Source organism: Ipomoea nil, unplaced genomic scaffold (genome assembly GCF_001879475.1).
Source record: "Ipomoea nil cultivar Tokyo-kokei standard unplaced genomic scaffold, Asagao_1.1 scaffold0715, whole genome shotgun sequence".
NCBI lineage: Eukaryota > Viridiplantae > Streptophyta > Magnoliopsida > Solanales > Convolvulaceae > Ipomoea > Ipomoea nil.
Genome location: NW_017617143.1, coordinates 915,001 through 977,500, shown reverse-complemented (window position 1 = coordinate 977,500; position 62,500 = coordinate 915,001). Strand labels below are relative to the sequence as shown.

General features: G+C 35.3%; 3 protein-coding genes and 1 long non-coding RNA gene across 5 annotated transcripts; 2 read left to right on the top strand and 2 right to left on the bottom strand.

The window, feature by feature from the left end:
- The first annotated feature begins 22,494 nt into the window (after positions 1–22,494).
- LOC109176581 lies at positions 22,495–24,546 on the top strand. Its single transcript, XM_019326043.1, has 3 exons — positions 22,495–22,586; positions 22,702–23,153; positions 24,069–24,546. The coding sequence occupies exons 2-3, from the start codon at positions 22,765–22,767 to the stop codon at positions 24,088–24,090; spliced, it is 411 nt and encodes a 136-aa protein (XP_019181588.1). The 5' UTR covers positions 22,495–22,586; positions 22,702–22,764; the 3' UTR covers positions 24,091–24,546.
- Positions 24,547–35,192: 10,646 nt separating this feature from the next.
- LOC109176582 lies at positions 35,193–37,561 on the bottom strand. Of its 2 annotated transcripts, none has more exons than XR_002053413.1 (4): positions 37,489–37,561; positions 37,184–37,386; positions 36,082–36,275; positions 35,193–35,232 (listed from the first exon to the last, which is right to left on the bottom strand). It is a non-coding gene; the product is annotated as an uncharacterized LOC109176582 (long non-coding RNA). The 2 variants fall into 2 exon arrangements; XR_002053414.1 differs by lacking the exon at positions 35,193–35,232 and adding an exon at positions 35,585–35,608.
- Positions 37,562–47,653: 10,092 nt separating this feature from the next.
- LOC109176589 (osmotin-like protein TPM-1) lies at positions 47,654–48,482 on the bottom strand. Its single transcript, XM_019326047.1, has one exon. It carries the CDS (start codon positions 48,446–48,448, stop codon positions 47,774–47,776), a length of 675 nt encoding a protein of 224 aa, XP_019181592.1. The 5' UTR covers positions 48,449–48,482; the 3' UTR covers positions 47,654–47,773.
- A 10,688-nt stretch (positions 48,483–59,170) lies between these two features.
- On the top strand, positions 59,171–59,952 carry LOC109176610. The gene is made up of 2 exons (XM_019326063.1): positions 59,171–59,255; positions 59,405–59,952. Exons 1-2 carry the CDS (start codon positions 59,171–59,173, stop codon positions 59,950–59,952), a joined length of 633 nt encoding a protein of 210 aa, XP_019181608.1.
- The last annotated feature ends 2,548 nt before the right edge of the window (positions 59,953–62,500 follow it).

The following is a 62,500-nucleotide window of genomic DNA, read 5'->3' as shown; positions in this document are numbered from 1 at the left end:
AATAAATTCGTCATTTTAACATTTTAACTTTAATCAAAACATCAAAATATCAAAATTAAAATATATTATATAATAACTCAATAATTTGCTCCAAACAGCTAAAAACTAATACAACACATACATTTTGGGTTAATCTTCCACAACCCCTACTAATAATAAAAAAATAAAAACTAAAATAAGAAGACAAAGTTAAAGCTTCTTAAATAAGAACCTTTTGACTTCTCAATACTTGACCACATTGATGGGCAAGCAATTATGTTTATAAGAGTCTCATTGCTCCTCTTATATAGATGAGCTCTCTCTTTTCAAACATTTTAAATGTGGGATCAAAATGATCCCACATCATTTACAAAGGGTGCCGGTGGCTCGCCTTTGTCTTTTTTTTTTTTTTTTCTTCTTTTTTTTTGGTTAATTTTAATTTTATTTTGTATATAGTTTTTTTTTGTTTTTGGATTATTATTATTATTGTTGTTGTTGTTGTTGTAATCTGATTATTTGGTAAATTCGTCAAAATTTTAATAAATTCGTCTGTTTAACATTTTATATTTAATCAAAACACCAAAAATATTATTTAATAACTTAGCAATTTGCTCCAAACTGCTAAAAACTAAAACAACTCATATACATTTTGGGTTAATCTTTCTCAAACCCCCTAATAAATTTAAAAAATAATTTAAAAAAAAAAACTAAAATAAGAAGCCATTAAGATAAGGTTTCTTAAATAAGAGCCTTTTGACACGTTGGGTTTCAATAGGTTGAGAAAGTTTACATGTTACAGGGTCAATCGAATAGTTATGTTGTGAAACCGTGTCCACCTTGCAAGGTGGACACAGTTCTATGTTTATAATTACTAAACTATATGTTCATTATTATAAAGCTATATATTCATAATTTTTGAACTTCATATTCATAAGTACGTATTGAACTCTATATTTATAATTACAGAACTCTAAATTCATAGTTACTGAACTATATGTTCATAATTATAAAGATATATATGCATAATTTTTAACTTCATATTCACAATTATTGAATCTCTATATTCATGATTACATAACTATATGTTCATAATTATGTTCACAACACTATGTTCATAATTATAGAACTATATGTTCATAACTTTTTGAATTATATATTAATAATTATGAACAATTTTTGAACTGTGTCTACATTGCAAGGTGGACACATATCCACAGCATAATTTGTCAGGTTAATAGTACTAAAATAAAAAAAATAAAAAAATAAAAATAAAAAAGTCTTTGGACTTCTCAATACTTGCCCATATTAATGGGCAAGCAATTATATGTTTGTAAATGCCCCTCTTATATAGAGGAGTTTAAGAGCTCATCTTTCCAAACATTTTCAATGTGGAATCAAAATGATCCCACATCATTTACAAAGGGAAGCCACCTTTGTCTTCTTCCTTTTTTTTTTTTTTTTTTTTTTTTAATTTTAAATTTATTTTGTATATAGTTTTGTTTGGATTATTAAATTTGTTGTTATTGTTATTGTTATTATTATTATTATTATTATTATTATTATTATTATTATTATTATTATTATTATTATTATTATTATTATTATTATTATTATTATTATTATTATTATTATTATTATTGTTATTGTTATTGTTATTATTTTAATTTTAATTTTATTTTTTTATTATTACATTATTACATAGGATTTTTATTATACTTGAACAATAATATTATCAATTATATTATTATATTATAGAATATAATACCATACATAATGTTACCAATTATGCAATATTACCAATTAATAGATTTTTTTTTTTAATTTCCATTAGACATTTACTTACCAAATAAGCTTTACTACAAAAGTTTGGGCGGGAAAATGAAATTGGATGATTTTATTTATTTTACTTCTCCAACAAATTATTGTGTATATTGTGTATTATTTTATTTATTTTATTTATTATTTTAAAATAGTCTAAATTCAACAATAAATGTATTTTATTTTTTCAGTTCGGAACATGAACCGACCATTTCGATTTGTGATTTTAATAAACTCTAAATATCGCGTTTTGATTCTAAATTGTAATTGGAATATTTTGGTTTGGTTGCTATAATATCTGTTTGGTTTGAACCAAATTATAGTAATAATTTGTTGGAGAAGAAAAATAAATGAAATATTTATTTTAAATATTTATTTTAAGGGTGAATATGTCCATTTAACATTTTAGGGGAGAAAAGAGCCACTTAAATAATTCAGGGGGGAAAAGTGCTATAAGTATATAACTCAAGGGGTAAAAGTGCCATTTTCCCTATATATATATATACACACACTTTTAATTTTATATTGATAACCATAGTCTATGTATATACTTTAAGAAAATATTCATTATTAAAGATTAAAGATGAGATATAATTTAAAAAGTAAGTTATTTATTAGATTACCTAATATAATTGTCTTACTAATTGATCCAATGCTACTATGTATAATTCATATATTTGAAAACTTTTTAAATCGAAATATCCATTAATTGCCTTAATAATTAAAATAATTGTTAGTCAATCAATATTCAATAGTACTAAAAGTATTATTTGAATTTTTATACATAAGATATAATATTATTAAATCGAAATAATTAAATAAAAATAATGTGTCCATATTACAAAAAATTTTATAATAGTAATTTTTATTGCATAATAGAATTTGGAAATTATTAAACATTGTTTATGGTAATTATTGTATGACTTTTAATACTAAAATTATTAGGTAGAATTTTTATAATTAAGGTATAATATTCTTAAGGTAAAATATTGCTTATATATGGTTTACCCGTATTAACCATCACTATATTAAATTAATAAATAATTCTTTTAATATAATATATTATTAAATCTAAACATATGATTAATATTTATTCAATATTATTACGGAAGTATTACAATTATAAATTTTACTCCGTATTAAATTTTAAATGGCTTAGCATATCGAAGCAAACATGGTAAGTCAATAACATTATTTTACATTAGTAAAGTGATTTTATATCAAGGAATGTCAAATGAAGAATAAAATCAAAATAATACTCTATTGAAAAAAAAAAAGCCACAGTACTTAATCATTTTTTTCCTAAAAAAAAAAAATTTAAATGGCAAGAAAAACGTCTTGAAGGGAAAGACAAACTACTCTCTTATTACAAAAAATGTACACTTTAAAAACGGAGAAATTGAATCGAAATAATGTCCAATGCTTTGATATATTGATAACTAAAAAATGCTTTTAATTTCATTTTGGTTTTTATTGTATTCTTAGTATGGTTCCCTCTATAAGTCTATATCTATTTACATATACACATAATTCGTCCCTCGATCACAAAACTTTATCATCTTGATGAGCAAGGAACTCTTTTGCTTCCCGATCAATCTTTCTAGATCTGTATCTTCTCCACAAAAAAAAAAAAAAAAAAAAAAAAAAAAGACAAAAAAAAAAATATATATCAACATGTTTTCTTATGAACCACTTTTGTTGTTTAAAAACCATAAAATACAAAAAAAATAAAAACAAAACAAAACCCAAAAAGAAGAAAAAAAATAAAAGAAACTAAGATGATGAAAACCTCACCAATGTAAATCACGTATCAACCTCAACTGTGGAAGATCACATGATGATTAGAAGTCTATTGCTTCCCGGTCAATCTTTCTAGATCCGTATAGTATCTTCTCCACAAAAATAGACCAAAAAAAAAAAAAGAATATATCAACATTTTTTCTTACGAACCACTTTTGTTGTTTAAAAATCAAAAAATACAAAAAAATAAAAACAAAACAAAACCCAAAAAGAAAAAAAAAATAAAAGAAACTAAGATAATGAAAACCTCACCAGTGCAAATCACGTATCAACCTCAACTGTGGAAGATCACAGGATGATTAGAAGTCTATTGCTTCCCGATCAATCTTTCTAGATCCGTATCTTCTCTACAAAAATAGACAAAAAAAGAAAAGAATATATCAACATTTTTTCTTACGAACCACTTTTGTTGTTTAAAAATTAGAAAATACAAAAGAATAAAAACAAAACAAAACCCAAAAAGAATAAAAAATTAAAGAAACTAAGATAATGAAAACCTCACCAGTGCAAATCACGTATCAACCTCAACTGTGGAAGATCACAGGATGATTAGCAAAAATCAATAAAATAATTAACCTTAGTTGGGGTTGTGTATGGTCATATAAGGTGTATTTATACACAATGGATGAGATCAAAAGGGTTTAGTATTGAAATTATAAAATGGTAAGAGATCTCAAGAAAGGTAAAATCTTTAATATTATTAAAATGCCATATTTGTCTAAATATTTGATATTACAAAAATGCCTCTAAGTTTTGGGGGGAAAATTTGGCTAGGAGGATTTTACTTTTATATATATATAGATATAGATATAGATATATAGATATAGATATAGATTAAATTTGAATATTACATAAATGTCCCTAAGTTTTGGGGGGAAAATTTGGATGGAGGATTTTACTTTTATATATATATATATATAGATATATAGATATATAGATATATAGATATATAGATATAGATATAGATATAGATATAGCTAGATTTTATTTTATACTTGAACAATAATATTTTTATTATACTTGATCAATAATATTATCAATTATATTATATTATAGAATATAATACCATATATAATATTACCAATTAATAGATTTTATTTAATTTTCATTTGACAATTACTTACCAAATAAGTTTTACTACAAAAATTTTGGGGGGAAAATTTGTTAGGAGGATTTTACTTTTATATAGATAATATATAGATATATAGATATATATAGATATATAGATAGATATAGATATAGATTTTTAAACTTCATATTCACAATTATTGAATCTCTATATTCATAATTAGATAACTATGTGTTCATAATTATTTTCACAACACTATGTTCATAATTATAGATATATATATATATATATATATATATATATATATATATATATATATATATATATATATATATATATATATATATATATATATATATATATATATATATATAGGGAAGGGTTCAGGTGCGATTGATGCTTCCCGTGCGGTTGTGCGGTTAGACGCACCTTAAGCATTAACATGGCGCACTTTAAGTACAAAAACCACGCACCTTAAGCACAGTAAGCACAAAACTCACGCACTTAAGATTTTAAAATGTCTCACATTAAGCACAAACTCATGCACATTAAGCACAAAATACACGCACCTTAAGCACAAATTTCAGGCACCTTAAGCACAAAACCCACGCACTTTAAGTTTTACCAACTACTCACATTATGCACAAAACTCACGCACCTTAAGCACAAACTCACGCACATTAAGCACAAACCCCACGCACTTAAGCACAAATCTCACGCACCTTAAGCACAAAGCCACGCACTTTAAGTTTTAACAACTACTCACATTAAGCACAAACCGTACGCACCTTAAGCACAAAACTCACGCACGTTATGCACAAGACTCACGAACCTTATATACAAAACTCACGCATCTTAATCACAAAATCACTCACCTTAATTTTGACCTAGATGCAAAAATTACCAAATTGTCACTGTTTTTTTTTTTTTTTTTTTTTTTTTTTTTTTTGATAATCTTGGACGTTGATTTAAGTAGAATCAATGGCTCTGTTTTAACCGCACCTGGGGCAGTCCACTGCACCTGAACCTATATATATATATATATATATATATATATATATATATATATATATATATATATATATATATTGGATCCAGTGAGGCCACCCTAATTTGGTGAGATCATGAGATTCGATCCTGAGCATCCACTTTTTTTATTTAAGGGTTCAGATTTCTGGATTGTTTTATTTCTTAATTGCTTATCTATAATATAATTAGGGGTAGTGGAGTAATTTTGCACACTCATTAATTTCTTTCCGTATTAAAATTTTGATATTTTCTTTATTTCCTTGTGCGATCGTGTTTCTTTGTATCGGCAGTTGCATCTCCTACGCTTTTCTTCTCGCAAACTCAGATTGGTAGTTAACGCACCTTAATTACAAAACTCACACACATTAACATTACACACTCACGCACATTAAGTACAAATCTCAGGCACATTAGACTCACGCACATTAACTTCAAAACTCACACACATTACTCAATCGCACACGAAGCACTCAACCGCACTGGAACCTTTCAATATATATATATATATATATATATATATATATATATATATATATATATATATATATATATATATATATATATATATATATATATATAGGGTCACTCTGTGAATAGTGCTTCCCGTGCGGACGGGCGGTCATGCACCATTATGTTGGCATAAATGTACCATAGAGTCAGGGACGGAGGCACTTTAGGGGGTAGGGGGGCCCCCACCCCCTGCTCTCACCCTAAATTTTTTAGTAAAAAGGCTTCCCCACCCCCTACTCTCACCCTAAATTTTTTAGTAAATATGTATGTATGTATATATTGATGTAGTAAGGATAAAATACACTTTTGGCCCCCGTCTAATTTTTTTATAAGAAAAATCTATTATGTTTATATTAAATAAACTCAAAATATATATCAAAGTTCAAATTCATTAAATAAAAATAAATAAATCAAATAATTAAAGTGATCATTTTTCTTTATTATCTTATTTCTTTTATCAAGATTTTAATAATGAATGGCATCAAGTATACATTTTAATTAAAACAAAATTTCCAAATGTGAGATATATGTTTTGGTTTTATTAGTTATATATGTTGATTAATTAATTAGTGATTTATTGTGTGTTTTAATTATTTATTTACATTTTTAAAATGTACGTTTACTAGTTTAAATGATTAGTTTTAAAATTGACAAAAATTAATATTGATTATTTAATTCATCTCAATTTTTGTCTTTATCTCTCACATTTTGAAATATTCAGTTAACTAGTAAAATGAATATAAGTTAATTATGATAAAATTTGGTGACAAAATAATTGACAAAATTTTTTATTTGATGTTAAGTGACAATCTATATTTAAATAAATGTTGTTGTTATTGTTATTATTATATTTTGTGTTATGTGAAAAAATTCTAAAGTAATGATCGACACCTGTGTCGATCGTACTCATATAATTATGTATTTCATACTTTATTACACATAGTATAATTAGAAATCATTATCAATAATAATCACAATAATGTATGGTATATATAATAATATGGTGCAATTAATTATAATGTTGACTAACATTGTAAATTTTCTTTACTACCGCCCCCCCCCCCCCCCAACTCAAGTTTTCTGGGTCCGTCCCTGCATAGAGTGTATGAAAATACACCATTATGTATGGTGCATTTTTGGTGTGTGGTGCAATTTTTTGACATTTCATACTGGTCCATTTTTGAAAAAATGTGTTGTGCATTTATTTATACCTAATGGTGCAATCCGCACCGACCGCACGGGAAGCACTTTTATATATATAATAATAATAATAATAATAATAATAATAATAATAATAATAATAATAATAATAATAATAATAATAATAATAAGTTTCAATCAAAGTTATATCCCTCATTTATGTCCATGTTTTTAATGCTAATCATTTTGTATATTGTGCTTTTAGAGTTGTACCATATAATTTTTTAGACAAAAATACCCCTACCGTTATAACTTCCATTATTGTTACAATGCACATGCATCCACCATATATTTTCTTATATTCTTTAATGATAATAATATTAGTAGACATTATATATTGGATTATTATAATAAATAAATTTGATTTCATATAGATTTTAATTATTAGGGATTTGTTAGTTATTTTAAAAAATATAAAATAGACTAAAAAAGACTAGTATATATATATATATATATATATATATATATATATATATATATATATATATATATATATAAAATTTAGATCACATGCGAAGGAAGTTTTTAGGTAAAAAAAAAAAAAAAGGGAATAAATCTCAATCATAGATATACTCCAAATCAACCGCCTATATTGAAGATTAATTAAAAAAAAAACGCACGGTGACATTATTGTAATTTTGAGTAAGTAAGTTAGATTGTCTTTGCTCCTGGGGAGGTAAGAGATGCGTTGTTTGCCATGTTTCCAGATAAGGCCCCGGGGCCAGATGGGATGAATCCGGGCTTTTATCAGAAAATCTGGGATATTGTTAGGGCAGATGTCACTGATTTTGTGCTGGAGTGTTTGAATACGGGATCCTTGCAAGTTAGCCTTAATGAGTCTAATGTTGTGCTTATTCCAAAAAACGCAGTCCCCTGAGGTGGTAACTGATTTGCGCCCGATTGCCCTGAGTAATGTTGTGTATAAGGTAATTGCAAAAGTTATTGCTAACCACATGAAGCCTTTGTTGGGAGATGTTATTTCTATTTCGCAGAGCGCTTTTATTCCTGGCAGGTTGATAATAGATAATATATTGGTTGCTGCTGAGGTGGGCCATTTTTTGAGCAGAAAACAGTTAGGTAGGGTGGGTTGGGGGGCCTTGAAGCTAGATATGGCGAAGGCTTATGATAGGATGGAGTGATCGTTTTTGAGAAAAAAGATGTTGGCTTTGGGTTTTCAGGTGAGGTGGGTGAACCTGATTATGGAATGTGTTACTACTGTATCGTATAATATTATGATTAATGGTGTGTCTGGAGGGAAGATAATCCCGTCACGTGGACTCCGTCAATGGATCCTTTATCCCCATATTTGTTTATTATTTGTGCAGAGGGGTTATCGTTGTTGTTACAGCAGGCTCAGGATAGGGCTGTTGTTCATGGATTAAGGGTGGCGAGAGGGGCTCCTGCACTCTCACATCTCTTTTTTTGCAGATGATAGCCTCCTATTTTTTAAGGCAAATGTTAATGAGGCGCAGGCGATCAAACGGTGTCTTACTTTTTATGAGGAGCTCTCTGGTCAGACTATTAACTATCATAAATCTAATATTTGCTTTAGCAGGAACAATCAGCTAACAGATAGAGATTTGGTGGCTACGGTTTTTGGGGTCCAGCAAGCAGTGAATTTTTGAAAGTACCTAGGCTTGCCAGCCTTTGTAGGGAGGAATAAACATGCGGTGTTTGTGTATGTGGAGGATAAGATCAGGCAAAGGATTGGCTCCTGGAATAAGAAACTTTTGTCACGGGCAGGAAAAGAGATTTTACTGAAATCTGTGGCTCAGGCAATGCCAACTTTTACTATGAGTGTGTTCCTGTTACCTGATTCATTATGTAAGAACCTGGAACGCGTTATGAATAGGTTCTGGTGGCGCAATGGGAGGGATGGGGGAGGAATTCATTGGCTTGCTTGGGATAAGTTGAGTATACCGAAGAAATATGGTGGGATGGGTTTCAAGGATTTGAGGGCGTTCAATGTGGCAATGCTAGGCAAGCAGGGGTGGAGGCTTCTGACTAGTCCCCAATCTTTGGTTGCAAGGGTATATAAAGCCAGGTATTACCCTAATTCTAATTTTTTGAGCGCCTCTGTTGGAAATAATCCTAGTTTTTGTTGGAGGAGTATTATGGCTGCTCAGGGCCTAATCACTCGCAACATAAGGTGTAGGATTGGGAATGGAGAATCCACGTTGGTATGAGGTGATCCATGGTTAATGGGGGATTCAGATCCTAGAGTTGTGTCAGATAAGCCCCCTCATTTGGGGAAGTTAAAGTTTCTGGATTAATAGATCCAACATCCTCTACCTGGGACGTCCCATTGCTTAATGAGTTATTTTCATCTGGGGATGTGGAACGGATTACTACAATACCCATTAGTCTTGCCTATGACGACATGTGGTATTGGCATGGAGACCCGAAGGGAGTTTATACAGTTAAAGGTGCTTATCGTAATATAATGGGGACCGTTGTTGCGCCCCCCAATGGCTTCATATCTTGGAATAGAATTTGGAATCTAAAGGCCCCCCCTAAGTGGAAGGTTTTCTTGTGGAGAGCTGTGAGGGAAGTGCTTCCCACCACTACAAATTTATATAATAGGAGGGTAGAAGTTCCCTTAACATGCCCTTTGTGTGGCCTATGTCCTGAAAATATTTTTCATTCTTTGGTACAATGTGATTATTCTAAATGTGTATGGAATGTTTCGGGTTTAATGGTGCAGTGTACGGTGGGAGATGGTTTTGGTGCATGGCTTGAGGAATTGTTGCGAAGAGTTGATGAGAATCATTTTACTACTATGGTGGCCATTATGTACCATATTTGGTTGCAACGGAACTCGGCGGTATGGGAGTATAAGGTGGGAAGGCCCCGGCAAGTGCATGCGATGGCTATGGCTACCCTCGATGCATGGCGTGCGGCCGTGGTTACTCCGACTCGGCAGCAGTCCTTGGAGGCGACAAATTTCTTTGCTGGGCAGACCGCAAGTGTGCTGCTGCGATGCTCCATCGATGCAGCCTACATGGCTGCGTTCGGGAGTGGGGCTTATGGCCTGGTTTTACAAGATGCAGGTGGCGGTTCCATTGCAGCCAAGAACGGCCCTCTACCGTTATGTCAGGGAACCTTTATGGCAGAGGCTTATGCGTGTAAGGAGGCCCTATCCTGGCTTAGGGATCGTGGGGTTACGGAAGTCGTGCTTCGGTCAGACTGTTCGAACCTGTGTCACACTCTTGATAGTTCAGCGACAGAGATTCGCTCTTATGATGGTGTAGCTGTTCAGCATGTCGAGACTTGATGAATTTATTTGTTTCTTGTTCTATTGTTTACATTCCCCGTAATTTAAATGTTATAGCTCATTCGTTAGCTAAGGCAGCCTCTGCGCAGGCAAACTCTTTGGTATGGGAGGATGTTCCTCCTGCTTTTGTTTCGGCTTTGGTTGATTAATATATGCAGCAGTTTACTTTCAAAAAGTTAGATTGTCTTTGTATCCGATTGCACATGTTTCTTTCTTCAAGTGCATATTTCTCTTTTTCGAGTGCATCTTATATAGTTTCTCCTTTGATTGCACGTCTTTATGCCTTTGAGTGTAAAGTACACGTTTTGTAGATGATTGTACTCTAGCTTTATTTGAAACCTACGAAAATAATTTCTCTATTTTGCCCTTCTAGTCTACAACGTTCATAAAAGCTAAGGGAGATTAGAAAACACAAGAAATAGAGGTAACCAAAGTCCGAGTATGAGCCGATCCGAGCCTAGGCTCGCACACACAACCTAGTAACAATATAAACTACACCCAATAGAATAGTATAAAATGCATCTAACATTATCATTAGTTGCAACAAATGTGAAAGTTAATTTCACTTAAGGTTCACGTTTGAAACTTTATGGTACGGTTTAGTTTTTTCAATTTGGTTTAAGGGATCACTTTTTAATATGTAGAAGTTTAAATTTTATGATTTAGCATTAATTTAGTTTTATGGATTTATCAACCGATGCATTGTGTAGTTTTACTTAGTTGCACTCTATAATTTTGAAAGTTGCACTCTATAATAATGTTATTTACAAAAATATCATCGCATTTTTTCTATTATTACTTCTATTTCGTTAGCTTTTTCTAGATGGATGGCTCTAATTGGTTCCTAGTTCTCTCATGGGCGTCATCACAGGCAGGGCCGCAATCATTATTACATGGACCATGGTCCACACAATTGTGTGGACCATAAACAAAAAGTACATTTTTAAAGGTACGTAAGGTACATTTTCTGAAAGTACATTTTTAATAAACTAAAGGTACATTATTTTATATAATATACCTTCAGTACAAAAATAATGTACTTTCAATACAAAAATAGTGTAATTTCAATATATTGAAAATGTAACTAATATTCATGGTCACACAATAATTTACCGCAGAATCGACCCTCGACATGTTTGCCCAGAACCATTGCACAAGCCCCCAATTTTTTAGGCCCCATAATACATCGATCATATGTATATATACTATACAGCAGGTGCAGCCTGCTTTATAGAATATATTCATATAGTTTTTTTTTTATTACAATTGAGCCCCAAAATTTGGGGGCTTAATTGTACAAAAGAAAAATAAAATTATATACATAGATTATATGATCTGCTGTATAGTATTTTGTAGGCAAATTATTGTGTGGACCATCGCCCACACAATGTTGTATGGATCATAACAAAATGTACCTTTTTAATATAATGTATATTATTTTTGCATTGAATGTACATTATATAATATAATGTAAACCCAGTACACAACAAAAGTATATTATCGGGCTTCTAAAATTTGGGGCTCAATTGTAAAAATAAAAATTTATATACATATATTATATGAGATTATGATGGCAATCGTTATACCGTGAACCAGGGCGCACATAGCAATGTGCGCTCCGCGCCTCCCAAAACGACGTCGTTTTGGTGCATTGTCCAAAAAAAAAAAAATTCTCTGCTTCGAATACACATAAAGTTATAACAGAATACACAGAAACTCATAACTGAATACACATAATCTAACATGATACATATTACACAGAAACTCTTAACTGAATACACATAAACTTTTAACTTAATACACAGAAACTCTTAACTGAATACACATAAACTCATAACACAATACACAGAAACTTTTAACTCAATACACATAATGAGGTTTTGATCGTTTAAACGGACGGAGTAACGTCAGCAATTGAAACGCGCGAGTTTTGTGCCTGGGCGCACATTGCTATATGCGCTGTAGTGCACGATATAAATTGCCAGATTTTGAGACTAAAGCAGTATTGCAGTAACCAGTAACTCACAGGAATGAAATATCATCATAATCTTCTATGTGGAAATTTTCAGCCTTCTTCTTTAATGCTTTTTATTTCCTGCGGTGGGGCAATGGAAAGCAACAAGTATTTAACACGCTCCGTCATATCAGTTCAATGCTATTTGTGGCTTTTCTGCGAGTAATATGATAATTTGGACCAAATGGAGTTTTAAAATGTCTAAAATGCTCTTTTTTTTTCCTCAAACTTTTTTTTTTTCCACATAAGCGCATTGTAGAAATTTCCAATTGAATTTAATTGAATAAGTCTGAAAATGGGAGGGAATCAAATTAAATGTCATGAGATTGACAAAAGCAAAAACGTTACTACAATTGAGAAAATTCTGTCCAAAAATAAAATTAATATGATATTTTCCCAAGTATTCATATTCAGTCGAGAAATGTTAAGAAAGATCAAGAAGAGCAACATTTCTCGATTGAATATGAATGCTTGGAAAAATATCATATTAATTTTCTTTTTGGATAGAATTTGTTGATTGTAGTAATATCTTTACTTTTGTCAAACCCATGACATTTAATTTGATTCCCTCCACATTTTTAGACTAACTAATTAAATTCAATTGAAAATTTCTATAATGCGCTTATGTGGAAAAAAGTTTGTGGAAAATAAGAGCATTTTAGACATTTTAAAACTTCATTTGGTCCAAATTAGATGGCCTGTTTGGTTCACGGAATAGGTCTGGAATGACATAGCATTCCCAGTAATAGGTCTATTTCTCTGTTTGGTAACCACTTGTATTCACAGCAACATTGTTTCGGGAAATAACCTATTTCCCTTGCAAGGGGAATAGAGATTCTTGGGCCCCCCTGGTATTAGGCTATTCCTGAGTTCTCAGGAATAGCCTAAAGTTTCTATGTCCTATTTTAACCCCCCCCCCCCCCCCTCTAATTAAATTTATTTCATATTTCATCACCGCCACTACCACCACCACCATCGCCACCGTCCCACCACCACCACCACCATCACCATCACCGTCACCGCCACCACCATCGCCACAGTCGCCACCACCAACGCCACCGCCACCACCATCGCCACAGTCGCCACCACCAACGCCACCACAGCCACCATCACATATTTTTATAAGGGTATTTATTGTATTTTAAAACATATTTCATTTCTATTCCTTAAATCTACCAAACATTGTAATATAATTTCTAAACACTATTCCTGCCGCGAACCAAACAATAGAATACAATTCATATTCTATTCTTTGTCTATTCCGTTCCTTATGGAATAGCATTCCTATTACCTCAAAATCCATTCCTGGAACCAAACGTGCTGTCAAAGAAAAGCCACAAATAGCAATTCTATGAATTGATATGACTGAGTGTGTAATTAAATCGCTAAATTTAAATCGGTTACCCACTACTGGAAATTATGGAATTTTCGACCACTTGAAAGTGATCTTAAATCAAATTAATACCAAAAAGTGGTTGGAAACAGCAACAAAGGTTTTTCCGGATACCAAAAATGGTCGGAACAAGGCTTCCGACTTGATTTAAAATCATTTTTAGGTGGTCGAAAATTCCATAACTTCCACTAGTAACCATCGATTATAGTTCATACAATAATAAAATAGAAAATAATATAATGTAACAATAAACATGTTAAAAATTGAACATTATGAGATAATTTTAGAAGTATGATGCAATAAAGTAATAAAAATTTTAAGGAAAAAATGTGAGAGTGACTAAACTTATAACTTTTGTGTAATTACATCACTAAATTTAAAAACTATTCAATTTAACCATTAAACAAGCAAATATGTGCCAATAAGACATATTTTTGTGATTATTTTTAGTGTAATTTGAGTATAAAACAAATGAATATTTTCTCCCAAATAATACTGAAAGGTGAAATTGAAACTTTTAGTACATACCATATAACCAATGTAACATAATTCTCTCGAGAGAAAAAAAAAAAAACAAGAAGATTCCAATTACATATATTTTGTTTGTTTAATGGTTCAATTGCACAGATTTTAAGGTTAGTGATCCAAATTTACAAAAATAATAAATTTAATGACTTATTTGACACTTCTTTCAACTACTCCGTATTAATTAAAATGGGAACGAAAGACTAAAACTATCCATTTTGCCATAATGAAAATATGAAATACTAAAAAATTAGATAACGACTAAGACTTTGTTCAATAGTTATGCTGTGGAACCGTGTTCACCATGCGTACAGTGAACACGGGATAGATATATACACTACTGGAAATTATAGAATTTCTGACCACCTGAAACTGATCTTAAATCAAGTTGAAGGCAAAAAGTGGTCGGAAATAGCAACAAAGATTTTTCCGGATACCAAAAAATGGTCGGAACAAGACTTTCGACTTGATTTAAAATCACTTTCAGGTGGTCGGAAAGTCCATAATTTCCAGCAGTGATAATTTTTATACTGTAGATTCATAATTTCTATACTGTAGATTCATAATTTCTGTACTGTAGATTCATAATATCTGTACTGCGAAGACGAAATAATGTAATTGCGAAGAGAGAAACGTCGTTAACAACAAATGAAAAACAAAATTATGAATCCAGAGAATAGAAATTATGGATCTACCCCTGTGTCTACCATGCACATGATAAGCACGTTTCCACAGCATAATTTGCAGACTTTGTTTCTATGGACTGCCAACTAGCCTTAAATGCTTCCATTATGGGCTATCTGATAACTAGTTCTGATCGAGATTAAGGACTAAAAAAATAATAAAGTGATATGACCCAAAATAGTATTATATCGAATAAGCTTAATTGTGACGAAGAAAAATATTATTTGCAACCCCTCGCGACAAAGTAACATAATGTGATTGATTGTGATTACAAATTGCGATAAATTAAAATATATTATGACAAAAATATAATCGTCGGTGATAATAACTAATTGTGACAAGTAATCACAACTGAGCAATTAGTATTTGACTTGATACAACGATCACATTTTGTCACAAAGTATGTCTCAATTTCCCTTTTGCGTCAAAACTATGATTTATTGGAACGAAACTTGTCTGTCATTAATCATTATAGCCATCTTTTTTAGTAGTGCACGTACAAGCTCTAATTGTTCACATTTTGGACATGTGAAGACTCCCAAAACTAACTATGAAACTACACTATGAGTATTAAATAACAACATTGCATATATTGTTTGATCATAACATTTACAGTACAAGATGCCCTAAATGTAATATTGTAATTAAAGAGTCTAACAAAGACAAATTCCTAATAATATTCTTAACTTACAATGAATTTGTTGTAAAATCTAATTATGGACATTATTCTATCATTAATGATATGATTGGTAACGGCTTTATATTTATGGTATGATCTTGTAATAGCTGTTATATATATTGATGTAGTGATGTACAGTGTAAAGAAGATGAATAAGAAATCTCTTTTCTCTGTTCTTTATTTTCTTCTTCCTATTTTTACTGTTCTTCGCGAGCTAAAGGCATGCAGACAAATCTGCATTACAACACGTTATCAGCACTACTTGGTTGTCCAAAAGCACTATCATTTCTTCGAAGAAACTAGCGGCGAAATCGGTTGCAATCTCGGAGATGTCTGATTTGTTCCACCCGCCTTTCCTTAAGATTGACCCGATCTATATCCTCGGCCGGAGATCAATAAGCAAACTTTCAAATTAGGACTTTCCGTTTAGGCGTATCAATAAGCAAGAATAAAGTTTGTAAGGAGAAACTATTGTTTCCTTGAAGTGAATAGTGAAGAATGTACTAACAGCACGTTTGGTTCACAGAATGAATTTTGAGGTAATAGGAATGCTATTCCATAAGGAATGGAATATGCAAGGAATAGAATAGGAATTGTATTCTATTGTTTGGTTCGCAGAAGGAATCTACTTTAGGAATTATATTATAGTGTTTGGTTAATTTAAGGGAGAGAAATGAAATATGTTTTAAAACACATAAATACTCTTATAAAAATATGTGATGATGGTGGTAGTGGTGGTGGTAGTGGCGGCGGCGGCGGCGGTGGTGTTGGCGGCGATTGTGGCGGTGGTGGGCGGTGGCGGTGGTGGTGCTGGTGGCGTTGGCGGTGGTGGCGGTGCTGGTGGTGGTGGCGGCGACGACAGTGGTGGCGATGGTGGTGGTGGTGAAATAGGAAATAAATTTAATTAGGGGTAAAATAGGAAATAGAAACTTTAGACTATTCCTGAGAACTCAGGAATAGCCTAATACCAGGGCTCCCCCAGGAATCTCTATTCCCCTTGCAAGGGGAATAAGACATTCCCGGGAACAATGTTCCTGGGAATACAAGTGGTTACCAAACAGAGGAATATGTCTATTACTGAGAATGCTATGTCATTCCAGGTCTATTCCGTGAACCAACAACCCATAATAGTTATAAGTCTATCCAAGACTGCTGTATAGGTTTCAAATTTTCTTTTTCTTGCCCTACTTCAATTTTTACAACTTTCTACATTTAATTTAGTCTCATGACTATGAGACTATTTTCACATTGGCCTCAGGACTTTTAAATCATTGTCACATTTGATCTATCCAACTTAATTTTCAGTCACCAGTGACTTATTTGAAAAGATAAATTGTCATTTTTCATCTTTTTTCTTAATATATTATTCTCAGAGATCGAGGAGATCAGAAATTAAGTCAGGGGATAAAATTAAATGTAGTAAAGATTTAAAAGTCAAAACACAAGTTTGAGGCAAGTTTGTGATGATAAGTGTAACTAATTAAACTAACAAAATAGTTAAGCCAAATAGCTGGTAGCTCAATAGCACCTCTGTAGCTATCTCAAATGGGAGGTCAGGTCACTGGTTAAGTTGAGAAAATATGTATGGATAGATATTATATTGTAATAGACTAAGTAGTACTAAAAAAAAACTAACAATAATTACAATTAATTAAAAGAAATTCCTTAACATTTGTATATATAATTAAATGAAGAATATCAAATGTTTATTCTTAGCATTATAATAAGGCATTAATACCTCCACAACAGCCACATTACGTGAGCTCCAGTTTCGATCAATGCCGAAAGAAATCATGCAATTGAGAGGCTCATTACCTGCCCTATATATATACGGAGTAGTTTAGAGAGATTTAAAAAAAAAAAAAAAAAAAAAAAAACAATTGATTATAATGGCATCAAATATTTTAAATTTAAACATAAAATTATAAAAGTAAAAAATTACTATAATTATTGTAACGCGTAAGAATTCCAAATTAGTGAGATAGATTTTTTTCTTTTCTTTTTGAGGACATCTAAATTGACTTGTATGCTGACTTGATAGGAGACCTAAGACTTCTATGTGGAAATTTTCAGCCTTCTTCTTTAATGCTTTTTATAATTTACTGCAGGAGTACGTAGTGGGGTAATTGATAGCAACAAGTATTTAACACACTCCGTCATATCATCAGTTCACGTTATTTGTTTGTTTTTTTTTTTTTTTTTTTTTTTTGCCGCATAGACAATTCAGTTGGTCACATAGATAAAGTCTGAGAACAATGATCTAGGATCGAGTCTTACCAACAGTAGTCCAACGACAGTGCAGGAACAACCTCTCAAAGTGAGGGGCTCCTATGCCACAGTTGAGTTACAATATAATGATTTATATCCTCCTAGATGCTTACCGGGGCATGCAGAGTCTTGGGATTGGGGACTCAACCTGGGGAACAATGCTTTTATAATTTTTACATTATTATATGTTTTTGTTTGATTTTTGGAATTGTAAGGTTATTGGAAGTAATGTGAGATTTTTTGAAAATGTGAAATTAGTAATATGATAATTTGGACCAAATGCAATCTTAAAAAGTCTGAAATTCTCTTATTTTAATTCCTTAAACTTTATTCTTTTCATATAAGGTCATTATGGACATTTTCATTTGAATTAAATTGGTGAGTCTGAAAATGTTGAGGGAATCAAATTAAATGTGATGGGATTGATAATTGATAAACAAAAGTAAAAATGTTATTGTAGTCGAATAATTTTTAATTTTGTCCAAAAATGAAATTAATACGATAGCTTTAATTTCAATTCCAAAGCATTCATATTTAGTAGAGAAATATTACTGTTCTAATGTTTTCTCTTAAAATTATGTCATATTGATGAGAATATAGATTGTGTTGTATTCAATCATAATGTCTGAGAGTACATTGTACAGAGAGCGAATATATAGATACTAGATAGAATCCTAGTCTAACACGAATAATATAGTCCTAGTCTAATATGGATAACATAGTTCTAGTCTAATATGGATAACATAGTCCTAATACTATCCCTCAAGCACAAGGTTGGCTAGCCAAAACATTGAGCTTGTCACGGAGAGTATTAAAATGAATAGACGAAAGAGACTTGGTGAAGATATCTGCCAGTTGATCATTGGTTGAAATAAAGTGCACCTCAATCTAACTCCTTTTTGGCTACTTTATCGCGAACAAAATGATAGTCAATCTCAATGTGCTTCGTGCGGGCATGAAACACTGGATTGGCACATAAGTAAGTAGCTCCCAAATTATCACACCATAGTCGAGGAGGAGACGCAGGTGGGATGCCGATCTCGTGTAGCAGAGAAACAAGCCATGTAACCTCAGCAATACATCAGCCAGACCCTTGTATTCTGCTTCAGTTGAAGAACGTGCTACTGTCCGTTGCTTCCGACAAACTCAAGATATAAGATTACTCCCCAAGAACACAGCAAAACCACTAGTAGACTTGCGATCATTCGGATCGCCAGTCCAATCTGAGTCAGAATAGGCGTGAATATCCATCGACGCAGACCGAGAAATACGCAGACCAAAATGCAGGGTGCCTTTGATATATCGTAGGACTCTTTTTAGAGAGGCCTAGTCCGTAGTAGTGAGCGCATGCATATGTTAACACACGAGATTAACAACATAAGACAGATCAGGACGAGTTACCGTAAGATATTGGAGAGCACCAGCAAGACTTTTGTATTGTGTTGGATCGACATAGGGAGTGACAACATCGTCGGTGATTTTCGCGGTAGAGACAGACGTGACCACTGGCTTACAGTCCACCATGCCAGCACGTTTGAGAATATCCTTCATGTACCGTTGTTGAGATAAAAGCATACCACCAGATAACGGGACAGTTTCAATTCCCAAAAAGAAAGAAGGCACACCCATATCACGAACTTTAAACTCAAGTGCCAATTTATTAATAAGAGCAGTAACACGGTCTGAGTCAGACCCCATAATAAAAATGTCATCAACATACACCAAGAAACAAAGACGAACATTATCACGAGAATAGATAAAAAGAGATACATCAGTCTTTGAAGGTGAAAAGCCCACAGAAACTAGAAAATCATGTAGCCTTGTGAACCATGCACGTGGAGCCTGTTTGAGACCGTAGAGAGATTTTTTAAGCAAACACACATGATTAAGTAATGTCTGATCCTCATAACCAGGTGGCTGGCGCATGTAAACAGTCTCAGCTAGCTTGCCATTCAAAAAAACATTGTGAATATCCAACTGGCGAATAGACCACCCACGCGATACGGCTAAAGATAAGAGAAGACGCACCGTAGTGGGTTTAACCACAGGACTAAATGTCTCAAAAAAGTCCTCTCCAGCAATCTGGTTAAAACCCTTGGCCACCAATCGTGCTTTATGACGTTCTATTGAACCATCGGCCTTCCGTTTGGTTTTGAAAACCCACTTGCAACCAACAACATTCATACCTGGTTGAGAAGGAACAAGACGCCATGTATGATTATGAACCAAGGCAGTGAATTCTGCGTCCATTGCATCACGCCACTCAGGAAACTTGACCGCCTGAGAGTAACAGGTAGGCTCAGACACCACGGTGGAAGTAGTGGTTAAGGCAACATGTTGATGCGGACCCGAGCTACGAGTGTTCATGCCATGCAATTGAGGAAGCGGAGTGGATCGCCGAGGACGCCCGTGCGGTTTGCCGCGCTGCTCAACCTGCTGGTCCGAGACAGTCTGCTCACTCGATGCGGACTGCTCGTGACCAGCACCGTCACCATGGCCAGAAGCCAACACGGGCTCGTCAATCTTCCGAGTGCTATCAACAAAGGTGGCCGAGACATCATTCCCTCGGCTTGTCAGAACCGGTGCGGTGGCCTGCGAGCCAATAGGAGAAACAAAAGGAAACACAGCTTCATCGAACCGCACGTGGCGACAGATAAAGACCTTGTTAGTGTTAGTATCTAAACAACGATAGCCACGATAAGACGGGGGGTAACCCAGAAAGAGGGGAGATGAACGAAATTGTAGCTTATTTCGATTATATGGACGCAAAACAGGAAAGCACAAACAACCAAATACACGCAAGTAAGAGTAGGATGGGGGAGAACGATGCAAACGAAAGTGTGGTGACTCATCAGACAAAACACGAGTGGGCATTTTATTTATAAGATAGACAGTAGTCTCAAAAGCATAGTCCCAGAAACGAGAAGGAACAGATGCTTGAGCCATTAAGGACAGTCCTGTCTCAACAACATGACGATGCCTGCGCTCCACCCGTCAATTCTGTTCATGAGTATCACTACAAGAAAAATTGCGAATTGCGACGGAAAATCGCGACGGATATTAATCCGTTGCAATATAGCGACCGATTTTGCGACTGAATAGCTTCCGTTGCAAATTTGCGACGGAAAGAGCGACGGAACTTAATTCCGTCGCGAAACTTGGCGCAAAGTGAAAATAAAACCCGCGAAATATTGGCAGCAAAATTTTAACGATAGAATTTACGACGGAATTAAATTTCATCGTCCATTTCGCGACGGAAACGGCGACCGATTTGCGTTCCGTCGCGAAATAACGAAAAACTTGTTTACATCACGAAAATAAATAATTTTTGGTGCATTGACTAAATATTGCGACGGAATTAACAACGGAATTAGTTCCGTCGCAATATGTGTTTTTAAATTTTATTTTCTTTTAGCAATAAACTTCGTCGTTTTTTACTTTTTTTTTTTTAAAATCAAATCAATCAAATTAAAATTAAAATCAAATCAAATATAATAAAAAAAATCAAAACCCTAACATGCCTAAGTTTTAGATAGTGTGATAGACGCAGCCGACGCAGAACGCCATCGCAGTCCCACTCCGTCGTCGTCGCCGCCGAGCTCCGTCGCCGTCGCAGCCAAGCGCCATTGCCGTCGCAGCCGAGCGCCGTCGACGTCGCAGCCAAGCGCCCTTGCCGTCGCAGCCGAGCGCCGTCGCATCAGAGCGCCGTTGCAGTCCTCCGTCGCAGCAGACTTCTTCCTCCGTCTGTGAGAATAGGTAATTCTATAAATCCATCTCTGTTGACTGTTCCGTCTGTGTGACTGCTCCTCGCCCATTAGTGAATCTACCTCTAGGTTGCTTCGGTGTGGGAAGGACTGCAAACCTCCTATACTCGGTTTGTCTAGGGCTGAATCATAAAGTAGTTCTTTATTATTTCGTTTAAAGCAAAACTTCATAAACTGGATATTTCTAGATCCTTTCTGTCAACTGTCTGCAGGTGAACTTATTTAGTTCCTGTTTGTATGTTCAGCAATCCTTGCTGTTTACTATTGTGCTGTTGTCATGTTTTGACTGAGTGTTATCATTTTACTTGTTTTGTTTAAAGAATACCCATTGAGAACAAAAAAAAAAAAAGAGTAAAATTAATGCTAAACATTAGGTATGCATACATAAATTCATTGCTCATTTGGCATTTGATTGAGCTGTTGAGATGAAAGTTATCTTAGAATTGGAGTTAAATTTAACCAAAAACGTGAGGTTTTTGGGTGGTTTCTTGGTTTTGAGTAGCCACGAAAGATTGCTGCTTTTTGTTGAGGTTTAAGCATGTGGGTTTCCTTTGCTTTCAGTTTTGGATAGAGTTTTAAGGTAAAAAATTTCATATTTTTTCTTCTTGTTGACTTTACTATATATGATCTCCTTTTCTTTTCTTTTTGCCTTGAAGATAATGCCTTGTTGGTTTCTTTTTTTGCAGCAAGCTAAGGTCTTTGTAGTTCTTTGTTTTTGGTTGTGTTTATTGAGAGTGGGTATTGTTGAGACAAAAGAGATGGAGGAATATGCAAGAAAGGGTGAAAGGTATGGCGGCGGTTCTGAGGAGGAAAAGCTTGAGCTGAGGCTTGGTCCACCAGATGGAGGGTGGTCCAGAGGAAGGGAGGAGTCTTCTTCACTTCTCAGTTTTGGGTATTTGTCTAATGGTGGGAAGAGAGGGTTTATGGAGTGTGTTAATGGAGGTAGTCAAGCCCCCCACAAATTCTCTTCATTTCTTCAGCTGAGTTCACAGGGCCATCAAGGTATGGGTGTGACTGTGAGGCCACAGGCTCAGGAATCATCACAGCCTGGTTGCAACAAAGGAGTAGAGGTTCAGAGTTGTTCAGAAAAGAAGGCACCTGCAAATACAACACCCACAGCTGTGCCCAACAACACCTCTCAGAAAAGGTAGCCAGCCCCCCAAACCTTTTCCTTTTTCTCTTTTCTTTTATTCACTGTTGTTTTTCTTTTGGACAGAGGATATTCACTATTTCACGCTTTGCTACCAGATCATGTCCTGGTGGTCCATGCACTATAGCCTATAGCTTTCTACTTTTTTTTTTTTTTTTTTTCATCACTGCCTGCCAATCTGCCATGGACAATTGATTTCTTGTACTAATTTTTTTATTGTGATACCTGTTTTTCTATGTTACAATATTACTTCAGTTTCTGTGGACAATGTCAACTTAGAAGAGAACACCTCAATCATCATATGGATTTATCTGGTTTTACGAAATTGTTCCCATAATATGTTAGATATATTTGAGCTTCATATATGCCTTCATAATGGTTACTTGGCAGTGTGGGCTTGACAGGGAGCACTCCCATAGGAGTTGACATTTGATTTTCAAAACTATTCATTTCTTAAAATATGAGCAGTCAGATCTTGTTAAACAATATATCATTTCTTAAAATATGATATATGAAATGATCCTTCATCCTTAGAATTGTTTAGGTCTTCATAAGATCTCAAAACATTGTGGTGATGTCTTTAATGTTATTTGTTTGTCTTGAACTGGAAACACTTTTAGTCTTTTATGTAAATTGAATTTGTTATGTATAGGGTAGAAGTTCATGACTGTCAACTCAAAGATCATATCAAACTTATGAGTGACTTATTGTGTTTACTGTTATTGTAATTATTATTTTTTAAAAAAATTTGTGGCTGTTTAGATGCCTCAATAAGTATTTGTTTCTTGTATTTTTATTCATTAAAATTATGATTATTTGAATGGAAGGTAAATTAGTCACTTAATGATAATCGAATTCAAGTTTGTGTATATAATTGAGTAATTAAACTATCTACTTGGTTGGTTTGATTAGGGTGGTGCTAGGAAGGTTGTGATATCTGCTCCTAGCAAGGATGCCCCAATGTTTGTTGTGGCAGTAAACGAGAAGGAATACAAGCCCGAGTTTGACATTGTTTCCAATGGCTACACTACTACTAATTGTCTTGCTCCACTCCATCACTGGTTAGTAGTTGTACTTGTATATGTTATGTATTATGTTACTGATTTGGACTATTGTTTGTATGGGATATCAAACCGTTCATATGCTTTCCAGCTACTTAGAAGACGGTTGATGGTCCATCCATGAAGGATTGGAGAGGTGGAAGAGCTGCTTCATTCAATAAATGCTATTATGGCTCCCACACATTCGATCACTTTGGTTAATTTGCATGCGTTATTATGTAGGCTGTTGGGAAGGTACTCCCAGCCCTTAATGGAAAGTTAACTGGAATGGCCTTCAGAGTTCCCACTGTAGATGTTTCTGTGGTTGATCTTACTGTGAGAATTGAGAATGTAGATTGATAATGTATTATGACTTGAACTCAATGTAGATTGATAATATTTTGGATTTATGTTATATTTTATTTTAGAATTAATAGTGTTTTTTATATTATTGTAGTTTTATATTAATATTTTTAAAACATTCATTACTATTTAAAATAATAATTTTATATAATTTTTTAAAAATAATTAACAAAAATGCGATGGAATCGCGACAGAATATAAGTTTCGCAATGGAATATTTGTTGGATTCAATGCAATAGAATCGCGATGGAATTTGCGACGGAAAAGTAATAAGGTGACGGAATATTCGTTTCAAATATAGCGACGGGATTGCGACGGAAATATTTCCGTCGCAATTTTGCGACGCCTTTTTCCGTCGTGAATTCCGTCGCCATATTTCGCGACGGAACTATTCCGTCGCCTATCAAAATACGACAAGGCGATAGACGACGGAATGAATTCCGTCACAAAACGTGATTCGCGACGGAAAAAATTCGCGATTTTTCTTGTAGTGTATAGGCACAAGATTGTCTGTGACGAATACCTAGAGAAGAAAGGGTGGAACCAAGCTTCTTATATTCTCCCCCTAAATCAGATTGAAAAGAAATAATCTTGCGAGAAAAACAACGTTCAACAAGTGACCGAAACTTATCAAATATGCCATATAATTCAGATTTGGCACGCATCGGATAATACCATATATACCGTTTGTAATCATCCACAAACAACACAAAATATTTAAAGCCATTCGCAGAAAGTAATGGCGCAGGGCCCCAAATATCAGAATATATTAATTCTAAAGGATGTGTACTAGTAGTGTCAACATGAGATGATTTTCCCAATTGACAAGAGGAACAAACATTAGGAAGATCTTTCGAATTAAAAGTACTTGCAGACGAAGACTATAAAATTTTGCGTAAGACTCAAGAGTGCGGATCTCCCAACCGCATATGCCAGACAAAAGAGGAACGCGCAGCAACGAATGCAGCTGGATGATGAGAAGACGCAGGCCAGGAGTACAGGCCATCAGATGCATGCCCTTTAAATAGGACTTTCTTGGTCAAAATGTCTTTCACAAAGAAACAAAGTGGGTGAAACTCAAAGAAAACATTATTATCTTTGGCAAAACGCTGGACATATAATAATGAACTAGAAAGATCAGGAACATGCAAAACATCATTTAACTTAAAAGACCTAGAATTAGTGGCTAACGAAGATGAACCAACATTAAAAATAGGCAAACCTGTACCACTACCAACACGAAGAGTCTCAGGGCCATCATAAGCCGTCGTAGAGGTCAACAAAGAAGGATTGGGCGTAGCATGGTTGGTAGCATCAGTATCAGGAAACCACTCATGTGGGCTACCCGAGTCATCACCAGAAACGGCTACATTCGCCTGAGGAGCCAGGGAGGGTGAAAAACGCTGAGAACCTGGAGCCCCTGAATATCGCCGTAAACAATTGGCTCCCGTGTGACCGAAACATTTACAAATTTGATACGGATCATCATAGCGCCAAAAACAATTGGCTCCTGTGTGACCGAAACCTTTACAAATTTGACACGGTTCATCATAGCGCCATAAACAATTAGCTCCCGTGTGACCGAAACCTTTACAAATTTGACACGGTTCCGTCGCCTCCGAACAAGTGCTCATTCTAATTATGGAATCACATCAACCAACAATTGTAATTAGTGACACTCTTAAGCGCTAAACCCTAGCTCCATGAGATCGAGAAAACCTGTAAACTGGTACCAGATGAGAATATAGATTGTGTTGTATTCAATCATAATGTCTGAGAGTACAAAGAGCGAATATATAGATACTAGATAGAATCCTAGTCAAACACGAATAATATAGTCCTAGTCTAATATGGATAACATAGTCCTAGTCTAATATGGATAACATAGTCTTAATAATATTTACTGCCTCACATAGCATTACTTACTGAAACACTCCTAATCTCCTATATTCATTACCTACCTTTAAATTAGTCAATTGATATGAGCCTAATTGTATATGTTTCTAGTGTTAGTTTGAATCTATTTATCGGGTTTAAGTTCATGAAAATGTTACTTTAATTGCATATTCCCTTGTTTTATCATGTATATATGGTTTACACTTGTTTTGAATGTTTTATGGTGTTTGTTAGTGTTTTGGAACCGTAGTAGGTCAAGTGTAAAAGCAATGAAAAAGTTCTAGGACGAGTTTGGAGCCAAAACAAAGTCAATCTGAAGCTAAGGAGGTGACTAAAATGCTTCAAAGAGAGCCAAATAGTGGTACTTTCAATGGATTTGATCACAAGAACAAAACAAGGGAAAAGTGGAACAAAAGACCAAAGAGTTGTAATTTCCGCTGAATTTGGCGACACCTTAATATTTTGATCATATCTCACTCTAGGAATGTCCAATTTAGGTGATTCTTGCGTCATTGGAAAGAAGACTTGAAGGGACACAAACTATGACTCTGCAAAAAACTCGACGCATCGAAAAATTTCAGTAAGTTTCATCACTTTTCAAAGAGCAGATTCTCGCACAGATTGGCGATAGTTTGGTTTTTGGACCATATCTCAGCCTAGAAATATCCAAATGAAGTGATTATTGCGCCATTGGAAAGAGGACTTGAAGAGCTACAACTCTTTTACAGACATCAAAGTCTATATTAGAAAGGAAAAGGGTAAACATAAGCCTGAAAATCAGACCTACGTCACTGGGCAAGAATTTGGAAAGTTGTGTGGAAATTTCCTAATCTATTCCTATTGAGCTTCAACTATAAAACGCCCATCTTTACTCAACCCTAGGGAATTATTCAGAGTTTTGGAGACAAGAAAGAGAGAAAATTGAGAGCTACAAGTTGTCTTTGGAAGCAAGAAGAAAGTTAGGGAGATTAGAAAAAATAACTTGGTTTATTCTTGTACTCTCTTTGATTATTTGTAAACTCTTTATTATATTTGCTATGTATAATTTAGCCATGCTTGGCTAAATTCCATTAGAGATTCTTGGGTAAAAACTGTTTATGAACGTATGTGTCTGTTTATCAAATTCTTAATATATTATTATTTGGGTATTATACTTGTGTTGCAATTGTGATTATATTGTTGATTCTTGTAATTTGTGACAATAATTACTTGTTTCAAAGCCTTCTTTGTGTCACATAGGAATTGGGCATAATTTAGGGCACACACAATTGCACTTAACTGTTGCACCTTGGGAGAGGGCAATATATGTTAGGGAGTTTAATTCTTGATTATTGCACATCGGGAGATGGTAGTAATTAGGAATTTACATTGGATGCATGTTCTATATCGTTGGGTGTTTATACCACGGGAGTAGATATTCACTAGGGTTAGAGACTACGGGAGTAACTCTATACCATCTTGCATTCTCACACTTGTTTAAACCCAGATTTAATATTGAACTTAGATTGACACTAGGTGATTAAATACTTGAATCCCATGAATCTTGCTCTCTCTCTATTGTTTCACAACCCTTATATTTTGCTTTGCTTATTTTATGCAACCATCCATGTTAAACATTAGGATTAGCTTCATAAGAATAGATTTGCAGCTAGTGCTTAATACACTCCACTTCCATGTGGATCGATAACTCGTTACTCCGAGTAATTATTTGTTTGAGAAATATACTGCAATCAAATTGGCGCCGTTGCCGGGGAAGTGGCGTTTAAGTATTAACATTATTCTAGGAGTCTAGTTCACTTTTGTTTTTATTTTATTTTATTTTTGCTAACCTATAACAAGTTTCTGTTGTTGAGTTGTGATTTTTGGATCAAAGGACTTGTGTTATATGCGCACACGATCTTTAGGGAAATAAGGATTATTGCCTTTGAACCTTGAGATCGAAAAGCAAGCCAAGTTCCTTAGAAAGCAAAAGAGGATGTCACAAGACCCGTTAAACATCAATTTGAACCTCAATGGAGAGGGGGAAGATAATGGAGTCAATCAACCACTACCCCCAGGGAGATCCATGTCTGACTACATTGCTCCTAATATTGAGGAGCATGATTGCATTAATGTTCTGGGTGTGGAGGCCAACAACTTTCAAATCAACCGGCCATTCTACATATGGTTGCTTCGAATCAATTTGGAGGGTTACCCACGGAGGATCCCAATGCTCATATCACCAAGTTCCTAAGGGTGTGTGGCACCTTCAAAATAAATGGAGTCTCTCAAGATGCCATAAAGTTGCGTCTTTTTTCTTTTTCAGTGAAGGATAAAGCTCACAATTGGCTTATCTCAATTCCAGACAACCACTTTGTTACATGGGATCAACTACATGGGGAGTTCTTGAAAAAGTTCTACCCAATTTCCAAGACTCAAAGGATGATGAGGGCAATCCAAAATTTCAGGCAATTGGCAAGTGAATCTCTAACCGAATCTTGGGAGAGATTTAAGGAATTAAAGAGGCAGTGTCCGCACCATGGGATAGAAGTTGGGATTTTATGAAGGTTTGCTTGATAACTCAAGGATTTTAGTTGATGCTTCTTCGGGCGATTCATTTACTGTGTTGGAACCGATTCGAGCCGAAGAACTTTATGAGAAGATTGCTATGAATGGTTCAACATGGTACTCTGAGAGATCTTCTGAAAAACCTCTGGGAGGTATTCATGAAGTGGAGCAAATCTCAGCTTTGTCAGCCAAGGTGGATAATGTGGCTTCATTGGTTCAAAAACTAGCTCAATTCACTATCAAAAATCAAACTGTGAGTTATGATTCTATTCATCCTATTCCTCATTCTCAAGTTTTGATGTGTGAGCTTTGTGGTGGTGGACATAATTTGGAAGAGTGTCTCAATGATTCAAGTTCCCTATCTCCCATGGAGCATATAAACTTAGTTGGATATAATAGGTCACCACAACAATCTTATCAACCTCAAGGGGTCTATAATCCAAATTCTTCTAGGAATCACCTAGGTTTTTCGTGGAGTAATCCAAATGGGGGATGCAAATCCACAACACTTTAACATTAGAGCTCCACCGGGTTTTCAAGGGCAAGAATTCCAAGGTATGCAATCTCAACCTAAACCTCCTTTACCCACTTTGGATGCTCTACCACCGCCACAATTGGAGGCCATGATGAGTATGTTGCTAAAGTCTCAATTACAAACAGATGAGAGACTTAAGCAAGTAACTGAGAGGTTGGATTAATTGGGTGCCCACAATAAAATGCTAGAAATCAACTTGCAAATCAAGCCTCTACTTCTAGCACAAGACTCACTGGGAAGTTGCCAGCTAGCACAAAAAACCCAAGAGAACATGTCAATGCTATTGTTACAAGGAGTGGGAAGATACTTGGAGAACCATCTCTCCCAATCGAAATATCAACTCCAACTAAAATTGTTGATGTGGAGATTGGGGAGAAATTTGAGGAGGAAGCAGTTGAGCCAGCGGTTGTGAAGAATAATCCACAAGTTCATGATGAGGTAGAGAAGCCCGTAAGAAGGTATGAACCATCCTTGCCCTTTCCTCATCCTTTTCAAAAGCAAGCAAAAGAGAGTAGGTGGAAATTTTTTTTATATGTAGTAGAGAGTTTGAAAGTTTCAATTCCCTTACTTGATTTGCTTTCCCAAGTCCCTTCTTATGGAATATTTTTGAGGGATATTCTTGCTAAGTGAAGGAAATTTAGAGATCATGAGATGATTGCTATGGCTCAAGAGTACCGGGCCGTGTCTCGTAAAGAAGGAAGCTAAGGAGCCTTAGGAAGCGTAGAGATCCGGGGCAATTCACAATCCCTTGCGTTATTGGTGGCCATACAATCAAGAGATCCCTTTGTGATCTAGGGGCTAGTGTTAATGTCATGCCTCTTGCTATTTGTAAAAAGTTGAAGTTGGGAGATCCACGATCGATCCGTACTATTTTGACAATGGCCTACCAATCAACTACAAGCCCTATTGGAATTCTTGAAGATGTCACAATCCTTGTTGACAAGTATTTTGTGCCTTGTGATTTCCTTGTAATAGCTGCTCAAGAGAATCCCAACACTCCAATCATTTTGGGGAGACCTTTCTTAGCCACAACGGGTGCAATAATTGATTCAAGAACGGGATCCATGATTTTTTATTTTGGGGAGGAGAAAGTTGAGTTTAATGGTCTTGATAAGCCAAAGTTGTATGAAGTGGAGAATTGTCTTATGGTTAATTGCAACTCCTGGGTGCATGTTGATCTCGGTTTTGTGATGACTCATGAGGTGCATATTAAGTGGAAGAATTTCTTAGGTGGAGAGGTGAACCTCGCAGATCAACCTGGATGAGCACTCCATAAGAGGTTACGTCGAGCTAACGACGTTAAACTTAACGCTTCATGGGAGGCACCCCATGTTATCCTTTATATTGCTTTCATTTATTGCTTTGTAGTTTTTCGTTTTATTTAGCATATTTTAGTTTGTGTGTTTTTATTGCTTTCTATCTTTCTCTTTTCTCTTGTCTTCCTTGTGTTTTTGGGTTTTTAAATCGAGGACGATGCAAAATTTTAAGTGTGGGGGAGGATCCAAAATTTGGGGTTATTTTCAAAATTTTTGCTTGGGGGATTTATGTTCTTGTTGTTAATAGGTTACTTGTCATAGCATGTAGTTACAATTTCTCTCTCTTGTGGGTTTGTGGTTTGTTTTGGTGGTACTTGTTGCAATTCAATTTGAGATTGATGATGTGAGGTGTAACACATGATTGATTTATTCTCTTGCCAATAGTCTTATTAACCACCCAATATTTGGATTAATTTTTGATCTTGTGTGTTATGCATTGCTAGTGAAGGATTATGTGAGATTCCGGTCATGGGTGTTTTGCTAGAACTTGCCTCATTACTCCTTAAGTGAAGTCTAGGTTTTCCATGTTTTGAACTGATTTAGGCCATTTTCGTTTAACCCATAGCCTTTAAGCCTGTCCTTACATATGTTTTTATCCCATGTGTCCCCTTTGAGCCTTTATTTGTTTAAATACGTGCTAAGCACTTATCCCTTATTGTGATTGTTTTTCCTTGTACTAACCCGCATCAAAACCTTTAGCCTTTAGCCAAATGTTTTTCCTTCCACCCTTGAGAGAATGGAGCTTTTGTATTTAAAATGTTTGTAGAAGAGTTTTTATGGAGCTTGTATCTAAAAAGCAATTTTTGTTACAAATGTTTAAGTGTTGGGTCTTGATTGTTTGTTTAAAGTTGGTTCACTTGATAGTTTTTTCAAAAGAAATTCAAAGAAAAAAAATCAAAAGAGAAATCAAGAAAAAGAGAAAAGAAAAGAAAAGAAAGAAGAAAGATTGAAAGTTTGAAGTTTGGACCCCCACTTTTTTAGAGAGTTGCTTTGTTCTTAAGTGATTTTTGCTCCTTTGGTTGTATTGTCTTATCTCTTCTTAAGCTTAGACAAGATGGATAATTGTGACATTCTTCCTTTTTGTTAATCGTCTTTACCACTTCTTTGTTAGCCATGCACCCGTAGCCCCATTACAAGCTTAATAGAGTCATATTTGATCTTAGCATGCATTCTTAGAGTTGAGCTAGTGGGAGTATGGAGGGCAATATATCAACTATATTGCTTACTATATTATTAATGGAATTAATATTATTATTATGGCCTGAAAACTATTGATAGATTAAAAATATAATCAACTTAAACAATAGTTGTAATTCTTAATGGTCAAAATAACAATTATAATCCTTAAATTCTTAATGGCTCATAAATAGACCCAAGATAATAATTATAGCACTTAATCACTCAAATTAGACCCATAAACTCAATGGTCCAAGTGAGTTATAACATGGATATAAAATGGTCTAGGTGAAATATATCCAAACTTAATATTATTACCAACAATGAATACCATTAACAAAATATGGTAATCAATAATAATTAAGACTTAGTGAACATGTTATGCATAATAATCAATATTATTACCATAATAAACATGTTATAAGTTAAAATAAAATAGCTATAATTATTATTAAAATATCACTCAATAATGGTGGGATCCAAACTTTAATGACCCAAGATAGGTCCCAAATAGCTTGTTCAAAATAAGTTTTAATGTCCCAAGTGAAATATAGGACTAAAATATGCCCAAAATTAAATGGGAACCCAAAACAAGTTACCTTAAATTAGTAGGTCATAATTTTCAAAATTGACCTAAGGATCCAAGGTTGAATGATATTTAATATTTAGACTATGAGTTAATAATATGCTAAATTCATCCTTAAAACATGCTTTTCTAAATGTATAATTATAACAATATATTTATAAAAATACTTAGCATGCTTGGATTTTGCATATTAATATATATTAACTCATACATATCCACCAGGACTATGTGGTCCAATGGTATCCGGGTTGGACTTCCATTTGGAAGATTATAAGTTCGAGCCTCAGTGGAGGCGTTATCGGTTCTTTGTGTTTCAGTAGGTTGAGAAAGTATATGAACAGATACTACAATGTAATAGAGCCAGTAACTTTCAAAAAAAACTCATACATATCCTAAATAAATTGTAATACTTAAGGCAATTTAATATGCACCTCAATATTAAATTACTTAATATTTGCTTAAAATTGAATAATAATTTAATTATGAAGCCAATGCCAAAATTAAGGAAAACTAGAGGCATCATCCAAAAACAAGCAATTACCATATTTTTACCATTTGTCAAAACAAATTACAATATTAATTAAGATAATATTAATATGGCAATTTGGAACTAAATAATTACCATGTATCCTAATTAATATGTAATATTACCTAAAGCAATTAAATATGGTAAAAATAATGAATTAAAGGTAAATTGCTATGTACCAGTACGCACTCCTTCGCCTTCTTCCTTGCGCCACCAGAAGATCAGTAGCATCGTCAACAGCGAAGCAGGGAAGAAGCAGGGAAGAATCCGTCACTTGAAAGGGTAGAGGAAGCTGGACGTCGCCGGGAGACCAGCCTCGTCGCCGGCGTTTCTCATCTTCGCAGCGCCATCTTCCGCCACCATCCTCACTGCGACGCCACCAGTTCCCGTCCGTCGTCGACAAGAGCCACAGTAGTAGCGACAACCCATCGCCGGCGTCGCTTGGAGGGGGAAAGGAACCAACGACGTCGCCGGGAAAGCCAGCATCGCCTCTGCCGTCTCTCCGGTGCAACGCTAGCTTTGTCGCCGTCGCCCTCTCATTGCAGCGCCCAAGCACCTCGTCATAACACCACCCACCGCCGTCGTCCACGTAAAGTTCAATATCGTTGCTCGTCAATACGGAGACCGTAGCCAGCGAAATAAATCCGACAATTCTTTCGGCAAATCAAATGGCAAGCTATAAGATTTTTCCTAATAATATATATTATATATTAGGGCCTTAATTAAGTAGTGCAAATTGACTAGGCTTATTAAGTGGTCTGGTTGAACTGAATAACTAGTAGTTATTCGTCAACCAAACTCTGTGCCTAATATAAACCTGGATTGATGGGATACAGGTTTATGGATTAGATAGAACATTCAGTTATGGTACTTAGACTCACTACAAGAAAAATGCACATAGACAACGGTTAATAACCGTTGTCGTAAGGGTATAATTTCTGTTGTTGAAGCCGGTGTTGTTGTAAGTCCCGCGCATAGACAACAGTTTTTTAACCGTTGTCTTTTCTAGAAACAACAACGGTTTTTTAACCGTTGTCTATTAAGTGTTGTTGAAACCGGTGTTGTTGTAAGTCACGCACATAGACAACGGTTAATAACCGTTGTCTTTTCTAGAAACGACAACGGTTTTTTAACCATTGTCTATTAAGTGTTGTTGAAACCGGTGTTGTTAAAAGTCACGCACATAGACAACGGTTATTAACCGTTGTCTTTTCTATAAACGACAACAGTTTTTTAACCGTTGTCTATTAAGTGTTGTTGAAACCGGTGTTGTTAAAAGTCACGCACATAGACAACGGTTATTAACCGTTGTCTTTTCTACCAACGACAACGGTTTTTTAACCGTTGTCTATTAAGTGTTGTTGAAACCGGTGTTGTTAAAAGTCACGCACATAGACAACGGTTATTAACCGTTGTCTTTTCTACCAACAACAACGATTTTTTAACCGTTGTCTATTAAGTGTTGTTGAAACCGGTGTTGTTAAAAGTCACTCACATAGACAACGGTTATTAACCGTTGTCTTTTCTACCAACGACAACGATTTTTTAACCGTTATCTATTAAGCGTTGTTGAAACCAGTGTTGTTAAAAGTCACGTACATAGACAACGGTTTTTAACTGTTGTCTTTTCTTTAAAAGACAACAGTTATAAACTATTGTCTATTGTGTGTTGTTGAAATCGCTTTTGTCACACCCATAAACTGTTGTCTTTTGTAGAAAAGTCAACGGTTTCTAACTGTTGTCTATTGTAAAATAGACAATGGTTTTTAACCGTTTTTCACCTGCTTAAATTATAATCATATAAAAAAAAATTTATCCATTCACCATATGTTGCAAAGTGTAGTTACATAATTGTGCACAAGCTAATAAGGTTCAAAATAACAAGTCAAAAGACTTCCATGACCAATTCTAATTATCATCCAAGTCATAATACTACTACACAAAAAAACAATTCCACGAACCAATTCAAGTCCAAATGATCACAACGTTCTAATGTCCAAATCATACCTACTCTATATGACTTGATAGAATATCGGCCCATTCAGAACGCACCAGATGAATAACCGCTTTGTCATAATCAACTTGTTGAAACTACATGTAAAAAGTAAGAAAATAAATTAGTATAGATATAAATAATTTGCAATGAAATGCAAAATAAGTTAGGAATAATTCAGAAAGCTCTCCAATCTGGAAGGTTATAGTACAGAAAAGCTAGACAGGAAACACTAAAATGGCAACTTGCTAGACAGGAAACACTAAAATGGCATACTAGAGTCTGTTCAAGTAGAGTAAAATCAATGCATTGGCAATACTTTCCTAATATGAATACAAATGCTCCCAATTGGCAACTACCATGTGGGATGGATGGCATTTATCAATCTACCAATCATGCTTTGCCTACTTTCTAGTTTTCTCTTCCTCAAGGCCCAAGCAAAACAAAACACATTGCATCCTCTATATAATGCCACTGCAACCAAGAATATCAATACCAAACCACAAGCACACTTTAATTTGTATATAAGGATTTTGGCAGGGAGGATTTTGGCACTTAACACCAAACCACAAAGATTAAGCACACTTTAATTTGTATATATAGGAACACATGAATAGAAAGGCATTTATATATAGCTACTTAATTTACAACAGAACCTCCTCTTATTGTTTCCTAGTAAACAATACGAATCTAGAGGTAGTTTCATATATAGAGGTATACATAGAGGTATATATATTTTATTATTAAATATTATCTAAGACACCTGCTCCATTGTAGGTGTCTCGAAAAGTCTTTTATTTTATTAAAAAAATAATATATATATATATATATATATATATATATATATATATATATATATATATATATATATATATATATATATATATATATATGCAAGAAGCTAAAATTCATTAATCAAAGAGTATAAATGACAGAAGGTGGTTTACCTCAGCTTCCTTGTAGAACTTTTAAATGTTTTCTGCATACCCCACAACTGCCAACTCATTGTACACATCTCCGGCATCAATATCTTCAATCTTTTCCTTCGGTAATTTAATGTTCAGTCCACAAGCAGCCTATGCAAAAACATACTCTTCCACAGAGTCAAAGCTACTAGGAACACATTGTAGCTCTGTTTTATCTGTGAAATGCAAAAGAATATAATAAGTGCTAATCCACACATAAGAGGCAAAATAGAGATATAATGTGAAATATCAATCTAGATTTCTAGAGTATAAGTCACAGACATATACAGAAAGAAGTGAACATTGAGAATGAGAGAACTTGTTGATGCTTATAAAGGTGCTATCATCAAAGCAACTTCATGGCAACCACATCCTCTACTCCATAGAGCTTTGGATTGCAGCTACTACCAGGAAATTTTATTTCAACAGCTCAAACCAGCTGCAATTCAGCAGATCAGACCTGCACAGTTGCCTTCCAAGGGCTTTATCATCTCAGTTTCCACCCTCTTTATACCTCCAACACCCCTCCAAAATATCTCTCTTCCAACCATAAAACCCCAGACAGGCCAAAGAGTCCACCAAACTTTAGTGGACCTCCTTATTCCTCCATTGGAGCCAATCCTAGATCAGCTTCCCTCAATTAACTCAGATTTCATCTCTGCTCACCACTTCACCAGTTCTGTTCAGACCTCAGCTCCATGGGGCTTTATTTCCATATCTCAGGCATCATTTCCAACAAAAGATCAACCCAAAGTCAGTAGCAGACCTCCACTCAAGGCAAAATTACTTTGTTATTTTTCTTTCATTTACTTTGTTATTTTACTTTCATCTGTTGGTGGGGGACAGTTAGCTTGGAGCCAGTAAAGTGATCTAAGGCAATGCACGCAGCAAGGTTCGTTGCTTCACAAACATACATATACTCTCAGTATACAATAAACTAAAAAGAGGTGAAGTATTATAAGCTTTCAAAATTTGGAGACAAAATTATGGATTTTTAAAGCAAAGGCAAAGTAATTTTTAAATACATTATGAACTACACAGATTTAGACATAGTATGATAGTAATGCAATTGTGATTGGCTTACATATTTTTTGATATGGGGTTATAGAGTAGTAAGCCATGAAGCCCAATAGCATACTACAATTCAGCATACTACAGCTTATCTTCATTCATCAAGCTAGAATTCTGGAAGTGAGCAATAAGGGCAGCTTTTCCCTGGATGCGAACATATGCAAGTGATGCCACCTTTTCACTGTTGAACTTTTCCCATTTCTTGCCATTAAAAGCCTGTCAGATCAACTCTCTATTAAACATAGACATAGCAACATGATACATAGAGAAATACTAATACAGTATCAATTATTTACTGAGGGAAAGAGGGAAGCTTACATGATAAAATGGAACAATGAATGAAGGATCAGTCATATTGATAAATGCATAATCGACATTGCATTTGTTCTGAAAAATTAATTAATTAAAATTAAAAACCCAAATATAAAGTCATGTACCTGCAGCAACAGTAAAGATGCAATATCCATAGTACAAGATCGAACATCTGCCATAGCAAATAGGTAAAGTGAGAAGTCTACCATAAAAAAATCTGGGGCAAAAAAAGACACTGTTTATATCTGCCCAATTTTTGTTTCTTATACACAAAAGACATCTAAGGAATTAATTAGTGTGTGAACCCAAATAAAGCTTGTTTAATCCAAGATCTCCATAGTTTATGGTTAAGATAATACTTCACTAAACAGAAATATTAAGTATTTATTAATGGTTTAGGCCAAACTGTTTCTCTAAAAAATTGTTCTGAACAAATATAGATGTCAAAGTACTCCTTGTTCTCAAACAGTTGTGTTTTAATTTCTCATTACAAATGAACTTTGTGTTCTCTATAAATGAAATGTAAATGCCAATTTCCTGTGTTTGCTCTGTTCTTTGATGTTGATAATGCAATCACAAATTGGAATGATTCTCACATAAAACCTATAGCAATGAAGTCATGAGACGGATCTTGACGAATTTTAAAAATATATATATGGGAAATTTACCTAAAAGCTGTGAGACATAAAGTCTCACATTGAACAACACCATTTCTCAATAACACATACCAGGCAGAAAAATCGCATTGCTAAAATTAACCCCAAAAATACAAGGAAAATGCAAAAATCGCATAACTGAAGCTGGAATAATCAAATTCAGCGTTAAAGTACCAAAATCGATAGGATTGATCTAGAATTCGGATAAGCTGATGTGTCTATAAATCTTTCTGCTACTTCGTGGTTGGTGGCGTCTCTGTCTCCGTCTCCGTCTCAGAGCGTCTCCGTGCCGGTGCCTGAATCATATGCGGCTGACAGCAACGACGGATGATGGCGATGGAGGTGCAGTGGTGATCGATGAAAACAAGGGTTTGGATTTAGGTTTGGGGGAAAATTGTAAAATATTCTAAGTGTACAGGGTTTAGGTTTGGAGGGAATTTGTAAAATATTTAAGTGTATGAAAAAAAAATTGGAGGGATTTTTTTAATTTTTAAAATTTTAATTTTTATAATTGAAGTTATAAGATCAATTCTAATAATAAAATGATGTTATATAATAAATTATATTTCAGTTTTATTTAATCAATGTAGTATATCATATAAAATTAAAAAATAAAATTATATATATATATATATATATATATATATATATATATATATATATATATATATATATATATATATATATATATATAGTTGAGTTCAAATGAGGACAACAATATATAGAGGATTGTGCGGGATAAATAACGGGCACACAACAAATTAATATTAGGCACACAATTTAATACTCTATTAATTAACAAATGTATGCACACGACATACAAACTGCGGCACACGACTACATTCAGCCATGCACAAGACATACAGTCTAATGGCACACACTACATCTGTCCTCACAGTCCTCTATAATGTACTTGTCCTCATTTGAATGCAAGTATGTATGTATATATATATATATATATATATATATATATATATATATATATATATATATATATATATATATATATATATATATATATATCATTTGAGTTTTAAATGACCGTCAATGGTCTTCCATGTTCTAAAAAATAACTATCAGCGATCCTTTTAAAATGTCTCGTGGTCATTTTAAACTTGGGTTTTTTTTTTAAAGAATTAGGACCACGGGTGGTTATTTTTTAACTATTGTTGTTTATATATAAAATAAAAGTATATATATATATATATATATATATATATATATATATATATAGTTATAATAGCAAATTAAATAAGTATATTCATGGTTTTATAGAGATCGAGTCCACCATAAATTGGGTATATAGCGGGGAGGTTAGAAAATAGTAGCTTTATTATCCGGGCACTAGGCCCAAAATAGTACCGGATATATAGGTACAGAATGAGGGGTGCGCTAGGCCCAAAATAGTACCGGACATATAGTTATAGAATTGAACATGGGTACGAAATAGTAGCTTTATTACCCAGGGTGCTAGGTCTAAAATAGTACATATAAAACCTGAGGTATAACACCATACCGCACCATTCAAAACACCACACCGCACCGCCGGGGCCGTTCTAGGCCATGTCGGACCGGCGCGATCGCACAGGGCCCCAATTTTTTTTTAAAAAATATTATAGATATATTCTATTATTTTATTTTTATACTTGATAATTATTATTTGTTTTTTTTTTTGAATTCATAGATTGGTCTTAATTGTAAATGAAAATAAAACTTTAATGAATTGAAATTGAAATTTTGGTGAATAGTTTTATATTTAAATATGAATGAAAATAGAACTATTAAATTAACTTTTGAATTGTATTATTTCTTTGTTAAAGAGTCCGGAGGTCAAAGCTGCCAGCCCAAAATTATAGGTAAATGATAAGGTGTAACACTTTAATAAACAAGGGTTGGTGTGGTTTGGTGGGTTTAGCTTTGTTTGTTATGTTAGATGTCTTGGGTTCTATACTTTCTAGTGGCATCTTTAACTTATTTTATACAATCATTGTCTTGGTTCTCAGAGAGAACAAATAAGCAAATTGGTTATATCCTAGATGTTGTGCATAAGTACATAAGTGTTGGTGTGGCTTTGTGGGTTTAGCTTAGTTTTTTATGTTAGAGGTCTTAGGTTCTATTCTTCATATGGGCATCCTTAACCTATTTTATAAACTCAGTTATATACCAGATGTTGCATTTTTATAAATAAGAGGTTGTGTTGCTTAGTTGGTTAGACCTTATTTGCTATGTTTAAGGTCGTAAGTTCAACTCTTGTTGTTAACATCGTTGTTTATATTTTATACAACTGTTATCTTTTATAAAATAATGATGCGCAAAGTCAACAGTTATAAAAAACCGTTTTCTTTGTAGTGTTGTGTATTCAAATACGCTTAAAGACAACATACCAAAGACAACGGTTAAATAAAACCGTTGTCTTAAACAAATAAAGAACGCGCAACGATAACAGTTATATAAAACCGTTGTCGTTGTAGTTTTGTGTTTTAAAGACAACACATAAATGACAACGGTTAAACAAAATCGTTGTCTTTAAAAAAAAAAATAATGCGCAAAGACAACGGTTTTAAAAAATCGTTGTATTTGTAGTGTTGTGTATTCTAGTGCGCTTATAGACAACACACCAACGACAACGGTAAAAAAACCGTTGTCCTTTAAATAAAAAAGAGTATGCAAACACAACAGTTTTTAAAAACCGTTGTCTTTGTAGTGTTGTGTATTCGAGTGCGCTTAAAAACAACACACCAACGACAACGGTTAAATAAAACCGTTGTCTTTAAAAAAAAAAAGAACGCACAAAGACAACGGTTTTAAACAACCGTTGTCTTTCTAGTGTTGTGTATTCCAGTGCGCTTAAAGACAACACACCAACGACAACGGTTAAAAAACCGTTGTCTTTTAAAAAAAAAAATGCACATAGACAACGGTTTTAAAAAACCGTTGTCGTTGTGGTGTTGTCTTTTCACAAAATGCACAAAGACAACACACTTACAACAACGGTTAAGTAAAAACCGTTGTCTTTGACAAAAGTGTTGCATCAAAGACAACGGTTTTGGACCAAACTGTTGTCTTTTATACAAAAGACAACGCTTTTGTTAAAAACTGTTGTCTTTCTAGTGTTGTCTATGTGCATTTTTCTTGTAGTGACTGCTCAATAGACACCAATACACCATCTAGGTTTCCGAGTCTAGTCTGAGGCAAAACATGGCTAACGGTCTACCGTTAAGAGACAACACAACAGGAACATCAACTATGACTGGAGATCAACATGGCTACGCTTCCCCTCTTATACGAGGTCAGATCTCTCGTATACTATGGTTCATTGTAGTTAGACTATTTAGATATAACATTTGGTATCTGAGCCTTTATAATCTCTGCCTTGTTGATTGTATTGCCTAAATTGATACTCCATCTAAGGAATTGGTTTTCAGTAAGACTTAATCTCTAACCACCTTTCCTTGGAGTATATTTAGATTTTCCCATCACAATCTGGTATAATCTGTTTGTCAAAATTTTAAGTATTCCTTGCCAATGTGATTTTATTTCGGTTCGTTAAAGAATAACTAAAGCATCTTTAATTTACGGAAATATCTTGAGTTTTCAATCTTGGTTAATTAAGGAAATGCTACAGCATATTCAGATACCTAAGATTGTTAAGTTTCAATCACATAAAGTTTAGGCAATGAATTAATAATTGTCTAGTGATCTTATAATTTTAGGGAAAAGGGTCAAATAGACCCTTAAACTATAGATAAAAGAGCAATTAGGCCCTTCAACTTTAAAAATGTGTAATTAAGCCCTTCAACTTGTTATTTGAGTCAAATAAACACAATAGCAAGTTTTTCACATAGAATAACCGATCAAAATATTCCGGCAACATTTTCGACGATATTTCCGGCGACAACAAATTACAAAAAAAAAACTGCCGGAGAAGACAACCGTTGGTTGTCTTCTCCGGTGGAGAGGTCGGCCAGATCTGGTCGTCCTCTCCAGTCCTCTCCACTAGAGAAGACGACCAGATCTGGCCGCCTTCTCCACTGGAGAGGGCGACCGGACTGGCCGCCTTCTCCACTAGAGAGGGTGGCCACTTCTCCACTGGAGAGGGCGGCCAGATCTGGCCACCTTCTCGACTGGAGAGGGCGGCCAGATCTGGCTACCTTCTCCACTGGACGACCGGACTGGTCGTCCTCTCCAATGAAGAAGGCGACCTGATCTGGTCGCCTTCTCCACCGGAGAAGACAACCGCACGGTTGTCTTCTCCGGCAGTTTTTTTTTTTTTTTTTTTTTTTTTTTTTTTTTTTTTTTTAATTTGTTGCCGCCGAAAATATCGTTAGAAATGTCGCCGGAATATTTTGACCGGTTATTCCAGGTGAAAAATTTGCTATTGGGTTTATTTGACTCAAAATAACAAGTTGAAGGGCTTAATTGCACCATTTTAAAGTTGGAGGGCCTAATTGCTCTTTTACCTATAGTTTAAGGGTCTATTTGACCCTTTTCCCATAATTTTAATTTGGTTTTGGAGTAGCCACAACATCCTTAATCTGTTAAAATTATATATTAAGCGGTTTATTTTGATCACATAAAGTTTTGGACATCATTTGTGATTAATTGTATGTAATATGATGAAATTTAGTCCATAGGCAATTTCGTTATATTTGTATGATTAATCAGGATGAAATACTGAACTACGGTCATAATTTAGCCCACATGCAATTATGTATTGGAATGTAGTTTAGTAGTTTTATCAGTGATGATAAAAATAAATCAATTTATTTATTTTATGGTTATTTGTAAATAATTTCCAATTCTATCATAAAGGTTAATTTTATGATGTAAACTTTAGATCATATTTCTTAATTTGCCTATAGGGATTAAGAAAAGGAACATGATCTCTTAAGTTTTTTTTTTTTTTTTTTTTTTTTTTTTCATAAGGGTTGTAATGAATCTTATTGAATAAAATTTTAGCCTACATGCAAGTTTTATATCATTTGATTCAACTCATTTGATAATTGTTTCATCATAAATAAAATTTTTCTGTTTGGATCTAATTGAGTAAAACTTTAGCCCACAGGCAAGTTTTATGTCACTAGATTCTTCTGGCTCTTTAGCAGTTGTGAAAAATATAATCATAAGGGTTTCTTAATTGGATTTAATAGAATTAAAACTTTAGCCCACATACAAGTTTTAGGTCAATTAATCCCTCAACCCATTAGATAATAATTTTATCACAATTCTTAGAATTTATAAATTTATTTCAATTATAATTCTAAGTTTCATGGTTTGCATTGGCAAAACATGTTTTTAGTCACTTCCCAAAATTTTGCCACTTTTATTAATTGATCCACGAATCTTGCTCGGTTCTTCGGACTAACTGTAGTAAGTTACGTGATTTGACATACATCTTTTGGGTTCCATTAACTATAAAATGTATCTTTTGAGCCAAATTCTAACTTGGTTTTGGAAGGTGAATTTTTTTTTTTTTTTAGTATGTCCAACTATGGTGGGGAATTATGTCTTCATTATTTAGTTGGACTTTAATTGGAACCAAAAAATGATTATTTAGTATGCCCAACTAATGGTGGGGAATTATATCTTCATTTGTTAGTTGGTAAAATCAATTATAAGTATGTATATTATTAAGTTCATTTATTAATTTCGCTGAAGAATATCTTAATCAGTGGGAGTGCTCATTTAGAAAAAGATCATTAAGATACTCCACTAAAGTTTTTGGATTTGATTATTAGCTTCATACATTTCAAATTGGATTGTATGTTAAACAATAAGTCCAAAAGATTCCACAAGTATCAATCTTGTATTTGTTCATATAATTAAATTCATAAGTTCAAATTATTGAACTTTCGGTTGTGGAACATATTTATGAAAATGTTGCAACAATATTATGGAATTTGAGTTAATACCATTTGAGGTCCTCCGAGTATAGTGATTTTGCCACGTTTAGTCCTAAACTTTCAAATTGACCATCTGTGGTCTTTCGACTTTCAAATTTAACCATTCGTGGTCCAAGTTAACCACTCATGGTCCTTCAACTATTAAATTTTAACCAACCATGGTCCTTTCAAGAGGACCATGACTGGTTAAATTTCAAAACTTGAAGGACCATGGGTGGTTAACTTGGACCACAAATGGTTAAATTTGAAAGTCGAAGGACCACAGATGGTCAATTTGAAAGTTTAGGACTAAACATGGCAAAACCATTATACTCAGAGGACCTCAGATGGTATTAACTCTATGGAATTTATTAGAACAAAAGCATTTAACTTGTGGTGCACTGTCATTTAATAAATTCTTTAGTGATTAATAAGGTCTTTAGTTTCTTCAAAATTGATCCTGGGTCATTTCGGTTTGTAAGGCTTAAAACAATTTTGTGAGACATATAAGTTAGACTCATTATGTTTAGTTCATTTAAAATGGACATTGAAGTTATTTTGGAAGTTATGGTGTATGTTTAAGATTCCAAATTTATGGACTTAGACCTTTGGTTTATTGTCTAAGTTATTGGAATGCTTCTGTGACTTGACTATCTTTTGGCTATTTTTGACGAGTGGGAGTGACAGACGTGTCAACTCCAAACTCTTAGCCGTTAGAGGTACTGCTTATGTTAACTTATAAAGAAGTCATAGAATATAATTATCATTATGCTAACATTAAGAGATCTCTACTTAAGACATGCTTCTAAGGTTTTAGAGATCATACAGTGTACTCTTTTTGTATAATTTGGATGTGTTTCTCTTTCAGTTGTGCACATAATGTATTTTGAGAAACATCCCTTAAGGTACCAAGAACAAACATAGGGTTTGTTCATAAAGGACCTAAGTTGGAGAATTAAAATGCATGTGATAATGGATACTACTCTGATTAAATAGAGGACATGTCACTATGATTCGTGTGTTTTGTTCTTTAATGAAGGTTGTGCTAGTACTTGCACCAAGTGGGAGAATGTAAGATTTTCCCTAATAATATATATTATATATTATATATTAGGGCCTTAATTAAATGGTGCAAGTCAATCGTTATGCTATGGACCCGTGTCCAGCATGCAACGGTGCCGTTAGTGGCACCGTTCTCTTCCACTTTTTTTTTTTTTTTTTTTTTTAAATTTCAGACCACATTGTTATAGGAGTATATGTTCATAATTTTATCACTATATGTTCATAATGTCAGAGCTCTGTGTTCATAATTGCATAACTGTACATTCATAATTCAATAACTGTAAATTCATAATTTTTGAAACTCTATGTTCACAATTTTAGAGCTCTATGTTCATAATTTTATCACTATATGTTCATAATTGTAAGTTCATAATGTCAGAGCTCTGTGTTCATAATTCCATAACTTACATTCATAATTCCATAATTGTACATTCATAATTGCATTAACTGTACATTCATAATTCCATAACTGTACATTCATAATACCACAAACGAATAACGCCGTTAACGCCAAGACAAAAAAAAAAAAAAAAAAAAAAAAAAAAAAAAATTAACTGGAAGGCCGCGTTTTCCCTTAAAACGACGTCGTTTTGGAGTCGTGTCCACAATGCATTGTGGACACGAGTCCACGGCATAATTTGCGGGTGCAAGTTGATTAGGCTTATTAAGTGGTATGGTTGGACGACTGAATAACTAGTAGTTATTAGTCAACCAAACTATGTGCCTAATATAAACCTGGATTGATGGGATACAGGTTTATGAATTAGATAGCACATTCATCAGTTACGGTACTCAGACTGCTTAGTAGACACCAATACACCATCTAGGGTTCTGAGTCTAGTCAGAGGCAAAACATGGCTAACGGTCTACCGTTAAGAGGCAACACAACAGGAACATCAACTGTGGCTGGAGATCAACATGGCTACGCTTCTACTCTTATACGAGGTCAGATCTCTCGTATACTATGGTTCATTATAGTTAGACTATTTAGATCAAACAATAGAACCAGACAAAAGAATTCTAACGGGAATTAAAAAATGAACTTATTAATGTCAAAAATAATTTTTAATAGTACAAAAAAACATATACAAATATTGATGTATATGAAACAAATTAATATTGGTTTTAGGCAAAACAATCAACCAGGCAGAGATTGATGAAGGCTCTGATACCAAATGTGATATCTAAATATGATCTAACTATATAGAGAATAATCTACGAGAAACTTAACTTGTAGTAGCGGAAGCGGAAGCATGGTAAATCTCCGCCCATGGTTGATATCCTGTTGTATTGCCTCTTGAATAGTAGATCTGCAGAATAAGGTTAGCTGTTTTGTCTCATACTTAACTCAGAACCCTAGATGGTGTATCGGTATTTTCTGAGCAGTATGAGTACCATATAATATCATGTATCCTGTATCCCATCAATACAGGCTTTATATAGGCACATTGGTGGAATACAGACTTAAACCTAAATGTCCAGTCCAACCAATTACTTAATGGGCCTAGTCCACTTGCACCACATAAGTAAGACCCATAATATATAAAATATATTATACGAGAAAGTCTTACACGTGGTTGTATCATTGCCATGCCCATCAAAATCACCTTATCCTCAAGGTAATTAACAAGAGGTAACTCCAAAAGCTTGAAAACTCTGTTTCAGAATATCATCAATAAAGGCATTAATTCACCGCAACAAATTAATTGATTCAGCAGCAACTGTTAAATTTAGAAGCAATTCAGCCCAATTCTTGATTAGCGGTTGTAGATTGATCCACAGCATATTCCGATCGTCAGACGTATTTCTCAGTTGGTTCCTAAGGAAGATGAGACAAACGATGACGACATTGAATCAAGTGGCGACGTGTTTGTGAACCTATCGGAATACCCTTTAGAATTGAATGCGAATGCCCGGCCCTGGGCACAATCATTATCACATGGACCATGGTCCACACAATTGTGTACCATAAATAAAAAGTACATTTTTAATATACTAAAGGTACATTTTCTTGTATAATGTACCTTCATGGTCCACACAATAAGTTGGCCTGTGTTTACACCTTGGGTTGCTGTTAATTTTTTTTTTTTTTAAGGAAGAGGAATACCTTACATAGACACACTACTTGCCTCAAATGAGGTTCAAACCTTTCACCTCCTACTTAGGAGAACAACCCGATACCAGTGGACCACAAGCCACTTGGTTGGAGCATAATTATTTTGTTAGTCTCATCATTGCTTTCTTTAAATAATATCCTTATACAAATATACATCAGATAGACCTCTTTTTTAATTAATATGCTATTTTGTATACTGAAATTGTACTCTGACTCTCCAAGTTAAATATAGAATCGTTCAGGTTACATTTTATTTTATTTTCCATATTTTAATTAAAATATATTTTACATACTATAAACTAGTATTCAATGTTGATAAACCTAGTTTAATTTTTTTTTTTTTTTTTTTTTTTTTTTTTAAGGAAAGCTTGAGATATCAACAAAACTAAACTTAATAAGGAAAATAAAAACATCCATTGAGTCATTGAGAAATATATTATAAAAAGTGGAAGTTGCATTACAAAATATATATAATGCAGACTTATTCATAAGATTTATTTAAAGCCTTTATACTTTTAACATTATAAGGCATTAATACTTCCACAAATTCCAACTTGGGGAATTGATTACTTTGATCATGGGCAGAAGACAACCCTATAATCAGTACTTCCTCCAGGGCAAGTGAAAGTGCTGGTGGCATCATCCTTAGGGTAACTATAAGCATCAGGGCATCTGGTCTTGAAAAACCTTGAATAATCTGTAGGATCACATGGTCCATTGGTGCAGCAATATTCCGGTCTTGGGAAGGTGGTGCAAGGGTTGTTACACCCTCCGGGGACCCTAAGAGCGGCGGGGCATTGGCCGACGATATCCGCCGTGCATGAAATTGTGTGGCATTTGTCGGCGCCGGGTCTGGTGGGGCCAAAGCTCATGGGGATGTTGAAACCGTCGACGTTGGAGATGTCGAAGAAGTCGAGGTTGTTGAATTGGTTTAGGGCGAACTCAGCCAGGGTGTTCGGCGGTTTACCCCACCCAGTGCACTGTAACACCCCACCGCAGTCGCCGGTCTCGCATCCGCCACCACCGAAGTTGCAGTTTTTGCGACCCCATATACGTGCCATTTTTGTGCCGGGCGGCACGTTAATGTTCCAGACTTGGCCTTGGTTGAGTTGTTGGCCGCCGCCAACTGGGGTTGCGGCTGCCCAAACTGTGTAGGGGCAGTTGTTACGAACTTCAAAGTTGACGGCGGAGGTAGATGTGAAGAGGCTGAGGAGGAGGAGCAGTGGAAGAGTGGTGATGAGGCAATCCATATTTGTAAGTGATGAAATGCTAAATTGGTGTGTGATCAGAGTGAAGGCTTGCTCACTATTTATAGATTGGAGGGGTGAGAATATTCAACTTCAATTATTGTAGACTTGTAATATGATCATCCTATTGCGTCACCTCATGGTCCACATGACACGCAATCATTCATTATTGTGTGGACCATAGTTCACACAGTTATGTGGACTATATTAACAAATAATGTAAATTCAGTACACAATTAATGCATTTTTAGTATATTAAAAATGTATTTTGTATTTTGAGAAAATACATTATTTGAGTACTAAAAGTACATTATTTTGTACAATGTACATTCAGTACAAGAATAATATACTTTTAGTATATTAAAAATATTTTTTAACATTGTGTGGACTATAATTTGCCACAAGCAATTGGCATATATATATATATATATATATATATATATATATATATATATATATATCAATTCTCAAGATTAAATATTTACCCAGCCTTATGCCAATTTAAAAGCTATAATTAAAAACAAAAATGTGACTTTATTTCTTTATATTTACGTAGCATTCAACTTCAAATTTCAATGGCAAGATACAGGACTTGTCCCTTCAAAGCTTCGTCCAACATTTTTTTTTTTACTTAATTGTGCACGTTTTCTTTTAATTAAATTGAGTTAATTTAATATTTTTGGGAAAATATCAAATAGGAGCCTAAACTTTACTCAAAAAATCACTTAGGCTCTTAAACTTTCAAAAGTTGCAATTAAATCCATAAACATGTTATTGTGAAGCATTTAAGCCTAGAAACTGGTTGGTAACTTGTAATTATAGGTTAGCTAGGGTTCTAGTGACCTCTCCTACAGTTTTCGACAATAATCACCGGCGACCGTCATGTTTGGAGGAGGCGACCAACTGGTCTACCTTCTCCTTCGCCTCAGAATGCAACCAATACAGGATTAAGACCTGACACTCACAGAGTGCGAGTAACACCGTACCCCATTTGGTGGACTCCTCGTGGACAACAAGCGCTAGCCTCTCACTTGAGGGACTGTTCAATGACCATAATTTACCATTCTGTCGGTTTTGGGTGTTAGTTGGGCCCATGGGGTGGGGGATTTCCTTTTGCAATCGTTATGATGTGCATCTGTGTACACCATGCATGGTGCATACGGATGCAAAAACGACGTCATTTTGACTAAAAACGCGCATCCCTCTTAAAAAAATAGTTTCGATTTCCCTCAACAGCATTATGTTGTTCATTCATTCTAGATTTTTAGTTCATAGATTCTGGATTTTTAGTTCATTGATTCTGGATTTTTAGTTCGTTCATTGATTCTGGATATTTAGACGTAAATCGAACTGATTTTTTTTTTTTTTTTCATTCATGCTGGATATTTAGTTCATTCATTATGGATATTTAGTTCATTCATTATGGATTTTTAGTTCATTCATTCTGTATTTTTAGTTCATTGATTGATTCTGGATTTTTAGTTCATTGATTGATTCTGGATTTTTAGTTCATTGATTCTGGATATATAGTTCAAATTATGCACAACATAATGTTGTTGTTGGGAATCGAAACTGGTTTTTTTTTTTTTTTTAAGTGGGACGCGCGTTTTTAGTCAAAACGACGTCGTTTTTGCATCCGTATGCACCATGCATACACGGATGGACAACATAATTGCCATCCTTTTGTAGGCAAGGTTACTTTCGTGTTTTTTTTTTTTTTTTTTTTTTTTTTTTTTTTTTTTTTTTTTTTTTTTTGGTACCAGTATATATGTATATACACAGAGAGAGATTAGTAGTTGAACAAAAGTTGTTTTTCTTTGTTAAAATCACCTCATATATATTCACTTCATCATACTAATAAAAGAATACTAATCTCTATAGTCATTAACTATTTAACTATTAAATCATTAAACAAATTAAAGTCAGCTTAATGCAGCTCTCTTCATAGACTTCAATTCACCAAAGATTTATAAGGGGAGTTTGGAGACCAAAGACTTTTCAATCATTTATTACTTGTGAGGGATTGAAAGCAGTGTGTATTTAGTGGTCGCATTCTTTAGGCCCCATCTTGCAAACGATATGATAGATTTTTTTGTCTAATAGTTCAATTTTGACCTTTTATAAGTGTTGGGCGGAGGTTTTGAGGATTGATCTAGCATCATGCCATCAAAACGTGGTGCTGATTGTTACACATGTATAAAAAAATAAAGTTACGTCTTCACTATTAGCTATAAGCTTTAGCGTAGTGGTAAACGTTTGATATGACAATTTCACACATTTATTGCATAGTAATCATATTATCGAAAAGGAATATGACTACTAGGTTGCCCGCACGGGCTTAACTCAATGGTTTAGTATGCTGGATTCGAACTTCAGCGGCAGCAGTGTGGGGGTTATGCCTAAAGTGGGTAGATCCCTTGTGCGTCCGTGATTTACATCCTTCCAAATGTTCCGTTGGGCAGGGTGTTTGATGTCCTTAGGGTTGAGGTTCAATCTTTTTGGGAGAAAAATATGACTACGTACTAGGTTTTTGTTTAAAACATTACGTGTTATTATAGGCTGACAAGTGATTATCGTATTAAATTTTATTAATTAGGTGTGCAGTGTTTGAAGTTTTACTTTTCAATACCATATGGTTTATGGAAAATTATAAACTCGACCGCGCGAAAATTATGGCGTGATTTGCAAATGAAAACGGAAAGAATGTAAGATATAGAAAGGCATTAGTAAAATGAAGCAATAATATAATATTAGAGGTGACAAGACTGACAACTGAAGCATTTAGAATTTTTAGATTGTTAAGCCTATTGGATGAACGGAATGTAAGATGTAGAAAAGCATTAGTAAAATGGTCCACATGACACGCAATTGGCATGCAATAACAGCAAAATATATATATTGTCAAGAATAAGTGCTTGTCCAATTGTTTCGATATCAATTTTAAAAATCAAACGTTTATCCTTATATGTCAATTTAAAAGTAAAGGCGGATCTACAGTGGAGGCAGCTGCCCTCATTCACTCCACCTCCACCTAATATATAACCTTTGTATGTTCATATGTATGTATATATAGTATAAAGTTTAGTATAAAAAAAAAAAAAAAAAAAAAAAAAAAAAAAAAAAAAAGCAAATGTTACTAAAAAGTAGGTTAATCTAGATGGTAGAGCAAGCATGTCAGCCTAAGGAAGATTGGAGGTTCAAATCCCTCTAATGGCTTAAATGCATTAATACTTAATTGGTAATTTGAATAATAGGCTTCAACGCAATTATGTTTTCAAAATATATGTAATTACTTTTATATTAATAATAAGATAAGATGTGTAATTTATAATGTGTTTTCTATTAGAATTATTTTATCAAATTCATTATGTTTTATATTTTGTTATAAATATTTTTTTTTATTTTTCGCTCATATCTAACAATATTTATGGCTAACTTCATAGGTGTAATTTAAATGTTTTTTTCTATTAATAATAAGATGTGTAATTTATAATGTCTTTAATATTAGAATTATTTTTATCAAATTAATTACGTTTCATATTTTGTTATAAATATTTTTTTATTTTTCGCTTATATCTAACAATATTTATGGCTAACTTCTTAACTGTTTCATTTTTTAAAGCAATACCTCTTGTTTTAATGTTTCGCCCCCGGCTGAACAAAATTTCTAGATCCGCCATTGTTCAAAAGCTATAATTAGTAACGAAAATGTGCATATGGAGCATTTTGATATGTGCACATTAAGCATGTGTTATCATGTTATGTGCAATATATATATAGGAAGATGCTTAATGTGCACACATCATAATGCTACATATGTACACACGCGTTTTTTTATTCCCCTAATAAATCTCATCTATAAATAATAGATTTATTTTTTAATGCACCAGATTGATTCTTATGGACTCATGGAGAGGTTGGTTTTCATATATGATCTCTAATATATATATATATATATATATATATATATATATATATATATATATATATATATATATATATATATATATATATTCAAGTTCCTGTGTGAACAGTGCTTCCCGTGTGGAAGTGCGGTCATTTACCATTAGGTTGGCATAATGCACTATAGAGTGTCTGAAAATACACCATCATGTATGGTGCATTTTGTGGCATTTCATACTGATCCATTTTCGAACACTGTGTTGTGCATTTATTCATCCCAAATGGTGCAATCCGCACGGGAAGCCCTGTCCTCATTTGAACCAATATATATATATATATATATATATATCATGGTTGCAGTAGGCGCTAGGCGCTAGTCGGGCGCCCGGACAGCGCCTAGCGCCTAGGCGGTCTAGGCGGCGTTAAGCGAGAACAAAAAAAAACAGTGGTAGACTTGCAGTTTGACAATTTTAATGAGGTTGTTTTCAACATTTAATCAAATAACACATCCAATTAAATGAATTAATGATAATTCATAAGTCATAACATCAAAACAATGATTTTCAAAAAAAAAAAAAAACTTTAAAACAATATTAAAAATTAAAAATACTCAAATATGAAATACTCAAATACTTCAATCATCCAAAGATTTAAAGAATCAAACTAGTCTACGAGTGTATATATGTCATATTATATATATGTATGCGCGCGCGCGCGCACGGACACACACATATATAATAAAAAAATAGGCCGAGCCGATCGGGTTAACTCGACCGAATGGACGAGTTAACTCGACTAACTTAGACGCTAGGCGGCCAAATCGGCCGAGTTAGGCACTAGGCGGACGCCTAGGCGGTCGGTAACCTAGGCGAGCGCCTAGGGGGGAAATCGCCACGGTCTAGAGGCGCCTAGACCGATTTTTACAACCCTGATATATATATATATATATATATATATATATATATATATATATATATATATATATATATATATATATATTATATATATATATATATATTTGCACTCAGGTGCGAATAGGTGCCCAGACGCGAAATGCGAACCAATTAGCGCGCACCACTTGTCAGCATTCATTGATCGGGTGCACCTACTTTCACCTACAAGTACACCTACTTTCGCTTGCAAGTGCATGTAGTTTTTGCCTCTACTTTCACTTTCAAGTGCAGCTACTTTCACCTACAAGTGCATGTAATTTTGCCGTGTTACCATTCATTGATCAGGTGCACATACTTTCACCTACAAGTGCATCTATTTTCACCTACAAGTGCACCTACTTTCACCTATATGCGCACCTACTTTCACCTAGGTGCACCTAGTTATAAGTATATGTGCATGTAGTTATAAATATATGTGCACCTAGATCTAGATACGTGGCGCGCGCTGATTGGTTCGCATTTCGCGCTTGGGCGCGGCATTCGCACAGGAGTGCATATATATATATATATATATATATATATATATATATATATATATATATATATATATATATAATCCGGATCAAGTGAGGACTTAATCTTAGGTGAGGACGTGTGGACTAATCTAGACCATTAAATTAGAATGATGTGTGGATGAGATTGAAAGGAACAAATCACACGGATTAAGGAAACAAATCCCTTTAAAATATTAAAATATATAAATTTATGGGTAAATTAGTCTTATTAGAAAATGTGCATTCCTATACAAACTATTGTGAATTCCTATACCAAATGTTGTTAATTCCTATACAGAGTGTTGTGCATTGTTAGAAATATATTGTATAAGTTTTGATGAGCCAAAATGTATTTTTGTATTTAGAAAAAGTAAATTATTTGAGTACTGAAAGTACATTATTTTGTACAATGTACATTAGTACAAGAATAATGTAATTTTAGTATATTAAAAATATTTTTTGTTATGGTTCACACAACACTGTGTGGACTATAATTTGCCACACGCAATTGGCATGCAATATATATATATATATATATATATATATATATATATATATATATATATATATATATATATATAGCCAGGAATAAACGCTTGCCCAATTGTTTCGATACCAATTCTCATGATCAAACATTTACCCAGCCTTATGCCAATTCAAAAGCTATAATTTATAACGAAAATGTGACTTTATTTCTTTATATTTACGTAGCATTCAACTTCAAATTTCAATGGCAGAATGCAGAACTTGTCCCTTCAAACTTTCGTCCAACATATTTTTTACTTAATTGAGCATATTTTCTTTTTATTAAATTGAGTTAATATTTTTGAGAAAATGGTCAAATAAGAGTCTGAACTTTACTCAAAAAAGTCACTTTGGCTCTTAAATTTTCAAAAGTTGCAATTAAACACATAAACATGTTATTTTGAAGCATTTAAGCCTAGAAACTGATTGGTAACTTGTAATTATAGGTTAGCTAGGTTTCCAGTGACCTCTCTTACAGTTTTCGGCTATAATCACCGACGACCGAACGGTCACCGGTCGTGTCTGGAGGAGGCGACTAACTGGTCTGCTTTCTCCTCCGCCTCAGAAGGCAACCAATACAGGATCAAGACCTGACACTCACAGTGTGCAAGTAACAGCCCATTTGGTGGGCTCCTCGTGGACAACATGCGATAGCCCTCTCACTTCAGAGATTGTTCCGTGACCATAGTTTACCATTCTGTCGGTTTTGGGTGTTGGGCCCATGGGGTGGGGAATTTCCTTTTGTAGGCAAGGTTATTTATTTATTTATTTATTTTTTTTGTTTTTTGTTATTTGTTTTTTTTTTTTTTGTGTTTTTTTTTTTGTTTTTGTTTTTGTTTTTGTTTTTTTGTTTTTTTTTTTGTTTTTTTTTTTTTTTTGTTTTTTTGTTTTTTTTGTACTAAGTATATATGTATATACACACACAGAGATTAGTAGTTGAACAAATGTTGTTTTTCTTTGTTAAAATAACCTCATATATATTCACTTCCTCAGCCTAATAAAAAAAATACTAATCTTTATATATAGTGGTTAACTATTTAACTATTAAATCATTAAACAAATTAAAGTCATCTTAATGCAGCTCTCTTCATAGACTGCAATTCACCAAAGATTTATAAGGGGAGTTTGGAGACCAAAGACTTTTCAATCATTTATTACCTGTGTATTTAGTGGTCGTATTCTTTAGGCCCCGTCTTGCAAACGATATGATAGATTTTTTTTTTTTTTCTAATAGTTTAATTTTGACCTTTTATAAGTGTTGGGCGGAGGTTTAGAGGACTAAGTCTAGCATTATGCCATCAAAATGTGGTGTTGATTGTTACAGATGTATAAAGAAATAAAGTGACGTCTTCACTGCTATTAGCTATAACCTTTGGCGTAGTGGTAAACGTTTGATTTGACAATTTCATACATTTATTGCATAGTAATCATATTATTGAAAAAAATATGACTACTAGATTCCCCGCACAGGCTTAACTCAATGGTTCAGTATGCCAGATTCGAAACTCATCAACGGCAGCAGTGTGGGAGTTATGCCTAAAGTGAGCAGATCCCTTGCGCGCCCGTGATTTACATTATCCCGAATGCTCCGTCGGGTAGGGGTGTGAGATGCCCTTAGGGTTGGGGATTCGACCTTTTTTTAGAGAAGAATATGACTACTAGGTTTTTGTTTAAAACATTACGTGTTATTATAGGCTAACAAGTGATTATCATATTAAATTTTATTAATTAGGCTATGTGCAGTATTTGAAGTTTTAGGGTGTGTTTGGTTCGCACATGGGAATCAGAATCGGAATGGGTATCAAATACTTGGTAATAGTAATGGGTTTTGTGAAAGTATTTTGCATGTTTGGTAGTAGGGTGGAATGAGTGTAACACCCCGTGTTACGACCCCTAAAACCAAATTAATTAATTAATTACTCACCCTAAAAAGGGAATTAAAATCCATTAATTAACTAAAAGGGGGTCCACCATAGTCCATGGACCCTTATCCCTAAAACCAACCCCTTAGTCCTATAAGGAATGGAAGTGGCAAGCCCATACCATTTAGACCCTAATTAGGACTCTTAGGTATATAAATAGGGACATAAGAGGCACCTAGAACCCACACCACACAAGAATTCCCAAGAATTCCCATATGATAAATCAAGAAAGAAGAAATCTTAAAGAAAGACCATCCATAGCCAAGGAAATTAATTAAGGCTAAGAGGTAACCCATATCTCAATAAAACCTATTTTCCTTGCTATATTCTCCTTCTTTGACTCCCTCTATATGCTTGTGTCTTGATGAATTCCTTTATGATATTCGTGATATAATCTAGTTGATTGATGTGATGATTTTATGTGTGATCTTGATGATCTTGATGATAAAAAGAGGTTCTTGATATTTATGTGATGATTCTTGATGAATCTTGATGATTCTTGATGATAAAGATAAAATATGATTTTGATGATTCGGATGGGATTAGAGACCTAGGTTGGGTTGGGAATTTGTATTATGATGTTCTTGATTTATACTTGGGCGGGAATTCGCATGTTCGGGCGTTATTTATGTTTAGAAGTCATGTTAGGATGTGTTCGATATGATTCTTGCTTTTGATCCATTAATTGCCTACGTGGTGTCGTTATTTACGTTTAAAAGTGTCTAAGCATGGTTTCGGGTTCCACAAGCGATCCCGGGACGCATATTTGATGAAAGAGTCAGTGGGGGGTAGGTGGGGGTAGGGGTACCCACCACCTACCCGCTGCCCGAGAATCACCGCCAGGCAGCGGGCAGCCGGCGGGCAGACGTCTGCCCGCCGGCTACCCGCTGCCCGGAAGATCATCTCCGGCGGGCAGCTGCCGGGTGACCCCCACCCATCGGCTACCCGCTGGTGTGTTACCCACCCCGGGTCCTCGGCTTCCCCGTTTGATGTTCCCATTCCCCGTGGTGTCCCGACGGATCCCGTTTGTCGTGGTTGAGTGTAGTTTGATGTTTCGGGTGCCATTCGTAGGATAAAAGAGTCTTAGGAATTGCATGTTAGTGAATCGGTAACCCGTTGGCCTAGGAGAAGAATGCATGAACCCCTTAGGACTACTCTTAGTATGTGAATGATCACACGTAAGTTTATTCATACGTCTCCCCCTTCCCAATGTGCTATTATGTGCTACAATGTGTTATGTGATGCATGATTCCCCAATTTGGTTGCGATCAAATTGGGTGTTCCTGAGTTGCGGTTCAGAAGTTGGCTGCGGTCAAATTGGTTGCTTATGAGCTGCGGTTCATTTTCCTGGCTGCGGTCAGTGATTCACTTCTTGGGCTACAGCCCACGGGCCTCGTGTGCGGATGGTCCACCGACTGGACGCGCCAGCGGTGTGTAGGGCCACCAGCCTGAGGAAGGCCATAGCCCACCGAATGAGTGATCAGGCGGTGTGTAGGGCTATGGTTGGCTACGATCCACCGAGTGAAGGGCCAGCGGTGTGTAGGGTCGTAGTCTCCGAGGATCTTCGCCCACCGACTGAGTCCCTCAGTGGTGTGTAGGGCTTGATTCGCTATGATCCACCGACTGTGCTCGTCAACGGTGTGTAGAGTCGTAGTCCCAAAAAGAGGATCACAGTCCACCGACTGAGCGCGTCAGCGGTCTGTAGGGCTGTGATCTGCCGTCGAGCTATCAGCGGTCTGTACGGTTGGTTGCGATCAACCCCTTCATGCTGCGGTATGAGGTAGGGTGCTGCGGGGCCATGTTAGTGCTATATGCACTAACCCTCATGTTCGGGGCATGCGATTGGTCCCGTGGCGCCACCAAAGTGTGCTTGTGTGACTTGAATGATGATTTGAATAATTTGAAAGTGAACTGTGACCTTAGATACATGTTCTCTATGATATTGTCTTTATATAACTGTTTATTATTGTTGAATGTGCTTATCCCTACCTGTTGAGTCTATTCCTGGTTTTAAAGCTAGAGTCTCCTAAGTATATATCTTCCTGCTTCAAAATGATTTTCGTATATATATATATATATATATATATATATATATATATATATATATATATATATATATATATATACCTATATTGTATTTCAACGCGTTGGAGTGGGTTACCAGCATCATTCGCTGAACAGATATATTTGGCTTTCAGGCACAGATGAGTAGACCCCGGAGCGGGCTAGAGATCCGAAGCGTAGATTAGTTAGTTTTCCTTTCGGCCTGCGTGCCATGATTATGTATTGACATTGCTTTGAGGATATATTTAGTTAGTTTAGCCTGTGCATCTGAGTTCTCCAGCTCAGATGTGGCATAGAACCCCGCACCCTTATGTTTAGTTTTAGGATTTGATAAGAATTTACCTTTATTATATAAGTTTTAAAAGTTTCAAAATTTTGGGGTGTTACAATGAGAATGATTATCAATATTGTTGTTTGATTATATTATGTATGAGGAGGAATAATAGAATGAAACCCTTATTTTATTAGGGAATGAGTTTTTCAATTAAGGGGGTAATCAAAATCTATAGTTGTGTTCTCAAAACCTGTCAACCAAACAATAAAAATGACTTTGATACCCATTCCTGAACACACCCTTACTTTTCAATACAATATGGTTTATGGAAAATTAGAAACTCGACCGCGCGAAAATTATGGCGTGATTTGCAAATGTAAACGGAAAGAATGTAAGATATAGAAAGGCATTAGTAAAATGTAGCAGTAATATTTATTAGGACTCCATTAGCTGTATTAGACTAGATCTCTATTATATTAGTAGTATTAGACTAGATCTCCATTTCCTGTCTTTATATACTCTGTATCCGCTACTCTTGATTCATAATACAGAAAATATATTCTCATCTGGTATCAGCTAGGTTTTCTCTCATGGAAAACGTCGGTGTTAATGACGGCTCTGTTCTTGGTTCTTCTGAACGGACCGTTACCGAGGTTCCTTCGATGCCTGCGAGTGGTAGCCTTTCATCGGCTCACCACTTCGTTTCTCTAAAGTTTACCTCCCGAAACTATCTGTTCTGGCAGACTCAGATGCTTCCGTTCCTTGAAGGCCAAGGGCTTCTAGGGTTTATTGATGGTTTTACGCCCTTTCCGACGAGTCACCAGCGCTGACGTCGACCACGGACAGCGCTCCGGCGGTGACTTCTGACCTCCCGACGCGACAGCTTGCATGGCAACAGCAAGACAAAGCCATCCTCTCCATACTTATATCTTCCTTATCCGAGGAGACTCTACGGTTCGCCGTCGGCAAGGGTACTTCTCGGCAGCTTTGGCAGGTAATCGAGCAAACCCTAGGGTCGTCCACTCGCTCTCGCGCTCTCCGGCTGCTCGGCGAACTACAAGGGCTCCGCCAAGGTAACTTCTCCATATCTGATTACCTTGGTCGCGCTCAGATGTTGATTGATGAACTGGCTCTCACCGGTCGTCGCATTGAGTTGGATTATCAAAATCTATACGTGTTTCGCGGTGTGCACCCAGAGTTCTGGCCGTTGGTGGCAACCCTGGCACGTGGTGCTCCCGTTCCCCTCCCGGAGGTTGCGGATTTCCTTGTTTCGCAAGAGTGGATCTGTTCGGATGATGGCGCAGCTCTCGGTGCCCCGGTTGCCTTGGCCGTAAGCCGTGGAGAACACGGCGGCCGCGGTGGCAGTTCGTAAAACCAAGGAAGTGGCGGTCGCGGCAGGGGGCGCGGTGGTCGTGGCCGGGGACAGTCCAACTCGGGCCCTCGGTGTCAGATTTGCAACAAGCAAGGCATATAGCTACGGTGTGTTGGCGTTGCTTCACTCCTGATCCGGACCCTCAGGCGAATGTCGCCGTTTCTGGTGTTGATGGTACTATGGACGACTCTCATCAGTGGTTCCCTGACACTGGTGCCACAAATCATGCTACCCCTGATCCCATATTATTGACGTCCTCTACTACGTATGATGGTCCGGAGACACTTCGGGTCGGCAATGGTACAGGTTTGCCTATTGTTACTGTTGGTTCTACTTCGTTAGCCGCTAATTCTAGGTTGTTTTGTATGTCTAATGTCTTGCATGTTCCTAGTTTATCTGCTTCGTTATTGTCTGTTCAGCGTTTTGCTAAAGAAAATAATGTCTTTTTTGAGTTTCACCCTTCGTGTTTCTTTGTGAAGGACATTCAAACCAGGAACACTCTTTTTAAGGGGCATGCGTCTGGGGGTTTATATGCCTTGCCTGCCTCGCGTCCGGTTCCCGCTGCCTTTGTTGTTGCACGGTCCTCTTTCGTTTGGCATATGCGGCTTGGGCATCCACACTCTCGGGTCTTGCGTCAAGTGTTAGCCTCTTCTAGTCTTAGTTCGTTTAATTTCAGTGATCTGCCCAATATTTGTTCCTCTTGTCAATTGGGCAAGTCATCTCGTTTTCCTTTATCGCGTGTTGAATGTACTAGTTCGCATCCTTTAGAATTAATATATTCAGATATTTGGGGCCCTGCGCCGATACTTTCTGCAAATTGCTTTAAATATTCTGTATTATTTGTGGATGATTACACTCGTTACGCGTGGTATTATCTTATGCGAGCTAAGTCTGATTTATATGCGATATTTGATACGTTTTGGTCACTTGTTGAACGTTCATTCTCTCATAAAATTTTGTCTTTTCAGTCTGATTTAGGGGGAGAATACAAAAAGCTTAGTTCAACTCTCGCGTCGTTGGGTATTCTTCACAGGCAGTCCTGTGCGTATACTCATGAACAAAACAGCAGGGTAGAATGCAAGCATCGCCATGTTGTCGAAACGGGACTGACGCTAATGGCCCAATCCCTGGTTCCGTCTCGTTTCTGGGATTATGCCTTCGAAACTGCTGTGTATCTTATCAATAAAATGCCCACTCGTGTCTTATCTGATAAATCTCCTCACTACCTCTTGCATCGGTCTCCTCCCTCTTATTCATACTTGCGTGTTTTTGGGTGCTTATATTTCCCTAATCTGCGTCCCTATAATCGCAACAAACTGCACTTTCGGTCGTCTCCTTGTGTCTTTCTAGGATATCCCCCGTCTTTTCGTGGCTATCATTGTTTAGACACTAACACTAACAAGGTTTTTATCTGTTGCCATGTGCGATTCGATAAGACTGTCTTTCTGTTTGTTGCTTCTGTTGACTCGCAAGTACCCGCACCACACCCGGAGCCATGGGGTGTTACGCCGGTTGTGTCTCGTGGTGAGCCGAGTAATGTCTCGGTGTTTGATCCTCCTGCCGTGCCCGTAGTCCAATCCGACCCACACCGCCAGCAGCCTGCTACTGCCGAGCTGCCCATTGACCGAGCCTGATGTCTCATTATTTATATATTCACATGGCAATTCTCGGCTATATTTTCTGGTGTATGTGGATTATATTTTGGTTATGGGCTCTGATTCGGCTCATGTGACTGCTCTTATTGACAAGATGGCTCTTGAATTTAAAGTTCGTGATATGGGTGTGCCCTCATTTTTTCTGGGTATTGAGACTGTTCCGTTGACTGGTGGCATGCTTCTGTCTCAACAACGGTAAATGAAAGATATTTTAAAACGAGCAGGTATGGTTGATTGCAAGCATGTAGCCACTCCGGTTTCAACCGCGAAGGCCGAGACTGATACTGTGGTGCTATATTCTGATCCCACTCAGTATCGCAGCTTTGCAGGTGCTCTGCAATATCTTACGGTAACTCGTCCTGATCTTTCCTATGCAGTCAATCGTCTGTGTTAGCACATGCATTCTCCTTCTACTGCGGATTGGGCGGCTCTCAAGAGGGTGTTATGGTATGTAAATGGGACACTACATCTGGGTCTTAAAATTACTTCCTCTCCCTCTCTGGATATTCATGCATATTCTGATTCGGATTGGGTTGGCAATCCTGATGATCAAAAATCTACTAGTGGTTTCGCTGTGTTCTTGGGGACCAATCTTGTCTCATGGGTTTGTAAAAAACAATGTACTGTGGCTCGTTCCTCAACTGAGGCTGAATACAAAGGACTAGCTGATGTTTCTGCAGAAGTTACTTAGCTCGTCTCTATGATGAAGGAACTCGGGCTTGCGCTACCTTCTGCGCCTAAGCTCTGGTGTGATAATCTGGGAGCTACTTATCTATGTGCTAATCCGGTGTTTCATGCTCGCACCAAGCACATTGAGATCGACTACCACTTTGTTCGTGATAAAGTAGCAATGAAGGAATACAAGTCAATTTTATTTCTGCCAAAGATCAGAT

Bases quoted from the DNA above. Each gene is read 5' to 3' on its own strand.
- LOC109176581 (XM_019326043.1), top strand. From the start codon at position 22,765: ATGGAGGAATATGCAAGAAAGGGTGAAAGGTATGGCGGCGGTTCTGAG. The intron at 23,154-24,068 runs GTAGCCAGCCCC...TGGTTTGATTAG, and splicing joins AACAACACCTCTCAGAAAAG to GGTGGTGCTAGGAAGGTTGT.
- LOC109176610 (XM_019326063.1), top strand. From the start codon at position 59,171: ATGGAAAACGTCGGTGTTAATGACGGCTCTGTTCTTGGTTCTTCTGAA. The intron at 59,256-59,404 runs GTAGCCTTTCAT...ACGAGTCACCAG, and splicing joins TCCTTCGATGCCTGCGAGTG to CGCTGACGTCGACCACGGAC.
- LOC109176589 (XM_019326047.1), bottom strand. From the start codon at position 48,448: ATGGATTGCCTCATCACCACTCTTCCACTGCTCCTCCTCCTCAGCCTC.